General features: G+C 39.7%; 1 protein-coding gene across 2 annotated transcripts; it reads left to right on the top strand.

Annotated features, from left to right (window-relative positions):
• The first annotated feature begins 19,179 nt into the window (after positions 1-19,179).
• On the top strand, positions 19,180-57,298 carry E(bx) (nucleosome-remodeling factor subunit NURF301 E(bx)). 2 transcript variants are annotated; one of them, XM_065232195.1, is made up of 16 exons: positions 19,180-19,528; positions 19,709-23,622; positions 23,682-23,811; positions 23,874-24,290; positions 24,356-24,688; positions 24,820-25,163; positions 25,855-27,151; positions 27,226-27,386; positions 53,128-53,545; positions 53,605-54,218; positions 54,283-54,509; positions 54,569-54,724; positions 54,793-54,960; positions 55,033-55,228; positions 55,298-55,382; positions 56,092-57,298. In XM_065232195.1, exons 1-16 carry the CDS (start codon positions 19,180-19,182, stop codon positions 56,319-56,321), a joined length of 9,039 nt encoding a protein of 3,012 aa, XP_065088267.1. In that variant the 3' UTR covers positions 56,322-57,298. The 2 variants fall into 2 exon arrangements, with proteins under 2 accessions (XP_065088267.1, XP_065088266.1); XM_065232194.1 differs by having other exon boundaries at positions 23,871-24,290.
• The last annotated feature ends 14,791 nt before the right edge of the window (positions 57,299-72,089 follow it).

Below are 72,089 nucleotides of genomic sequence, written 5' to 3'. Positions count from 1 at the left end.
CTTCGTAAATAGAATATTTCTTATTTTATGATGGTATGCTTTGGTGCAAGACCACTGAAAAAAATGCATGGCTTTCTTAGTACATTAGAATGGGGCTGTCAAAATCAGTAGTAGATATCTCTCTCATAAAAGACCTCGATGAGCAGAATGGCAAGGGACTTTTGGAGAAATAGTTTTTTAGAGCATTGCAACGGAAATCCAAGGTGGATTCCAAGGAAATTTTGGAAGAACACTTATAGAATTCTGAGAACTTTTATGAAAAACTCAAATCTGCATATTTTATGCATGATGAACCAGAGCGAACAGAACCCACGATTGTTTTTGAGTGATGTCTAAAGCTTTTGTAGATTTTGATGTTAGCTAAAAACGAGGCTAAATCTATTGTCAATAACTCAAATTTGTACCTTTTATGCATGACGAACTAGAGTGGGCAGAACTAGTTATTATTTTTCAGTGAATGTAATTTACATTCACTGAAACAATGGTGGGTTCTGTTCGCTCTGATTTATTATGCATAAGAGATAGGGGAAACGCACAAGGATTGGTTAGAAATACTCAGAGGGAGAGATATGCGGAGAAAACCAAATACAATTCGGCAGCAGGGATTTGTTCCTAAATTATCTTGCAACCCTTGCTAGAAGCGAGGGGGACGACTCTATCTACGATGCAGAAAAGATTGTGTTTAGCTGCACGCACACTGAGTAGATAGAAGAAAGTTTTATGTCGATTTTGAAGATTTCCTGCAAAAAGATGAAGCGCGATGCAAGTAGATGCGAGAAATGAAAGATGATTTTTCGAAGATTGATTCGCTAGTGTGAGATTTTTTGAGCATCTAGAATTGAGATTTAGATGTGTCGCCCCCCTCGGCTAGAAGCTAGCATTACAAATGACTTTTATTTTTGATTCGATTTACGTGCAAAATATTAATTGATTGCATCGCAATATTTTGCACATTTCTTGGTGCCATTCATTAACCAACGAAGATCAATTAATCAATAGAGTTAGAATATTGTTTTTGGTTCCAAAAACTAGTTGAATTTGAGAAGCACACAAAACATAAAGGTGTTTGAATTTCTGTTCGATTGCAATACTCTCAAATTTATTCTAGTAAGAATAAGAAATCGTCTGAAAAATTCTAATTGGAATGTTCGATTGGCTCAGATTTTGACAGCTTGGCTCAAAACATTCTCTTCGCCCATCTCTCCCTCTGAGTATTTCTAGTATTGGTTCCTATTTACACAGTGCTTTCCCGATTTTGTCAGTCCCTTTTCAAATTTAAGGCTGACGAAAACGGGAAACTGACATAATCTGGAAACAATTTTCCATCATTTTTTAGATCAAAACTATTACAGAATAATGAAATCGGGGTACGTGGTGCTATGGGATAATATGAAAATCAGCGCTTATTTACGTGTTTTGCAAAACAAATTTAATGCAGTTTCACCCATAATCACTAGAAGAGCTGCAGAACAGTCATCTGGTAAATTTTTTATATCGAGTAGTCTTTTAATAGTACGAGAAAAAACGCTGTTGGTCATATAACGCCAGGGTGCGTTTTACCCCACCTTGTCCTATTATTTGTAAAAGCTCTTCTAATCCATCAAATAATTAGAATTATTGAATTAATTTTCCCATTCCTTACTCTCTCCTCTGCCTGGATCCCCCCGGGACCACGACTAGTTCGAGGGGGCTGGCACTTCTTATACTCTCAGTGCTAGCTGGCGTTGCTAGATCGCTGCTCCTTTCTCCATTCCAAGTGCCTTCCTCTGGACACATTTCATCGACGACATTCTCCACGTTAAGGACAGGCATCTCCCTTCGCACTGTCTCGCACCTTGGACAGTTGAAGACCACATGCTCCGGCGTTTCATCCTCGTTGCCACACTCCGAACAGAGGGGTGACGCTGCGTGTCCGAACCGATGCATGTATTTCCTGAGACAGGCGTGGCCAGACAGGAACTGCCTCCGGTGGTGGTTGACTTCTCCGTGTTTTCTGTTCACCTAGGTTGAAAGAATCCGTAATAACCGATGTGTCCATCTACCGCTATCCACCGTGTTCCACTCCTATTGCCACTTTTCCAAAGACTCCGCTTTCACCACTTTCCATACTCTACCGGCTTCTCTCCGACTGTAGCACTCGCTGTCCTCCGCCGGGTGATGCCGACAGGGATCATTCTGGCGATAGCGCATACTGCTTCCGATGAGATGGTTCTGTACGCACTCACGACGATTTGGATGGCCATGAGCCGGAACGTACTGCTCAGTTTCCTTTGGTTCTACTTCGTTTCCAGTGCTGCAAACCAGGCTGGACCTCCATACCTTAGTATCTAGCCAGAAAACGCCTCTTTATATTGCTAGGAATAGAGTTGTTCAGCATGATTCTAGCTATTGTATTGATGGCCTTCCAAGCATTCTCACAGACATATTCGACGTGGCTGCTGTAGTTTAGCCGGTCAGCGATCACCACTCCCAGGTATTTCAACACGCGCTTCGAGGCAAAGGCGTGCGTTGGACCTAGGATGAAGCCTTGTGGAACTCCCGTCGTGATCCTAATCGATCTCTTTCCCATATCTGTCTCGTAGACCAGAACCAGGCTCTGCAAGTAACTCCTCAGAATCCTGTACAGGTAGTCAGGGAGCCTCATTCTATGCAGCGGTTTGGCAATGTCTTTTCAGTTGACGTCGATCGTTATCACGGTGCAATATCGATCTCCTATTCGCTTCTTTTTGGACGCTTTCTCGACTCTCTCGACCATTGTCCGAATTGCATTCACTTTATCTCTTCCTTTTCGAAATCCGTACTGCCTCTCCGACAATCCAAAACAAAAGCTGATTGGGCTGATCAGGTTGAAGCATTGTCCCTTTTAATTGACGATGTTATTTATCTCCGTTGAATTCTAGAATTTGCGATGACGAAATCTCTTGAAAGTCAATCAAAACTTTTATGTAAAATTTAAGAAAATAAATAATGTAATAGGGTAGAGAACTACTTCGGCCTAATCGCCCATTTTGGGCCTATCGAGCAGAAAACTTCAAATAAATCCATAATTTCAGAGTTAACAAGTCGATTATGCGTTTGGTACGATACTTTAGTTAATAAGCTTCGGAACGAAGTCAATGAGAACGCGTGATATGAAGGTTTGAACCCATTATTCCCAAAAACAAAAGAAGCGCTCCGACCGAATCAATTTTTATCTTCATCCGATAGGCCGAAGTGAATTCTTTGACGTGTTAGGCCGAGTTTAGAATCCGTAGGCCGAGTTTGGCGTCAAATAGCAGTGTTAGACTTTTGACAATATCTCAACGATTGGTTTCTCTTTTTCAAATCTTACGGTACGTACGGAAAGGTAAATAAATTTGGAAGCCATCAGTAACAATAACATTCCGTTTGGTACTAAACTGCACTAGATTAAGAAAGACTAAGTGCGGGTTGTGCTTAATAGGCCGGAAATAGGGTAGTTGACCCTATGTAATGCTCTTTTTTATTTTCAAAGAATAAATGTTGCTGACAATGAAGCAATGTTTTTTTACAATTGCAAAAAAAAAAGAAACAGGTTTTCCGTGGTAAAAATGATTTTTCTAGCAAACAGCAATTAAAAACTTGTAATTTCTAGTAGGAGTGTATTACATTAATGTAAATGAATTAAAATGTAAAAAGTACTTTGGTTGAAAGACCTGTGCGTTGAATTGATTGAAATTTGAAGGAAAAGAACTTAAAATCGTCAATTGTTAATTTTACCCCGTATGCACATTTACCCCCGCTTCCCCTAACATTCACATTACAACGATGTGTAAAGGCCGGCGCACAATAGATACGTTTGCGTATCTATTGTTCACCGGCCTTAAGAATAACAATTATTCATAGCGTAGAGTTTGAGAATTCATGTTTAAAAACTTAAAAATTAAGTAAAATCTGCAGGCTGACAAAATCGGAAAAAATTTTGGCAAAATCGAGGGTAGACAAAATCGGGAAAGCACTGTATATCACGTTTTTTACAATTTTGAGTAAGTTACGCTCAGTTTGTTAGTACAAATCATATTCATCATTTCTACCTCAAAATCCACGAAGATTGTGATTTAATCGGTTTTCTGAGGTGTGGCCAAAACAGAAACATAACAGGGAACATAAAGCTGGGTTTAGATAGGGAAAGTCAATTGATCAAGTCAGTTGAATTCAACTGACTTGAACGTGAATTGAACGTGTAAACCATGCCATTCAACTAACTTGATCAACTCACTTGAATTGAAAAAAGTTTAACCAGGCTCAACTTTTCAAGCCAATTGAATTCAACTGAGTTGATCATTTGACTTGCCTAGTCTAAACCCAGCTTAAGGGCAATACTGGTGCACTTACCCTACATCAATATTTGATGCATCTGACCAGAGTACACTTTGCTATGCATATAGTTAAACCTGATTTAATGCTTAAGCGAAGGTGAAGAAATCGACCCGAGAGGGACAATTTAAAATTTGTCTAATTAATTGAATTAAGTGAATCTTTATTATAATGTTTCATGGAAAACGCAAAGAAATCGCGGAATTCCTACACACTTAAATTTTTTCGCCGAGATTCCAACAGCCGAGTAATTCTGCAATTTATTTAGCTGAGATTCAGTCAAACAATTGCCGAGACTCAGCTAACAAATAAAATTTTGCTGAGATATCAGCTAACAAACAGATATTTTGCAGTGATATCAGCAAAAGTGAATGCCGAAGTAATCGGCTGTTGGAGATTCTACCGAGCTAGATTAAGTGTGTATGGTGATGATTTCTACGACGGTTTCGGCGTGTTTTGTTTCCAATGAAACACAAACAATATAATGTTTATAGACTAAATTTATGTTGTACATATACGTTGGAAAAATCAACAAAGGATTGCACTTGCGGTAGAATCGGCAGCACTGGACCACCCATCTCAGCATAAACTCAAATCGCATCGCATCGCAAGTCGCAGCTCACAAACTCACAACACAACACAACAGTCAACAGCACACAACGACTTGAAGCTCTGTCAGTGGTGGACGCGTTGACGCGTATGACAAAGTTGGTGTTAATTTGCTACATTCGTACCACTTTGGAGCTGATAACGAGTGTTGAAAAACGATGTGAAAATAGTGCGGAAAACTGTAAACAGTGTGGAAATAGTATATTTTGGATGCGAATAAATTCTAGTTGGAGCGATAAGTTTTCTTTCGGGTAAAAATTGTACACACACGCACACCAGTGCAACAGACATCAGGTCCGATTTTCACTTGAAGAGACGCTCAAGTGTGTGAGTGCGATAGACGAGTACGCGACGGCGGTTGTGTGCGTGCGAACGATTGCGAAAAATAGAACGACGCTTCTGATTGGTCGAACGTTTGACAGGCGCTAAGCAAGATTTTTCAAATTTTGCATAAAGTGTCGTATTTTCGGTGAAAAGTGCTCTAATTTATAGCAGAGAATTAATTGTGCTGGAAATTTGTGAATTTTGGGACGTAAAGTGCATATTTTGCTGGTGGAGTATCGAGTTGGAAAAGTGATCGAACACAGCGCAGTAGGACAAGATGGCGACCCCAGCGACAGCCAATCAGCGTCGAGCTTGTATCGCTCCGGTACAGGCTGATGATTTTTCATACGTTTTCGCGTCATCGTTCAGCAGCAGCAGCAGCAAAATTTAGTGCGTCCTCGTCGCAAAAGGTGCAGAACAAAACCCAAGATCAGCAAGAGGAAGAGTGTGTGCAAGATTTTAGGCTCGCGCGGAAAAAATCAACCAAATTGGAGACCGAGAACATCTTCCTGACATGTGTCAGGTGGAAATTGGTGAAATTAGCAAAGTGCTGATGGAATTGGCCGCGAGTTCTCCGATAGGAAATCTGGTAAGTGAAACACTAGCTCTGGTAGAGTCAAAATGGTTGCCAGCAGGCAAATTTTCTCGCATGCTAGGGGAAATTTTTTCCTTTCGAGTCGAACACGACAACCATGACAAAAGACCAAGAGGAAAATCCAAACGCAGTAGCCTTTTCTTGAGACGGCGATCGCGGCCAGCAGCATATGATTGCATGAAAACAAAAACAATCCATCCTGGAAAGGCAGGTCCGAAACATAACCTTTTTTTTTTTGTTGGTTCTTTTACCCTCGAAAGGGGTAGCGGGGGAAGCGATTTCTTTTTCCCGACCATTTTCTGCCCCGAATGGTGGGTGGTGGAGGAAAAGCCAGTGGGAGAAACACAGTTTTCCAAAAGTGCACTGATTGTGGAACCCGTATCGGCAGGTGAAAATGCAGTTATTGGATATTCAGAAAGTTTTCTTGGCTCATTCATGCTAGCAGGAAAAAGGTGAAGCTAGCTTATGTAGCGAAAATTCGTCGTCAATTAAACTGCAGACGATTAGCAATTATTCTGCTCTGTTCATTCAATATTCATCACAATATCGAATTATGAATTTTGATGTTCTGATGTTGACTTTTTCACTTTCGTTTACGATGTAAACAATTTTTTGCTATACGCATCTTACGGGTGAAGATACAGTTTTTGCGATTATATAAAAAAATCAAGTAGTATTGTTATGTGGATGCCAGTTGAGCGACTTCTTGCTTCTCAATCAATGTTGATCCCTTTGGAAGCTGTGATGTTGAGTTTGAATCGAATGCATCAGGTTCGATCCATTTTGTAGTAAACGAACAAACATAAGCTTACATGTTATCTACATTGCAATAATCGCGATTAATAAGTATGTATTCAATCAAAATCAGGATCGAAATTTATTTTTTTGCAGGAAAACCGTGAAAAGGTTGAGAATTTCGAAAACTTGCCAGGATTACCTTGCAACTGTATTTTTGAAATCATAGATAGGTGCATACAAATTACCTTTTTTTGGTTGTATTTCCAAACTGCAGTGCAGTTTCTATCTCATTCATATTTTAATTAAGTCTTAGTTCAAACATTTATGTATTTTGCGCAGCATTAAGTAGTATTAGCATTTCGCTAATGATGATCATTGAAACCAATCGGAGTTGGAAACCTGTTTATTTAAGATTAAGGTAGAATAGTAAAATACTAAAACTTATCTTTTAAATAAAGCTTAGATTCAATTAACGGAACCGAAATCAACAGGCTCGTCGACTCAATCAATGTCAATGATATCTTCGCTATTGAACGTTGGGCCACTGAAAATCACCTCTTCTCCAACCTAAAGAAGACACACATTTTCTGCAAGAGCCACAATCCCTCAGAATGACATTCGTTTATGTGGCGAGGCTATTGCTTTGTCCAACAGAGTCAGCAACCTTGGGCTCATTATGGACTCGAACCTGAAATGGACCGATCAAATCAATGATGTCACCATAAAGGTCCCGTACGCTCCGGCGTTTTCGTAGAGTACTCTCCATGCATCGTAAGAAGCTCGTCCAAGCTGTGTTGATGTCGTTCTTCTCGTAATGTGACGCAGTGTTCTAGCCAGGACTATCAGCCGCACTCAAAGCACAACTGCATCGATGCTTCAAGTCGTCGGTGTATAGAATTAGAAGGAGGGACACGACCAGAGAAGCTAGGATACGATCCTCCTGAAAACTACGTATCTGGTGCTTCATGTATGGGGCCATCCAGACTACATCAGGCAATACACACCTAGTAGAGGTCGTAACGAGCGGGCAAGATCCGTTGTCCTGCCGAATCACACCACAAGTAGGTACCAAAAAAAGTGTCCTTGTTGTCTGAGCATCTACAATGAAATGCACTACCACTAGGTACGAGGTGCAAATTTTTAGATAACAGTATCAACAATAGCCTTTACCTTAGTTAACTTAGGATGTCTCACATGTTAAATTCATGAATGTTTTTTTTTTTGCCTGATGTATAACTGGCAGGTTCTCGTTTGTTGGCAATACATTAAAAGCAACGGAAACCCGTTGTTTTTTTTTTCAATTTTTTCGGACAACTTTTGTTTGTATGCATCCCCTAATTTGACGGACTGTGAGGGCTTGATGGACAGGTCGAATCCGATGGATGTTCGGGCCGAATTTCAAAAGGCAGACAAACATTTAAACGCAGCGTTTTTGATTCTGCCATCTGAGAATTAAGCTTTTTCAAAAACTGCCTTCTTCTAAGTTTCGCCTTATGTTGTTCTGCCTTTTTGAATTTTGGCCTTTCGATAGTTCTGCCTGACGCAAGATCGAATTTTCGTGAAGAATCTATAAATTGATCGATTGTCTTCGTCGAATTTCTTTTTCGTAAATAACTTGAGCTAATAACCGTTTCTTGTTGTGTTTGTCAAATGAAATGCTAGATCAACGCTTCTTTCATTGATCTGTGTGCTGAAACTACCTGGGAATGTCATGGTCGTGGGGAACAAAGAGAAAGTCGACGAAGAGTTACTTTGGATCTAATTCAATGTTCAGCTTGAACTCTCTCGGAGAAGGGGAGAAATTTTAAAACTTAAGCGGGTGAAATGCCCTTCTATTTATTAGGTTAGGTGAAATTCGGGAGATAACGCGAGAACTTCAGAACCGGGTACAAATGATTTTTCGGAAATGATAAAGTTCCAATATATTTTGTGTGTGCCCTCCCGTTGGTCACTTTTGACACCTTGCCGAATGTGGAAGAGCCTAATTTCAGGCATGTGAGAACAAGAATTTGACCTGTAGGGAAGTTTTTACATATTCCACTTTTTTTATTTATTAGCCAGTACGTTTAATGTTTATATAAAGGCACTGACATCAGGTGTGATACTAAAGTGTCTTTCAAGACGGACAAACACATCATTTAATCATCAGGTCAATTAACACGACCGTTGAATGCGTCTCATATTTGAGTTCTGTTCACTTACGTTCGGAAAAACGTAGGTCACTCATAGACTGAGTTAAATTTTCCTCGATTTTGAATGTGAGGAAAATTGAGAGAGGTTTCACTCAGTCTATTAGTACACGGCCAACTACAACAACTCAGCGACTGAATTCAATTGACTCACAGCATTTTCTTTCCATACGAAATTTACTCATATTTTTAATGAAAACTACAGTTACTCATTAGCTATGAGTAACTGCAGTTTATTTTTTTGTATGGAAAGAAAATGCTCTGAGGCAATTGAATTCAGTCGCTCAGTTGTTGTAGTTGGCCGTGTATACTCCTGGACTGAGTAAAGTTTTCATCGTTTTTCCACATATTCGAGCAGATTTTTTGAGGAAAAGCGAGGACAATTTTAATGAGTGACCTACACTGAGGCAAATAAACTTGAGAATTTCATAAGGCTCGACTTATGAACGACACATATGAATTTCATAAGCGTGACTTATGAATGATTTTCGTATAACATGAGACAGTTCTTATACGCCTTTAACCATTTCATTATACCAAGCGTTAAAAGAAGAGAGATCAACACACGGGCACCGTTCATGGTTCGGATCCAGTTTGCTCCGTTTTATTATTTGAGTTTCAACATTATAATTAGTCACACGAATTCGGTATGAATTGCATTGATTTGCCTTATGAAAACATAAGGCAAATCAATGCAATTCATATCGAATTCTTGTGGCTAAAATTCATAAGCGAAAACAAAACGTAGGCCACTCGTAGCATGTGTAAAATTTTCCTCGTTTTTCCTCAAAAATCTGCACGGCCAATGAGATCAACCCAAATTTTAGTTCAATTTACTCATAAATCGCAAGAAGTTCAGGAACACAGCGATTATTGAATTTGTCTCATGTTTTCCTGTGGAAAACCTTAAAAATCTGCCGGAAAATTGACCAAAGTTTTACTCATTGTAGGAGTAGTATTAATAGATTAAGAGAATTAAATCTTTACTCTTTTTCATATTCGGGATCTTTTTTTCCTGGAAAATTTACTCATCGCTAAGTTCCTGCATTCAAATTTGGGTTGATTTCATTGGTGGTGTGCTCGTATATGAGGAAAATCCAAGAAAATTTTACTCAATCTGAGTACCTCTCTCGATTTTCCTCACTCTTCGAAACGTTTTTCCTGGAAAATCGAGGAAAATTTTACTCAGACTATGCTGTCCGTGGAAGCATAATTGGCCTATATGTACAGTTGTGTTCGATAAAATAGCAGCGCATGCCAATTTTCATGCAAAATGGTCATCTTTGACATGATGTAACTTTGTTAACTTATGATCAATTGAGCTGAGACGTTCGCCAAAGAACTACAAATATGTTCAATTTTACGATCACAAAATTATTAAATTTTTAGGAGCACCTGCCGGAAAGTGAGACGCAGGTAAAATTGTTCAAAATAATAGCAGTACTAATAATTGTCATTTCAGCATAGTTTTGAGATTTTAAATTTAACATTTCTCAAAATTCTAACAATCCCCAACCAGTTAACAAATGTACATAATAGTTCAAAATGTTCAAAATATTTGCAGTACGTAAAATTTCAAATAAATAAACTTTTATTTTAGCCGACGAGCTTGATTGGATGGTACAGTAACATTGCGTTCAATTGGGGATGGATACTGGTTTGAGATGCTAAGCACTATCATCTTGGAAAACTATCGAGTAACATTTGAAATGGGCCTATGTCCAAAACGTAAAAAAAATCGGGTTTTGATACCATTCTTTAGCACCGCTTGATAGCTACTAATCGTGTAGGAAAGTTCCGCATAATCGAGAAAAAAATCATTAAAAATAACTCGATTTTCGAAACGGCACGCTAAAACGGCCAACCATTCATTTATTTCATTTCATTGATAAGCCTAGTGACGTAGATGATACAAAATTTTCAAACCAAAGCTAGGCCCTACTGCTCGAGGCAGGGCCGATGATTTGTTTTGAATTTATTTGACGTTGCGAAAAGACTTAGCAAAGGGCGTACCAAGCACAACGGCTCAACTCATCGTAGTAACGTTTGTTTTATGACCGGTTGCTAGTGCTGTGTTTGTTGTTTTTGCTCCATCAGTTCGATAATTTTAGTCGCGTGATCTGATCATTTGTTTAGAGTATAAAATGAAGTGTGAATTCACTGTAAGGGGTACGTATTTCAAATCTGCCTACGAAAAGATTTAACAAAATGTATGTTTTTCAGTGATCTATAATGTTAAAGTGAAGTACACCAAGTCTTTTAATCCGTTTTCTCCAACATCAGAATCCTAGAAGACGACTGTGGAACCAAAGAGCTTTAAATGTGTACAGTCCACTACAATTAAAGAACATTTAATTACTGTACAGTTAGTCTATCGTGTTCATCATATGGAAGTGTTCCATATTTGTGGAAGAATGTATGTTGTTGTTGGTATTATGAAATAAAAGCTGAACACAATGAAACTGTTTGTTCACAAGACTACTAAACATTTAGCAGACTAATCATACTTTACCGAACTACCGAATCTATAAATAACAATAATTTGAAAATACCAATATGGTTTTTTAAACGATAAAATGGAAAATGGAGCATTTTTGTATGGTTATCGTTCAGCTCATTAACCCATTTAATGAGCATGCCCCCAATATCGCCACATTTTTTTATAATCTGTGACGTAAAATCATTGTAACTATCCATTAGAAGTTAGTTCAAGCCTCCAAGGGAGCATCCATTAAGTACGTCACGCTCTTAGGGGAAAATGCATTGGTTTCTTTAGGGTGAAATGATAGAATTTCTTCAAACGAAACCTGTGGACACATGGGAATGTTCAAGGTAAGCGTCTGTAAGAAAAATATCAGGTGAATTGGATGTTATGATAGTCAATTTCAGGGCTGTTACAACAGGCGCGGATTTCGCGATTTTCGCGGATTTGTCGCGGATTTGAACTTTCGGTCGCGAAAATCGCGGAAACATTAAATGATATCGCGAAAATCGCGAAAGGACTGATGTGCTGTCACAAAACTTGTGGAATTCATGGTAACCTTTCCGTCCCGGATTATTTTGCTATCATAAAGTTTCTTGTTCATTTGGCTCTCAATTTTTACAGGTTCAAACTAAACACCCTGCAAATAATCGAGAAATGATCTCAATTCCATAAGTCACATCGGATTTACACGGAAATTCCCTGAAGTCTGGCCAATGGTCTCCTTTTTTTTTACAACATGAACATTTTTCGTTGTCAAATCATAAACAAATCGTATATATGCGAGTAATTGCCATGTATACCGGATATTCTAGGTTCTCCAAATTGTCCTGGAGTTCAGTTGATTTGTTCTACTATATCAACCAAGACTCCAATAATGTCTGTAGTATCGAAATATGTCCAAACAGATTCAAAGTGTCTATATGGATCGTGCACGACCTATTGCTACGTATATAAGATGTTATAGGTTCTGAAATCATTCTGGAGATCAGATTATTTTTTTACTAGATCACCGAAGACTAATTCAATATCTGTAGTATCGAAATATGCCCAAACAAATTTGTAGTGTCTATGTGGATCATGCCAACCTATTTCCGTGTATGCCACATGTTCTAGAATTTCCAAATCGATATTTCGATACAAATCGTCTGAACTGCAGGACGACTTGGAGAACCTAGATCATCTGGTATACGTGGAAATAATTAAACATTATCCATATAGGCACTTTGAATCTGATTGGACATTTTGTCGATACTATAGACATTATTGCAGTCTTGGTTGATCTAGTAGAACAAATCAACTGATGTCCTGGACGATTTGGAAAACCTAGAATTTCCGGTATACATAGTAATAAGTGTTGCATGACCCACAAAGTCACATATATACGATTCGGTTATGATTTGACAACGAAAAATGCTAGGTTCATATTCGAAATAAAAAAAAATATCATGAAAATGTCTCACCATTGGACAGACTACAAGGAATATCCATGTAAATACACAACCGCGACGTGACCAACAAGTGTGACTTATTAAACTCTGGTAATTTTTCGATTATGCGCAGGGTGTTTGGTATGAATCGGTAAAAAATTGAGAAAACTAGAGCCAAATTAACTACAACATTTAGCTCAGCAAAATACGTCAGAGACGCAAAGGTTAACTTTCAAGAAAATTTGCATTTCAAATGAAAATGCATTAATTTTTGTTAAATGTTCCATCAAATCTAGGCCGGTATTATTCAATAGAATCTTATAATGTAAGGGTGTTTTATTATGCTCACAAATTACTCTGAATTTATACTATACATTAATAACTGAAGATGATACAATGTTATTAAAAAAAATCAAAAAGTTACAAACGATACTCCTTTAGCTCAGTAAAGTCGCAGCTACAAAGCAAGTCCATGCTGGAGGCGACTGAGTTCGATTCCCGTCCGGTCTATTAATTTTTCGAGTTGGAAAATTTCTCTAGTTTCTTGGGCATAGGATGGTACAGGCATAGAAAGTTCTCAATTAAAATGTGAAAGTACTTCAATGAACACTAACTTAAGAGCAGGCAAAAATCCAATATGCTATAAGCAATAAGCTTGAAATGCCATGTAGTAGTATACAAATGTTATTTTTAGGCAATGAATACAGTTTTTTTTGTCGCGAATGAGTATTTGAAGTCGCGGATTTGTTTTGAGGAATCGCGGATTTCGCGGATCTAATTTAGAAAATCTTGTAACAGCCCTGCAATTTTAATGACCGTTCTAAATTTTGTTCTGAACTGATTTTTTTTCCATTTGAACTTGTCTAACTTGGTGACCTTTATGAGCTTCAAGTAGAAGGACATCGTATGGGGGAATGTTGTTCATTTCTGCGGTCCATAATGCTACGGGAAGCCATGAGACTTGGCTCTCCGGATGCCACAAGTTCCGATACCAGCTCCCATCAGCTTAAATGTCCGTAGTCATTATAACAGGATCAAGATCCTAGTGGGTGAAAACCTCCGTGACAACTATACTTATAACACGATAGTCATTTTCAGATCTGTATTTTGAACGATACATTTAAACGAGCCATAGTCGAATGGTTCCAATGGCCATCAGTATAGCTTCCTCCTGGAACTGTATCAACGAGTCACGTACGATACGGTCAGTGGCGTGTAGTTAATTCTATTAATATTGAAACTCACAACTGTTTGACACCGGGAGCTTGAGCGCCGTCCATGAAGGGGACGTGTCTACATCCCTGACTGCTAGTCTAAGCCAGTCGGCAGTTGTTGGGGTGGGCATCAAAGGCCTCTTTTGCTCCTGAGTCTCCGGGCGTTTGTGAGGTAGGGAGAGTTTTCGGAATTATTAGAAGCTTGACAAAAAGGGTTAATTTAGGCTTTAATTGAATGGTTTTAATGATCCAATGGCGGGCGGGAGGTGAAACACTTACGCTGCTGCAATAGAGAAACCGGCCGCTGTCTATGTCAAGCTACCGATCCTCGTTTCTATTGGCGGCTGTAGTGTGGACTGATCCCAGATCCTGGGAGACCACGGATGTTAGCTGTTCCAAAGGTTGAAATCTCGGTCTCCGAAAGGCACAGTATATAGGCTCTTCACACACTACCTTCCAAAAGTGCACTTTAACAACGTGCCTCACGTCTCTGAACCCCATCCAAATTTCACCAGATCCACTCTCTTCCAGAGCTCCAGACTCACTGACCTTTTCTCCTCTTCATCATAGCTCATCCACCACCCAGCAACTCCCTTTCGTTATGCGTTTTGCTCTATCCGCTGTTCCATCGTTGCCCTCTTCATTATGGGAGTCCAATCGCCACCCGTCACGAAACGTATAGATGGCTATCAACTACAAATTGACCGTTAACTTTCTGAGCATACTGAATACTGTGTCCTATCGTCTCACAATTATACGCAACAAAAAACTGTTACCGTTCGGTAACAATATAATAAATGATAAACAAATTAAATTTGTTTATAGGCTATTGCAACCGAACAAACAAACCATCGCTAGATATTTCTTAAGTATTTCTAAAGTATTTATAAATATTCCCAGGTATCTATAGGTATATCGATAGAAATACAAAGTTTAGAGTGGGATGCCCCTAGAGTATACCTTAAGAATTGTAATATCAGAAATTTGAACGTTTCGCTACACACAGAGTTTAGATTACCGAAGTCGGTAAAATTTTATTAGGGTTTTAAACAGCTGCGTTTTCGGTAAACATCTCAGTAGCTTTTGCTTCAACTGAAAACTCAGTAAATCGCAAAATATCTGAACTGTCAAAAATTACCGTTTTAGTCGGTAAAATCACAGACAAACAGACGTAACACTTCATTGTACATCTTCGTTCACGCATTTAACGGTTGATTTGAATATTATAAGTTCCGCGAACTGCTCGCCGCAGCGCTGGCATCGGATCACTTTGACGTTTCTATACATTCTATAGCACTTTTATGTAATATTGTTTGCGAGTTAGCGAGCAAGCTTATTTTCCGCGAGAAGCCCGAGAGATGTCGTTACTGAGGTTCTATGTTTTGAGATACTATGTTTGCAAGAATAACTTTTTCTAAGAGTTAATCCTTTTTGACTGTGGTTAAATAATTGCTGTCTTTTTCAGTTTTTTATTTGTTTACATTTTTTGCTAAGTTTTTCATTACTTTTAATAAAAACAAGATTAGTGAATAATAATAAATAAAATAATTCGAATATTTAATGATTTTTATTCGAGGATTCAGGTTAACATTTTTAGGGGTGGAATGATCTTGCTGTAACTTAAACTAAACGTGAGCTACTCCAGCTTTAGCGGTCAGAGGTTCATCGTAGCTCGACCGGCTGATTGGCTAGATTGCATTCTTATAGCGAATTTGTTTATTATTCAGTTCCAACCTGGATCGGGTATCAAGATTGGGACTGCTTGTTTTCTGACAAACGTCAGTTTGATCGTTTGTTTTTAAAACCCAGCTCAGGTTGAGGTTCGCACTGACAAAAAGTTCGGTTTCGCACTGGGTTGGAACTGGTTCAAACCCCGATAATAAACGAATTCGCTATTAGAGTGCCAGATTGCGTGCTTAAGTCTGGAGCTCGACCGCAGGCAATTCAAAGTGTTTGGTTCAAGCTAATAAAACACCTGGAAGTCGATGCCCAATTCCGTAAGTGTTGGAAGCCGCTTCACTGATTTTCACAAAGGTTTACAGTTTTCACACACAAAATTCCGAAGTCAAGCGCGTGAGGTGAAACGGAGGTGGTTGACGTAAAGTAATTCCATTTACTGGTGTGATAAGTAATTTTGGAATTTCGGTTGAAGACTTTAATCAGTACTAAAAACTCGGTGTTTAATTTTACTGAGTTTTAGTTATTCACCGTAAAGCTGTTAATTTACCGTACATCCAGTAATTACTATTACCGTATTCAGTAGTTTGTTGCAATGGCTACCGAACATCAGTAGTTGTATTTAAAATAGCTGAATGATCGGTATTTTGTTGTGATTTACAGTTCGAAAACTGTAAAAAAAATACCTAACAGGGAAGCCGTGATTAAGTGTGTATGATATGATGGTTCATACCTGTTTATATCTATATAGGCTACCTTTAGGCGAAATATAACATTGAATATTAAGGTAATTCCTTGTAGAGTCCACAAATGGCCACCACGTAGGCTATACTTGCATTTCACTTCGAATTTTCGATTACACACATCTCTGAAATGAATGCCCCATTTCACATCAAATTGCTACATCATGTAACGTGGAGTAACAGTTTCATTGTGGTACGTATCGTAGAAGCTGATATTTGTGCACTTAAATGTTTCGAAGTGGTTACGAGAATAAGGATCTCCCTGCGAAATTCCTTAAGCCACGGCAACTAAGCGTTTCGCCTTGTTGGTTCATTCACGAAGGCGAGCACGCCCCTCTTAGTCATTTAAAAACCTTGATTGTTACATACACCGTGTTGATACGTCGTTTTGTCACTACACCGGTCAGATGTCAGATACAACGGTTTAAAGTGACCAGTAAACCGGGAAATCTGCGAACAAATCGGAAATTTTGATAACAAATTGGTTAAAACTACTCGGTTCTCTCTTCGGAAAAAATAATAATATTTTGGATCTTGAAACAAATTCAAGACCCTTGCAGAGTAACCAGTAAACAGGGAAATCGAAAAAAAAACGGGAAAAGCCCGTGAAATTCTATTACAAATGTGGAAAGAATACTTCGTGCTCCCCTCGAAAGAAACATAATATTCTGGACCTTGAGAAAAATGCAGACCACCATTGGACTAGATTTTCAGTATAAATTACTTTGAAGAACAATTACCTAAGATAATTTTGATGAAAATTCCAAAGGAATTTTGAGCAGATTTAAGAATTAGTTCAATTAATAACACCAAGGTAGCTCAGAGAAGATTTCCAAGTCAGTTGTGTGAATTAAGAGTAGAATTTTTAGTTTGAATTTGCTGAAGATTTTAGAGAAGAACTCCAAGATAATTCTGAGAAAAGTTTCAAGGCAATTCTAATGTGAATTACATGCAAAATTTAAGGAAAAATTAATCGAATTTAATAAGCATCAGTGAACAACTCTTGCAATAATCGTTCAACATTCGAATGGAATCCCATTTATTTTTTTGGGGTGTTCTACAGAGAATTTCTGCCCTGTTATAATGAAATTAAGGGACTCCAAGAGAGAATGTTTAATTTATTTTAGAGGAATTCTGAACAGAACTCTGAAGGGGAATAATTCTAAAGGAGATCTTGGCAAAATCACGAACTTAATTGAATTGTTAATAAACTAATTGACTTAATCTAAATAGTGTCTTCAGAGGAATTGTTCACATTAGTATTGCCCACAGTTCTACAATTTAAAAAAAAATATGATTGCCTACTATGAATAAACTGAAAAACCTAACGTTTCCCCCTAAAGAGACAAAGTTGTAGAACTACTTGAAATATGAAACAGATCTCAGTTATCAGTTTTCTATTTCTAATAATTTTGGATATATGAATCGTTTTCTATCGTTACCCCTTTAAAATTAGTTTTAAATTAAAAACTTTTCAAGCAAACAATATAAACAAAGTAAAACTACATGTTTTTGATGAAGACAGTATGTGGCTATGTGCATTACTTGCAAAGTCATAGTGCTTTTAACATTATTTTACAATATTTTTGACTGCATATAGGGGAGAAGGTGGCAAACTAGGACACAATATCAACTACTCTTTCTAAAGCTTAGTCTTTGTACTCCAACGTAGTGACTTTGATCGATTCTCTTCATCGACTTTCTCTTTTGATAGCCACAGTTTTATAAACAGATTTTGTGCTATTTCTGCCACATAGTTTGATAAAGGAGGTCCACATCTGGCATTCAGAATGGCACACGAATCAAGGAATGTGTCTGCAGCTGAATTATTAACGAAAGAGCAAGTCGATGAAGAGAATCGATCAAAGTCACCTACACCCCTTCTAACCCCCTCAAATGAGTGAATTAGGGTCACGTTGAATGTTCATGTGTTTTGCCTTTTTCAAAACATAAACCAGCCGAACTGCGAATGTTTCAAATGTTGCTTGTAGAATTCAGTAGCAGTTAGTCCAGTTTGACTCGTTTTTGTATAGACACTTACGACACATTTTTCTTGGTTAAATCAATAGTTTGATTTTGTCATTTCCGACCACTGTTCAGCCAAAGAATTCTGAGCGAATTTTCACAGTAATTAAAACATAGACAAAGTTTGAAGAGCAATCGCAGATGAAAATTCAAGATCCAGGAAAAACTCTGCTGTCTTTGAGTGCCCAGTTGGCTCATTTTACCTAATGATCCCTTCGGATAAACCGCATTAGGTTTTATGCTTAACCGGGATTTGCTGGTCACCACCATGCCCTTGGATTGGACTAGATTTTCAGGATACTGTCACAAAGTTTGAGGAGATTTTAGAATGGATTCTAGGGATTCCAGAGAAACATCCCAAGAGAGTTTAAATAACCGACCCATTTATACTGCAATAGTTCAAATTACTGGTCGCAGTTTATTTATGTTTAAGAACACTGTCTCACTTTCCGGCAATTGCTACCGAAAATTTGGTATTTTGTAATCGTAAGATTGAACATGTTTGTAGTAATTGTAGTAATTGATCATAATAAGTTAACAAAGTTACATCATGTCAAAGTTGACCATATTGTATGGAAATCGGCATGCGCTGCTTCTTTTTTGGTGTATATACAAATCTTTACACGACATAAACAACCTTATCCAATAATTCATTTCATTCTGTTTTTTTTTCCAATCAACAGCTATAATAAAGTTGAAAAAAAAAAATACATCACCAAAGAAAGTTGAGCTGTGTAACGTTAAAGGAAACGTTACTGAAATTCGTTTGAACTGTTACCGAAAACATAAGAGAGGTAAATCAATAGCAAGGCACGGCAATGAGTAGTCGCAAGTCAGCGGCAGCAGCTGCCGCGGCCGGGGAGGGAACTTCTACCGGCAAAAGACGTGGGCGACCACCGAAGTCGCAAACAGCCCTGATGGAGCGACCGAAGAGTAAATTTCAGTACCACCTAATGAAGAAGCCCAAATACCTGTGCAAAGATGGAGGAAACGGGGATTCGCGCTTCAGCACTCCGTCGGCATCGCGAGCATCGTCTCCGCAGGGCAGCGAAGAAAGTCGTCCCTCGACATCACGCCGATCGGTTCCGGTCAAGACACCCAAGGGCAAGGCAGCGAAAGGACGAGGTTCCACCGGAGGTCGTGGACGAGGCGGAAACAGTCGTAAAAGTGAGTAAAAGACTTCTTGATTATGTAGCTTTCAGGGGGGCTAGATTTCAAAAATTATAACTCGGATGAAGAAGGAAACGATCGATGGGGGGGTTAAATCCGGGTCACAAATAAAAATTTGACTACTTAAAGAGGGAAGTTCCAGGAAAGCTCTAAACATAAAACAACACTTTTCCACAGGTTACACATACCACGAATCGGAGTACCACTATGGTTCGGATTTTGGCGATGACAGTGACAAAAGCGATGCCTACGATGATTCGATGCGATCAGCCAGTGAGTCCGAGGACAGTTTAGCGAACGAATCCGATTCCGATTTCTCGATTCACAGTTTCAGTGCGTCGACCGGAGCGCTCTGTCAGAAGGAACCTTCACCGGATCCGGTGTGGCTCCAAGAGCGCAACTATCCACCATTGGAGCTACCTGCATCGTCTGAAGATTTGCTCGTTCCCAATAGCATCGTACTGAAGTGTACATCAATCTATGAAATCATCCGAAGGTTCAGGAATCTGGTTCGTTTGTCTCCGTTTCGGTTGGAAGACTTCGCTGCTGCGATCACGTGCGACGATCAGAGTCCACTGTTGACGGAAATACACATCATGCTAATGAGGGCGATACTCCGAGAGGAGGATTCCCAGCAGACGCATTTTGCACCGCTGGATCAGAAGGACAGTGTCAACATTGCACTATATTTGATAGACGTTATTACGTGGCCGGAAGTGCTTCGAAGTTACATTGAAAGTGATCCTAGTTTAGATCAGGAGGTGTTGAAGATACTCACCGTGAATGAGTATCCGTTTGTGGCACCGGAACATCGTTTGAGAGTGCTACAGTTTTTAACGGATCAGTTTCTAGTTACCACAACGGTGCGGGACGATATGCTACAGGAGGGTCCGATCCATTACGACGATCATTGCCGTATCTGCCATCGGTTGGGCGATTTGCTGTGTTGCGAGACGTGTCCAGCGGTGTTTCATCTGGAGTGTGTAGATCCACCGCTGGTGGATGTTCCAAGTGAGGATTGGCAGTGTACCTTGTGTAAGTTGCATAAGGTTTCCGGAGTGATGGATTGTATTACGCCACAGGAAAAACAAGGCATGCTTTGCAGACAGGAACTGCTGGGGTACGACCGGCACGGACGGAAGTATTGGTTCATAGGAAGGAGAATCTTCATAGAGACGGAGGATTCGTCGGAGGTGTGGTATTTCAGTACGGTAAAGCAGTTTGAGTACTTACTTTCAAAGTTGGATCCCGTTGATTTGGAGATGCATCTTTGTAAGGAGCTGGACGAGAGGAGAGATGAAATTGTTCGGCACATGACGATCACGGAGACGATAACAGGCCAGCATAAGGGAAATAAGAAAACGTACATTGAATTGGACAATCAGCGGCTTGAGAAGTTGATGGAAGAGGAAGGACTTGCGTCGAAAGAAGATAATGAAAAAATGGACGTCGATGAGCAAACAGAAGGTGGCGAAAATGAAGAATCTAACGATGAGGAGAATGGTGTTGAGTCCTCGGGTAAGGAGGAAGACGATTCCAAAGCATCAGGTGATAAGCATGTGACGAGGCTGAAGACAGGATCGTTGGCTCCGCGAACGATCAGTAGCGAGGACCAGAAAAGGAAGTGTTCACTGACCAAAGAGGACGAAGATTCGCGATTGACGCGTAACAAATTGACCCAGATGTCAAATGGAACGTTACATTTCAAGCTGGGCATGGAGAACGGGTTCAAGGCGTATGTCAACCAGTACTCAATCAATCCGATTGCACTGAACAAGCCCCAGAGGAACGAAGATCGGGACAAGAAGCGTCATCTGTCGCACAAATTCTCATTAACACAGGTTTCCGAGTTCAAGTGGCTTGGTGGAGGAATGAATAGCACTCAGGCACAGATCATTTCCACCATCAAGCAGACGATCATTGCACTAGAGCAGGCTGTGGCCTCGCCTTTTTTGCATCAGAATTGGTCCAAATTGAGGAAGACTTGGATCGGAGCCATTAGTGCCTGTACAAAGGCGAAGGACTTTGCCCGAATCCTTTGTATTCTACAGGCGTGCATGAGGAGTGTGATATTCGCTAGCGTTTGGCATGAACAGCTAGGTCACACCAAGATGTACAAGATAACCTCGGCAGAAAGAGAAGAAAAGAAGAAACTAGAGAAACGCGAGAAGCGCGAACGAGACGACGAGGAAGAACGCAACCGGAGCACGTTCAATTTTGTCAAGTATTCCCTTGGGCTAAAGCATCAGGTTTGGAAACAGAAGGGCGAAGAATATCGAATCCACGGACAGTGGGATTGGGTATGGATGTCCTTTAGTCGAAGGAAAGGCAAAAAGCCAAGGCATGAAACTAATGAAGTTGGTCATGTGTTGATACCGATTGTGGCAGAAGTGCACAAGAAGCTGTTAAAGATCGAAGGGAAGACGTACGAAGCCTATCAGTTTGTGCGCGCCGGAATCGAAGAACTGGATTTTATGACTGGAAACGAAGCGTTGGACAGTCGATTGCTGGAGAAGTTCAACCAAACTGAAACATTCCATGTTCCGCATACTTTCGATGAAATCGATGTTTCCAAGGCACTGTCAAATCCGGGAGCTCGTATCCTATATCCCAAGGTTGCGAAAACAGCTTCCGTGTTGGACGGGTTGTTGCAGAGGCGCGTGGATCTTAAGGAAGCCGAAGAGCAAACATTTTCCAATGTTAAAGAAGAGGACGACATCGATGTGAATGTGATCCACAAACCGGAAGTCGTTCTAGGTCGATTAGGTGAATGCGTTGAGAAGCAACTCCAAACCATCATAAACCATCGCAACAATTCAAATGTGAGAAACCAGCTTCATGGAAATAAGCAGCACAACCGCAATAATGGCGAACAGGTGGATTCGTTGATTCAGAAGATTCTCCCACTACGCTCTAAATATCAGCAGGTGAATGGTTTAGTGCAGCAGAACAAATGCTACTCATTGGACTGCGAGAATGGTCAGTGCTATTCGCCTTTGTGCTTGCAAAAACAAGCAATCAAAGAAGAACTGCTGCCGCTTTTAAAGAAAGTTCAAGCTCTGAAAACCTCTCCGATGGCCAACACTTCGGTTGGTGGAGTCAAATCCATTCTGGAACAGAAATTGACGGAAAGCAAAACGGAAAACTTCGATTCCATGCTTGCCAACTTCACGATGAACCGGTACCGATCGATCCTAGATGATTGGGAACGCGCCCATCGGAACCTGATTGAATACGACGAACAATTCGTCCAATCTATGGCTGCGGCAAAGTTACCAGAAGAACATAACAATAACGTAACGAATGAAGTCGAAATCAAGACCGAAGATGCACCTGATATGGTCGTCAAGGAGGAAATCGTCAGCACGGAAGGCGAATCGGCATTGAACGGTTCCGAGAAGATGGACGACAGTTTGAAGTTGAACGATAATTCCAATTCTATATCGGAAAACTCGTGTGATGAACCCCGATCCACTCGTCGAGGACGATCACGGAACAGTAAAAACAACTCGATCGTCGTTGAAGATGCCGAAGCTAAGATTAAAGAGGAAGAAGTGATTGTTCTGCCAAAGAAGGAACACAAACCGAACCGTCGATTTGCCCTTCCGTCCCGTTGCGTCAAGAAGGAGGAAGCAGATGAAAAGGAACTTGCTCCAGATGGAAGCACCCGGGTTTACTCCGTTAGCTCTTCCAAAGGCAAGATCTGCCTACGGAAACCTGTGGCGGCGGAAGCAAAGGTCAAAAGCGAGAGCAAGGCCGTTGTCCCGGTGAAACCAAAGTATCCGGCTGTGAACTACTTCTTTACTCGGAAGCAAACTACCTCGATAATGGTCCTGCCCATGCATGAATTGCTGAAGATGGCTCGTGTAGGAGGTCGCCTGCCAGTGGTCGGATTCCACCATATGGCCAAAAACAACAACTCCGTGTGGCCTTATCCGTGTGCGAGACCGTTGTTCAAAACATGCTGGCTGTATCGTACGCTGAATTTGACTACGTTGTCTGCGGTGGCACTGCAACTTCGCATCATCTGGACCTGCCTACGGTGGGATGACATGGCAATGAAACCGGTGACCAGCGATGGAAAGCATCAGGTAGGATTATATAATTTCTGTTTGTTCTGGGTGTTAATAGGTGATTTTTACATTGGCAGGTTACTACCGAGTCGGAGATTATGTCTCTGGAGATTCTCAAACACCGGTATGCGGGTGTCTTTAACGAGCGAATGCAATATCTCCGGCGGAAGGTTGTCATTCCGTTGGAGCTGCCGAAAACGGTTCGAGGTGAGTTCTCTTAGCGTGTTACATTTTACAAAGGTAAATAAATTAACTTTCATTAAAAGCAGAGGTTCAATCCATCCGGTCCGGTTTGCGAAAGCGAAAGCGTGCCGAATCCCCACAGCAAACGGAACCACAAGTCAGCGAAGAGTGGATCGATGAAGACAAACTGGAACTGTGGGAAATCAAACTGTACGGCGAAAAGCAGGAGAAACTGGCTGCAGCCCAAGCTCAACATGTTACCCGAACGAGTACCGGTAAGCTTCCACCCAACCGTCAGACCGCCACGTCTTCGGGTGAATCGTCCAATTCGTCTACACCGACCAACAACGGTAGCAGTGCGTCGTCAAACAACATCCACAATAAATCGGCAGTCATCTCCAGTAAGGCCTCGCGAGAGGAAATCACCGAGAAAATGGAACAGCAACTTCGACTGCAGCGGGCAGCTCACAATCAGAAACGTGCAATGGAACTCAAGCAGCAAGGTACTTTTCGATCCTCCTCTATTTCTAAACTAGACATATGGTTCTAATGTTTTCCTATTATCCAGGACAAACAGATGGTGCCACTCCTCCCAAGCAAACCATCGTCCAGCGTCGCATCATTGTCAAAAACGCCGATGGTACGACTAAAGTTATCCAGCAAAACATCACACAGCCGGCTCGTGCATCTCCGGTAGCGGCATCAACAGCGACCGCTTCCGGTTCCCAGCAATCACAACCGCAACAGCAATCGTCTCCTCCACCTGCGAAGTCCGAAGGTCCGCAAAAGGTCCAAATCATTCGTGGTCCCGACGGAAAGGTCAGCGTACGTGGTCTCAACCCGGGTCAGCAGTTGATCCAAACTGCCGATGGAAAATTGCATGTTCTCAGTGCAGCACCTGGTATGTTACAAAGATTCCTTATGTTGTATAATAAACGACGTATCATTCCTTTGCCAACGGTCGCTGGCGACTGGTAGGAAAGAGTATACCCATCGACTTACATCGTGCGTTTTTCTCTATATTTTTTGAAGGATCAAACCCCGCCGCCAGTAAGCAATCCATTGCCACAAAGGTGGGTTCGAAAATCATCACAAAGGTTCCTGCTGGGGCCACTTCCGTTGCGACCAGCAATGTAGCAAGCACCTCTGTGACCACCACCCCTACGGTAGTTCAACCCCAACCGCAACCGATTGTACAGCCGCAGCAGCAGCAGCAACAACAACAGGTTCAGGTGCAACAGCAGACCACCCCTACTACGGTGGTAAGTTCCCCGGCGATTACCCAGCAAATTGTAAATAAGTCTCCCAGTATAGTGGTTCGCAATCAAGCTGGGCAGCCCATCAAACAGATCATCCAAAAGCAGGTGGTGCAGAAGGTAAGTTAGATGGATTTTGACGGGACAGTGGTCACAGTAGGACGAATCCTGATGGCGATAATAGGTTCTTAGGGGCATGCTTAAATGATGAAGGAATACCAATCTTAGACCCCCAGCGTATTTTCTCATAGCTTTTGCAGATTCCCCTTCCCTTCCCCTTCGAGGTTTTCTAGATTTTCACTGTGCTTTATTTTGATGATTTCTGGACTAGTCTAAGTACAATGTCTACTAGATTCTATATTCCGAGCTTCCCCATTTGGTGAAGAGCTCCTCTGTGTATCCATTGAACTTAGTCTTCTCAACATGCCCTTAAGATCCAAAAAATTTCCCTGTGGTATATAGGTACCTCTCAAGACCTACGGGATTGCCAAAGAGGTCCTGCGGACTTAATCTTCCAAATTTGTCCATTGAGCCTTGTGAACTTGTCTCAGTATCTCTGAATTATAGCTTACCTACCTTATTTTGTCATATCATTGAGTATCTTGAAGTTTCCACCTTCAAGGGACACAGGACTTAATCCTGAAATAGAAAGTCTCCAGTCTTGCTCGTGGAAACATCAGTACCAAGCGGCGACAGGGGTTTTTGGAACTCTCAGCACAAAGCTCGTTAATTGCTAAACCGTCCTACGAGCTCCCGTGTCCTTTTATTCAGTAGATTCAGTTTTAGTTACGATCCTATTTTCTTCCTCCAGGTGCAAGCCACTAGCACGACACCGCAGCAGCCAGCCACGCCGCAAAAGATCATCATCAACAACCAGCAGGGAGCGGTTCAGAAAATAATTACCTCCAGCGGTCAGTTGATTGCAACGACCGGAAGTTCGGTTCAGAAGGTGGTCTCCCAATCGAATCTGCAACAGCTGCTGCAGGGTGCCAGCCAGAAGGTTATTGTCGAATCGAACCCAGGACAGAGTCCTGTCCAGACGCAGAAAGTGTTGGTCGCTACGACTCCCACTGGCCAGACTGTTCAAAAGCAGATTCTCATTCAGAACGCTACTCCTGGGTCACCTCAGCAGATCATCATCAATCAAGCCGGCGGTCAAAAGGTTGTACAACAGATTGTTGCATCTCCTGGTCAGCAAATCATGATCGGAGGCCAAAGGATCATGATTGGTGGTCAGAAAATTATCAGCAATCAACCGATCCAGATTCAACAGAATCAACCGATCCAGCAGATCCAACAAATGCAACAAGTTCAGAAGGTGCAACAAATGCACCAAATTGTAACCTCGACACCACAGCCGCAACAACCCCAGCAGATTCAAATACAGATTCAGCAACCTATTGCTCAGCCTCAACCGCAGCCACAGGTCCACACTATCCAGGCTCAACCTGCCCCGCTTACCCAAGGACAAAGTTTAGCACAACAGTTGTCCAGCGGAAAGCTGCAGTTGGCTAATCTGAACGGTCAACAAGTTCTGATACGACCCTTGGGCAACAACCAAGCCCAGGTGGTGGCTCATATCAAAACGCAACCAAATGGAACCGCCCAAATCATTCCTTTGGCCAATGCGGTCGATCCTCCTCCAGCCGCGGCACAACCTCAGCCTGTACAACAGGTAATACAAGCGGCTCCGACCCAACAAACGACCATCCAGCAGGTTGTCCAACAGCAGCCGGTAACGCAAACCACTGTCATGCAGCAAGCGTTCAACACATCCGGTGGATCTCAAACCACGTTCCAACAACTTGCGGCCGCAACGCAACAGCAGCAACTACAGCAACAGCAGCAACTACAGCAACAGCAACAACTACAACAACAGCAGCAACTACAGCAACAGCAGCAACTACAACAACAGCAAACGCTGGACCCGGTTGAGCAGACCTTACTGCAAGGTCAACCACCGGGAACGGTAATCAAATGCGTTACCGCTCAGGTAATACAAACCCAACAGGGTCCGCGGATAGTGCTGCAAGGCTTGCAAGGTTCCGAGTTCACTCCCCAGCAGTCGGCGCTGGTCCAGCAGCAGGTTAAGCAACAACTGCTCAAAGGTTGGTATTCACCAACTCAGCTTGCGAATCCTAGCATTAACCAACAATTTGTTTTCGTTTTCTTTGCCAAGCAGCTCAGGAATCCAATGGCAAGCAGGGCGTGCTCGGGCCAACCAAAATCTACCTGGCCATTCAACCGTCCCAACAACAGGTCACGGCTGCACAGCCTCCTCCGCTGGCGCCAGTCCAGATCAAACATGACGGTGGTACAACCCACATCCAGCTCCACCAACACGTAAGTCGTTACTAGATTTTTGATTATTTTTTTATTATTATTTTCGGACTTTTTTTTTATCGAATCGTGATGAGATTTTATTAACCCAAGTGATGAAACGATCAAAGTGGGGAAAAGGTATGCACGATTGTTTCCCGCTGACACGAGATTAGGATTATTGTACATATAGTACCCTTATAATCATCAGTATTGTACATATAGATTAGACGCGTTTTTAGAAAAGCCTGTAACGAATTCTAAACCAGTAATAGGGATGGGTCACATTAGTGGGAAGTGATCGTGCTGCCCGTAATTTTGTAGCTGTACATCACAAGACTCTGTTGTGAGGCAGTTTAGGGTCGGTTTCCTTATTTTAAATGTTAAGCTCTTAAGTATACAGTGTCTTGTATTTTGTTTTACTATTTTAATCTTCCGTTTACCAAATCATAGTGTAACCAAATTTTATCCTTACGAAAACGCGACTGCTACTGCTACGACGCATATATTGTGACGTGACACACTGTTTACAAACAAAGAATAGCAATCAATTGGCAGTAGATAAGAGTATTTTTTGTTCCTAACCTCTAACGTTTAAGTTGTCCTCCGTGGGTTCTAAGTTCAACGATCTGCTTCAGTAAATAGCGTTCTACCTCTTTTTTATGCGTCCTCCATTTACCCCCAATTTCCTCCAACCTATCTGGTTGAAACACTAGGTTCCATTCTATTTAAAAATAGGAAATTCAGGTCAGAAAAAGTGTTGGTATTTTAGAGGTGGTTCATGTAGTTTCGCTCAAATAGCTCAAATACTACTTATTTTAAGTATTATGGCAGATATCACATAGGGTATGGGAAGACGCGGTAAGACCGTCCGGGGGGTAAGATCGGGCAAAAGCCAGTTCTATAAGAACCTTGGACTAAATGGTTAAGAGAAGTTTTATGAAAATTCCAGAGGAATTTTGAGGAGATGTTGGAATGAATGCAATGGATAACACCAAGGTAGTTCAGATACAATTTCTAAGAGAGTGTTAACGGTATCGAGTGGACTGTAAATTTTGAGGGTTCCGTTTCTACGAACAATCAACGAGTATTTCTTCCGTAGTCAATCTAATAAAAAAGCGTCTCGATTCTCTTGACTATGGAGCACAACTAACTTTATTCGGTCAAACAAAAGAACAGAAAAGGACTGTGTGTTGTAATTCAATTGTTATCGCACAGGGGGTGCCAAAGTCTTGCGGTTGGGGAGCGCAGTAGGGATGCGCAAATCATCGAACAGAGAGTTTTGACTTGAACTCCAATTCAGTTGTGTAAATTCAAAGTAGATTTTTCAAGAAGTTCTGTAGAAAAATCCATGGCGATTGTGAAAGGATCCCAGGAACCGCGAAAAGTATCAAGGGAATTGAATTTTGAGCGTAATTTGATGCCATAAGACGGTTTGTTTCATGGTGTAACATGGGTATCGATTATAAGTCAACTCTTAGATTGTTGGGAACACAAGTGCATTGGATTGGTTGCAACACTAGTGAGAAATAGAAATCATCAATTAGCTGTGAAATTACATGATCCTGATTTGCAAGTTAGAACATGCCATGTAAATAAATGTGAATAAGCGCATCCAACTTGCGCGTGGGAATGTTCAAAAAGTTAGTCAACTTTGGTTTCTAGTAATTTCGTTGAAAAACATTAAGATCTATCCAGGGTGGCAAGTGAACAAGGAAAATGTCAGGAATTTTGTTTTACCAGGAAAAACCGGGAAAAACCTGGGAATTTTTAAGCATATTAGGAAAATAATAATTTACAGATGCTTGTCTATGTGTTGTTCTGGATAAAAGTTTCGTGGCGGGACGGAAAGGAAACACCTCTCTGGTAGCAGGTTATTCAACGCAGCTTCAAAGCTGAACATCTATTTCGGTGTTAGCTTGGGTCAAATCGCTTTGAAGAAAAACTTACATTTTGGTGCCTTTTATAATTTTTTCCACACTAGCTTTCTCCAACAATCTCCTTCATGCAAATCGCTGCTATCATATAATTTAATTAAAAAAGAAACATTCCACCTTTAGAAATTCAATTACCTTTGTTGACTACAAACTACAACATGCAGGTTTATTGAAATAAAGCAATAGACGCACTAACTCTTTCCACTCAATTCAATAGATAGTTTCTTTATCCTTTTCTTTCACCTGGCAGTTCACCCCAGCATAACAGCTATGCTCGACCGCACATTCGTAAAGGGCGTAACCGGGACTCACTTGCAAGCTGGCGGCGACTGCCCAGTGGGTTCGTCAACATTCCCCCGCTCGTGTAGTTCCGGTTCACTTGAACACTGCTCTTCCGGTTCTCCAGATAATCCCTGAACGTCCAGCAACGCACGCTTAGTTGCCGGTCGGCTGACCACTCCCCTGGAAGTGTGCACCACTGCTCTTCGAACTTGACCATCCTTTCCGACACTACATCCAAGTCCTCCCTCGCAGCCATCCGTTGCGCTTGCCTTCGTCGACTACGACCACCAAGTCAACGGGTTTCAAAGGTTTTACCGGTCGGAACCACTTGGTGCGTCGGGTAAGTATAGGCAGATATTCATGTACCCAACGGCTCCAGAAAGCATCAACTAGGTTCTGGGCAAGCTTCCAGCTGTCACGTAGAGTTGCGTGGTCTTGCACCAGATCTCGGCTAGGTTGGTTGATGCCTTGCGCCCGTAGACCAAGAAGTGGTTCGGCGTGAGAGCCTCTTGCTCCGAATGATCCAAGGGGATATAGGTTAGCGGTCTCGAGTTAACTATCGATTCTGCTTCGAGACTTGGAGACACTTGAAAGCACTTATGTAATATAATGTATTGGATCACCTATCAGCGATCGATACTGGAAATGAGAGAGGACTGGGAGAGAGATTTCTGGAGAAGGCTAATTGCGCCAAACCAAATGCGCTTGACAACGACACGCTGTTTGCGCGTCTTTGGGTGAAATATGACCCTAATACATTTATTGTCGTGTCAGGCTTTAAGTCATCGAACTGCTTTATGGACTCATTTGCATTCGTTGCATATCGCAGTTCGATGGCGTTGGAAATCTACAGAGTGCCGATGAGTGTGGTCCTTGAGAGTTTGGGATTTGTTAACATGTGCGATGCACATGTCACACACTACAGTGTTCGTTGATAGCTTTCAGCTGCTCCTTCAGCAAATTGCTGGCTCCCACAAAGTTGGTCCCGTTTTCTGAACAAAACGTTGCCCCCGACGTGCGTGCCACAAACCTTCTTATAGCCATCACGCAGGACTGAGTGGACAGGCTGTGGACGATCTCAAGATGCACTGCTCTAATGGACAGGCACGTGAAGAGCGCTACCCAACCCTTGACCAAGCTGCGACCTTGTTTTACGAAGATGTGCCCGAAGAAGTCCACCCCAGTGTGCGTGAATTGGCCGTAAAAAAGCGGTCAGCCGGATTTCTGGAAGAGGCGCCATGATCGGTGCCCGAGGTGGATTCGACAATATTGACACTGCTTGGCTACTTTTGCAATCACCGTGCGAAGTTGTGGAATCCGGAACCGCTGTCGTATCTCGTTGATTACCGTTTCGTGGTTCCCATGTAGAAAACGGACATGATAGTGTTCCACGAGCAATTCCGTCACCCGATGATCCTTGGGGAGGAAGATTGGATACCTTACATCCTTTGTTACCATCGGTGCAGCTATTATTCGACTCCGAAGAACTCCATCGTCGTCCAGCATCGGTGTCATAGTGTACAACGCGCTCGATCCTACGATCTGCTTCGATTCCGCGTATGGGTTCTCTTTGTTGTAGCTGAGCGTGACGTATTCATCCGGATATTCTTGCTTCTACACCTGCTGCCAGATCAGAGTTTCGGTCCTCCGCAACTCTTCTTGCGTAAGTGGACCCTTAGCATTCATACCCAGGAACACCTTTGTCGCTCGAACAACGTATCCGGTCGTCCGCTGGAGACTTGACCACTTGGAGAATCGTTGAAAATCTATGATCGGCGGTGGTATGACTCGATGATGTAGCAAGACTGTTCGCAAATCCTATGCCGTCAAAAACTCCTCCGAATTTCCCTTTCGCCAATTCTCGCCTGGTTTCAGTAGGAAAGCCGGTCCTACATACCACCAGTCGTCGGGTCTGAAACTGGGTTCGTCTCTCCACTTCGTTACTTGATCCGCTACGTTCACTTTCGATTGTACCTTTCGCCATTCGTCCACTGTAGTCGTGCTCAGAATTTCTCCTACCCGGAAGCCGACGAATTGATGGTATCGTCGTGTCTCAGATTTCAATCACGCAAGGATGGTCGTCGAGTTTGACCAGAGGTATCGAGCAGCCACTTGTACCGTCTGCGCCTTGCAAATGTTGTCCAGTAGTCGGGAGCCGATTAAGGCCGCCTGCAACTCTAGTCTCGGTATTGAGAGGGGTTTTAACGGTGCTACCTTAGTCTTCGCGGCTATCAGCGTGCATTGAGGTATCCCATTGCGCATACTCCGAATATACGCAACGCAGGCGGACGCGTTCTCGCTTGCATCGACAAAGACGTGAATCTGCGAATCATTCGGTGTAGCTCCCGTTCCTAAGAAGAAGCATCTGGGGACTTTGACTTCATTTATATTCACCAACAATCCGATCCATTTGCGTCAGTCTTCAAGTATTTCACCACTGATCGTCTCGTTCCAGTCCGATCCAGTCCTCCAGATTCGTTGCATGAGTATCTTCCCGTGAACTGAGAACTGTGCCACCAATCAAACAGGGACATGATCGTCCGTAGGACTTGACGTTTTGTAGGTACATGCTGACTCTCCACAATGTTTCGAACCTCCTCCTCCAGGCTGATCTCGAAACTGAAAACGTCTTCTAATGGTCTCCATACCATACCAAGTACTCTAACTCTCTCTACCTCCGACTCCAGGTTGAGGGACTTCTGCTGAACTTTACTGGTTTCTCCTATGCGCTTCCAGCAAGATGGAAATATGCCACTAGAGAGCGACATTCGAAACAGGCGAAGAAGCGGAATTAACAAGCTAGCAATATGTCTCTTCAAAAATACCCATGGAACTCCATCAGGTCCAGGATTGAAGGATGACTTGAGCAGAGTCGCGGCCTTAGAAATCATCTCAGCATTAGCATCAATTGCACCCAGCGTTGGATCATTTACTGGAACGTTCCTGGCAGCCAGGTTAATATGGTCGTCAGTTGGTATCTCATTAGTGAATTGCTCGGAAAAAAGGTGGCATATATCCTGAACGGTGGCAGCAACTTCTCCGTTGAATTCCATAGACGATGGGAGGCCGGATTCCCTGCGTTGCTCGTTCACGTAGTTCCAAAAGCATTTCGGGTGTAGCTGGATGCCTCGTTGGAAACTTGAAAAGCATTCACGACTGACTCGCTGGTACATGTGATTCAGCCTCACATAATGTAGTTTCAGAGGAAGCGTGCGATACTTCGTAAATCTTCTCAGTGCTGCTCTCTTGATTGACTTCAATCTACGTAGCTCTCTCGTCTGCCAGGGAGGGTGAGACACTTTGTGGTGAGTTCTTTTCGGGACGTGTCTGTCAATGACATATGCCAAGACATGTGAAAAGGTTTGCGCTGCAGCCTCAACGTCATCTGGATCAAGGATGTTCTCCCATACCATGCTAGACAATACATCTATGATGCTACGGTGGTCAGCTTTACGGAAGTCATATGAAACCGTAGCGGAATAGTCGTCGAAACTCAACAGTGACAATTAGAGGCGGGTGATGTGGAACTGGTTTAGTTAATGCACAAGGAGCCGAGGAAATTGATGGAGCCCTGTCCTGTGTGCTCATGAAGCAGAGGTCCAAACTACGATCATTTTCGTTAACTACATGGTTAATTTGAGAAAGCGTCGCTGCGCTATAGTTGTCGAGAAGGGTAATAGCTCCAGCGTGAAATCCGCTATTAGATAAACTCCACGAAACGCCTGGCAGATTGAAGTCACCAAAAATGAATATCTCATCAACTGGAGTGGCACTTTCGATAACTGTGAAAACTGACCGACAGTGAGTATCGATGAGTTCATTGTCGCGGACTCAATCAGGTGGAATTTACAGAGCGCATAGAAATAGTGTGCGATCACCCAGATTGATGGCTGTCCAAACCTAATCCACATAGTTCCATGAATCGTTCTCGATGGCCTTTCCCTCCAACCCGCCACGGACAGCTACAAGGACACCTCCACCAGTAGATTTACGGCTGTTCTTAGGATTCCGATCGCAACGAAAGACCTCGTAGTCAGGACCGAAGACTTGACTGGAAAGCGTTCGATAATCGAGCCACGTTTCGCACAGGACAATTATATAATAGCATAACAGCTAATTTTGATTTCAATTTGATCTCCAGCTTTGCTCGGGTTGTCACTGACAATTGACTGACATAGTTTGCCTTGACGATGACTGAAAGTGAATAATTGTGAATATCACCGTGTTTTGTCGAGATTTTGCAACACTGGTAGGCATTGGCATTGTCCAATTGATAATACGGGGTTTATTGTAATGTGACTTACGAGACATTCTGAAATGGGTTGCTGGATCTGCAATAGAGCTATCACATTCTAACTCCTGGACTAAAGCTGCTTTGAATAGTAATCTCAAGGATTATTGCAAGCAGATTTTTTCCATAATATCACTACCGGCCAGTGGAGGTTCGATTGAATAAACATTGCATGGGAATTCTAAGGAGAATTGAAGTGAATTAAAAACAATTGGATGGAAGCTTCTGTGAAATCATAGAACAAGTTTAAAATTTGAAGAGAATGTAATCGAAGGACGAATTTCGCGAATTTTTGACGGGTTCTTCGGAGAATTCTTGGACTGATATTAATAAATTTTCAATGTACACCCATAGAGAATCTAAAAAATATTTTAGAATAATTCTGAAAAGAACTCTGTAGAGGGGAATTATTTTAAAAGAAATTCATTGATTCCTGTTATGTTTTGAGTGAATTTTCATACACAATTTTGGAGACTTCGAACGCAGAACCAAATTCAAGATCCAGGAAAATTTCTGCTGTCTTAGTAATGACTCATTTAACCTAGTGTCTTCGGCTTCGCACAACCGGGAAGCATTCCTGGAAAAAAACAGGGAAAAAACTTGAGCTAAACCAGTTGACATGTTCCACCTCTAAAAAAAAACCAACACAACTTCTGCGCCTTAATTTGTTTAACAACATCACCTGTTATGCGTACCTTATTATTGAGTTCCTAGTATTATTGGCACCAGATGGCAAGACTACAGTGTAGACACTCCAATATCGATTATTCCTATCAAGAATCTTCATTCATTATACTTAGTTTAATCCAACGAATCGATTTTGATACTTTCTACCATTTTGTATGCTGCACTGTAACAACTCGTTCCCTCGTAAGCCAAGCTTACGGGTGATACTCCATGAAAATTTACCAAACCAATTCCATGACACACAGCAAACAAGCCTATAAATGCATCTCTTAAGACTGAACAAAAAATGAACAGCATTTACGCGATTTGTTTCTCCCTGCCCCCGAAAAACCATAATCTATCGCTGGAAATTTAAAACAAAAAAGCTACACATTCCCGTTTCTCACTGAACTTCGTAACTCTTTTCTCGTAACTGTAACTCAAATCCCATTAGGAGTCCCCTCTCGTTTTAACAACTAAACGGTAGAGCCCCTCGTCATGCCTACTATAAAAAAAAAAAACAAACTAAGTAACACACAAGCAACACATTCAGAGAGGCATTACAATCAAATTGACTACCTAGGTTTTAAGATCCGTAAATTATAGTCCAAACAACAAAGTCAATATCTTATCTCTCCCTTCAACTAATGAGTAATTATTGAACTAGCGATTAACCAATTTAGAATGATAGAATAAGGAATATCATAGTGATCAAACAAACAACAACAAACATCAAGAAACAAAAGTATCCTTAGTAGAGATTAATAATTCCATTATTCGTTTCCTAACACAAGAAACCAACGTCACAGTTGTAGGAACTATAATATAATAACAACAACACATTGTTTTGAAAGAAAGAGAAAAAGAGAGAAAATAAATTAAATTATCGACGAATGCTTGAGCAATGTTAGCCATTTTGGACAAAAACAGTGCAATGGCTAAAGATTAAAAATATACCTATTCATTGTGCATTTGAAAGAACGGAATAAAACATTCGGGAAGAAACGATAAATTTGAGATTCGAACATCAGATGCAAGCAAATAGTAACAACCTAGCAGCATTTATTTTGTTTGTGTTTGGTTTTATCTAATGTTATCAAGAATCTTTCGGTAATTTTCTTTTTCGTTAGTGTTACTATTTATCATTTCTGACGATTACTAAATTCCGGAATTCCAATTCGATTAATCGAAGATTGAAACATTCGACCTAGGTTAAACTATTCTTTCATTAAGTTTCTTTTTGCTATTAAAAAAAAAAATAAACTAATGTTAACATCATCGATTGTAACAACACAGATTGATTAGGCAGAAAACAAAATGTACATTATTTGAAACAAAGATGAAGAGATGAAGGAAAGTAATGAAATACAATTAAAAGCTTTTCATATTAAATGAGTTAACCTTTTGCGTTTACTAGTCTTTCTTTTCCGATATCAATTGCCCTCCAATCGATTCCGAGTATCGATTCAAAGCAAGAGAAAAGAAGCCACACGCTATGCCAGATAACAGAACATACAAAGCTACTCAGAGACAAGGAGCTATCTTTACCGATCCAGAACGGCTCAGTGCGCGTCTCGTCTGTTGGTTCCGCTTTCAAGGACTCAGATCAATCTATAACCGTTCAATTACATACAAAAAAAAAAGAGCAAAAGAACTCCTGTAAGGTCAGAACGTGAACCGAGTATCAGAAACGCAACAAAGATCGGACAGATGCACACGATTGCAACACACAATGATAATGCCTTTGGTTTAATCAATTTTCTCAGTTAGTTTATTAGTTTGTTCAAAATTGTTCAATCACATTTCATTGGTTTTGTTTCCGTACTCTTTTCCGGGTTCCATTCCACACAAGTTTCCCGTTTAGACTAAAAAAGCCGTTAAGACAAAAATAATAGTACCGGGTTAGCATTGCTAATTTTATTCCGTTTCCTGCGACGAAATAATCGAAAGCGAAACGTTTCGAAACGATAAAACCGATTGTAGAAAAATGTATTTCAACAAAAGCACGATGAAATGGTGTATTTTTGATTATTCAGACATAATTTAATTTATTTTTCCCCTTTCTTCAAACAACGAGAGACAAGCAGAGTATCTTTTAAGTTTTGTTGTTTCAGTAAGCTTCGTTTATTTCTTGTCGAGACTGTCCATTAACCGCAAGCAAAATTTCCATCAGTTTTCCATACGGGCAGAATGAGATAGTAATGAAGGTAACACACGGAGAGTGGAGGTTTTCTGTTTGAGTTTTTCGTTAGTTGTATTATTATTTTTTTCGAACAAGCTAAGAAGCTATGGGTTGTTGACTAACACAAAACAAAAAAAAATAACGAAAATGTTACGTAAATTGAATTTAAGCTAAAGGCAGAATTGTTTAGATTGAAATATGTGCTGAAACCAGAACCTAGCAGGAAATGAAGAATATGAAGACTGCTGCTGGGCTGTGCCGTGGAGCTGATAAGAGGATTCTTTTGTTCTTAGCGAAGTTATCGATAAAAAAAGTAACAGATGTTTCGATTGTTGTCTAAGAGTGGTGTGGCTGCTTTACTACTTGCGTGTCTCTGTCCTCTGTATTTTTTTGTAACTCATTGTCGGTTTTATCCACCTTGTGAAATGTTCCACTGTAACTTAGCTTAGGTATTGGTTATCACATATCAGGAGAAGGTAAGTACACATAAGATGCGGTCGATTTTTTACTGAGCTGGTTGAAATGCAACACTAAATGGATGTTAGATGGTCAAGTAAAAAATTGTGATGACTAGTTGTCTGTCGATGGAAGAGAAATCAGCGTCAAATGATGTAATCGGTGTTTAGGAAATTAGCTTCGAAAAATGGCATAAGATGAATCGCCATTCGTCAGCACTTGAAATCGATGACTCTTTTAGGGCAGGTTATTAGCAGCAATCCTATATTCAGAGATTCGCGGAAATATTATCAGACGATTTGGCAACGTGATATGTATTGCTTACAAAAGCTGCTAACACTTGCCGTGGAGCAAAATGTTCCAGCTTTGTGCGTGACTTTATCGCTGTCTACGCTTTGAGTTTGTTTGAATTCTCAGTGAACTGGTTAACTATTTTTGCCAAGTTTTGCCCTAACTGCGGTCGTGAAACTGCAACGAATGTGAGTATTTTTTGCCGGTTTCCGGAAAACGCAAAAAAAGTCAGACTACCGTCGGATATTTCCCTAGTGGATTCTATGCGTTTATGTAGTGTATGTTAGAATGATAATTATTTGGTGGTATCTAGTTTTTCAATGCTTCTTACAGTACCACTTCGAGCTCACGCAATTGTGCTTTGCTAAATAATTAAAATATATTGCCGGAAAAAATAGAAATATTGCGTACAGTTGTATTGCGCACTTCACACCAAACTGGACAAATAAGCACGTTTTCACTTATTAAAAAGGGTGATAAAAGTGCGAGTTTTCTTCTTCTGTTGTCTTCGGTGCACTCAATGAGTGCTCCAAAGACACACCACAACGATTTGACGGAATCGTGCACTTTTATCACATTTTTTGAATTTTTGGGACTGTCCAGTTGCAGATGCAATCAGCAATATTAACCGAACTTAAAAATATATAAAAAATATCCATTCACAATTTATTATATAAATTTTAAGATTCTGTGACACTACCCCGAATGTCACTACCCCGAACGCCATAACCCCGAACGGTTCACTACCCCGAACGCAGCTACCCCGAATAGTACACTACCCCGAATGACCATTACCCCGAATGGCCACTAGCCCGAATTCATTTCCAAAAGCTGTAAATAATGAATTCTTTGGATATACGATAAAGAAGGGAATATTCCCTTCTTTTAATATATAAGGAAAATATATAATCAATAGTTTTTCGCAAGGGATTCGGGGTAATGCCCATTTGGGATAATAACGTGTGGAATAATGTTATAAATTTGTAATCGGTAGTTCAACGTTCCATGCACCGATTTTTTAATCCAGCACGAGAAATTCTTCAACTCAGGTCGAACAATTCTTCGATAAGGTTTAACAGTTTCCGACTGGTTGAATTGGATTGCATAATAGACCCTTTGACTTTTTAAATGATGTACGAAGTGCTCGAAAACTTGAAGGTTGTCGTTTTCTAAAGAGCTATAAAATGGTTTGGAATTGATAAATACATAGTTCCATAAAAGTAAACGTAGTGTATTATCACTAGTAAAGTGAAACTAATCAGAGAGTTTTGTCATGAAAAATATATTAAATCATATCGGTAAAATTTATCGAGAAAATTGGTATTCAGAAGATGTATTATTCAGTGTGCAAGATACTTGCGGACCTGTTTATTTATGGACGCCTGTTCTGTAATATAAAACTGAAATATGATATCAAATGATCAACAAAAAAGTGGTAAATTACTAATTTCATCATCTTTTCTGGGGAATGGTACATTCTGGGGAATGCTTTTCTGGGGAATGGAATTCTGGGTAATGTTATAGAATCTAATAATCTATTTTATAAGAATTTAGAGAGTGTCATTGTGAAAAATACAAAATACAGCATTGGAAGGGTTCAGCATTGGAATTTTCACGATGCAGGGTGTGAACTACCTGAGAAAAACCTGGAAAACCGGGAATTTACAGGGAACTTTATTTTTTCTGGAAAAACCTGGAATATTCAGGGAATTTTGGTTCCACTCAGGGAATTGTCCAATTATCACTTCATTCGTAATTCAAAAGAAGTTTTTCGTTCAGTTTCTCGAAATGTTTCGGACACTGAACTTGACAAGCATCTGACAGCTAAGACAACGTGTGCGAACGAGACAAGTTCATTCAGAGAGTCTTGTCACGCTCGCTCATCGCTGATTTGTATGTGGAGGATCAAAATCGTCGTAAAAAGGAAACAGCCGAAAAAGACAGACTGGCATCCGTCAAAAGGAAGCATACGACGCATGTATTGTATAAGAATAAGGATGCCAGACAGCAGGTCTGAGAGCCTACATAGAATTTTTTTAAGCTTCAGAGAGGGTCGGAGATCTACTGAGAAATTGTTGAGCTTCATGGTAGTTCGTAGATCTTGAGAACAGAAAGACAAATAAATTAAAAGTTATTAACAGAAATTCATAAAAACAAAATCACAAGAGATCACAGTAGATCTTCAGATAAATGTTCAATAATTTCAAATCAATTTGTAAAGCTATAAGCGAAATTTTGCAAATCTTCAGGGAAATTTGCATAACTTCAGACAAGTCCAAGAATCTACAGTGAAATATAAAGTATTTCACAGAAGTTTGGAGATCATCGAAACATTATTCAACATCAGAACTACAGAACTTTGAAAAAAATTACAGGTCTTCTGAAAAAATCACAAGAATCTCAGAAATGTTAATGGATCTTCAGTAAAAATTTCAGAACTTCAGGGAAGTTAGGCGATTTAAAAAAAACATTTTTACATATGAGAGACATTTAAAACTTCAAAGAAGCTCAAATATTTTCAGATAAATTTTGACAACTTTAGGTAATCTTCAAGGAAATTTTAAATCTTCAGGGTAACCCGAGAGGAATTTACAAAACATCAGAGAAGTTTGCAGATCTACTGAGAAATTTATTGAGCCTCAAGTTTTTTTTGTTGTAGATCTTGGGAATAGAGCTACGGAGCTTAAGACAACTTTACAGAACTTTAAAGATATTTGCAGGAATTCGACAGAAAATTTCACACAAATGTGAGATCTTCAGAAAAAATCGTTAAATGTCAGAAAAGCACCTCAATTTCAAAAAAAAAAATCGCAGCGAAGTACAAAAGTACAATATTTTGCAGAACTCCATGGAAGTCGGAAATAGATAGATCTAAAGAACTTCAGAGAAGTCTGTAGAACGTCAGAAAGTTCGTACGTTTTTAGAAAAATTTGCAAAACTTCAGCAAAACTTACAGATCTTCGGGAAAGTTCGCTGATCTTTAGATCAAGAATCCACAAAGAAATTTAAAGAACTTTAGAAAAGTTCGGAGATCTACTGTGAAATTTATTGAATTTCAGGGCAGTTCGTAGATATTTAGAGCAAAAATACAGTACTTCAGAAAACTGTACAGGCTATGAGGCCCCAATTGACGTAATGCATGCGACTGTATGAATAACTAATGTGATTGCAAAAACCAAATACAATATTACACCCATGGATATAATTTCTTTTCGCAAATTATGTGTAGGATAAATGCACCAATAGTGGAGGTACTTTAGTGCAATGTTTTCCTATAGAGTCTCCCTAAGCCGCTTTAGAAGTACATTGTACTAACGTACCTCCACTATTGGTGCATTTACTAAACATAAATTGTACACATTAATATTAAACAACCTATGTGCATCTGTTCTGCTGTAATATTCAATATCTTTTTTGCTGTGCCGACTTATAAGTACCAACGCCCAAGTTTGAACAATCGAAAATAACATAAATCAATAAGTACATAATAGGGATTCCAGATGGATAAATTGATAAAATAAAAATGTGTATAATTTGTTTGCACCTGGAATTTTTTTCATCCGATCTGGAAAAACCTGGAAAACTCGGGGAATTTGATTCCTTGTATTCAGTAGACACCCTGCGGATGTTCACCTAGGAAAATGTCCGCGAATCATAGTGAACTTTTGCATCACTGATTTACATAAATAAATTTTAAATTTTTATTTTTATCATTTGTATTCAGTTTAAACTACAAAAGAAAATTTCCTTCTTAAAAATTTACCCTTCTTTTGATCACAAGCTGTTCTTCCATTTGTCTTAATTTCGGGGTTTTGGCCATTCGGGGTAGTAGGGTATTCGGGGTAATGGCCATTCGGGGTAGTAGGAAATTCGGGGTAGTGGCATTCGGGGTAACGGCGTTCGGGGTTATGGCGTTCGAGGTAGTGTCACAGAATCAAATTTTAACTATGCATAAAACTCTCTTATGTTATAGTTTTTTTTTTAATTTTATTTTTATACGATTTGTTTGGATTTATTTCACCTCGATTACAATACTTTTCAACTCAACCTATTGGACGAGTATCGTTTCTTTAGCGAACTAATCTACAAAAGCGCATTAGAAGCTCAGAAACGACGTGTTCCAAGTGCATCCTTCAAAAGAAGACCCGCCACTCCTGGATGGGATGACGAATGCACAAAGCTGTATCTTGAGAAATCCGATGCCTTTAAAGATTATCGTAGACATGAAAGATCTGAGCTTTTTGAAAAGTATGTAAAGCTTGAAAAAAAGCTTAAAAACTTACTAAAAGCAAAGAAGCGAAATTACTGGCGTACTTTTATCGAGGGACTTTCTAGAGAAACCTCGATGACAACGCTTTGGAAAAAGGCTCGCTATATGCGTTAACCGCTCATCTTCCAATGAGAGTGAAGAATACTCCTCCCAATGGATATTCGACTTCGCTAAAAAAGGTTTGTCCAGATTTTGTTCCAGCATAACCAACTTTACGGGATTCAGCCCGAAGTAACGGTTTTCTGGATGAACCATTCACAATGCTGGAATTTTCAATGGCACTTCTTTCATCGAATAACTCTGCTCCGGGAAGCGATATGATCAAATTCGACCTTCTAAAAAACCTCCTCGAAATCGCTAAAAGACGATTACTTAACCTACATAATTCATAGTTGAAGATGCTAATTTCAAATAACAGACTGTAGTGGTAATTTTTATACGATAGATGGAGTAGATGAAAGCATAGAGTTGATAGTTCCGTTAGAGTACGGCAGTGTGAAGATTGTATATAGATATTAGAATAGCGAACTAGGACAACTTTTAAGGAAGGTACAAATCGGTTTTTTCATCTCTCTTTACCAAACTCCCCCTTTGGAGAGGGATGGTGAGGGGTGTCCCCCCCCGCCACCACTGGCAAAAAGAGATGAAAACCGACCCGTTCAAGTACCAACTGTGTGTTTGAAACAGTTCTACCGATTTTTACCGCACTTCAATTGTTATTTGAAGGAAGGCATCCAGTCGTAGGTTTGGAAATTGCAACTATTGTTTACCCCTACCACGATATGTGCTCCTGTCAACGGGGACACCCCTCACCATCCCTCTCCAAAGGGGGAGTTTGGTAAAGAGAGATGAAAAAACCGATTTGTACCTTCCTTAAAAGTTGTCCTAGTTCGCTATTCTAATATCTATATACAATCTTCACACTGCCGTACTCTAACGGAACTATCAACTCTATGCTTTCATCTACTCCATCTATCGTATAAAAATTACCACTATAGTCTGTTATTTGAAATTAGCATCTTCAACTATGTAAATCGTTGACTTCACGTAGAAGTAATACTAAAAACATATAGTCAAAGAACTAAATAATTCATTTATGGAATTCAATATAGTTCCACCAGCATGGAGACAGGTTAAAGTAATAGATATTTAAAAGCCTGGGAAACGAGCGTCTGATCACAATTCTTAACGTCCGATCTCTATGTTATCATGCCTGAGGAAATTATTAGAAAAAAATGATCCTATCAAGACTTGACCATTGGGTTGAATCAAACAACCTACTTTCAAACACGCAGTTCGGTTTCCGAAAGAGTAAGGGAACAAACGATTGTCTAGCGATGCTTTCATCTGATATTCAACTGGCCTTTGCGCACAAGGAGCAATTGGCTTCAGTCTTTTTGGATATTAAGGGCGCATTTGATTCAGTTTCCATAGACATACTGTCACATACACAGTAGTGGATTACCCGGTATTTTAAATAATTTCTTGTATAATTTGCTGTCAGAAAAACAAATGACCTTCAATCTAGGTCAACTGACAACTTCTAGAATTAGCTACATGGACTTACCCCAAGGTTCATGTTTAAGTCCCTTACTTTATAATTTCTATAGATCAAAGATATTGATGACTGCTTAGATAATCGATGCACGCTTAGACAGCTTGCAGACGATGCCGTGATTTCCCTGAGAGGTCCACGTGCGGAAATCTTGCAAAGACCATTGCAAAATTCCCTAAATAATCTGTCTTTCTGGGCAAGAAATTTAGTGAGAGAGAGAAGGATTAGTATTTTCCACTTAATTCCACTACTTTATTTGCTTATCCTTGACAGATACGCGTATTTCGTCTACAATGTGCAGACTTCTTCAGTGTCTTGTACTAATACTCGTATACTTGTACTAATAGTCGAGAAGAAATGAAGAAGTCTGCACATTGTAGACGAAATACGCGTATCTGTCAAGGATAAGCAAATAAAGTAGTGGAATTAAATGGAAAATACTAATTCTTCTCTATCTCATTATACAGGTATTCCACTAAAGACGCCCACATTCATCAGGAAGAAATTTAGGGATCGAGTTTTCACCGCAAAAAACTGAATTGGTAGTGTTTACAAGAAAGCGGTTTCCAACCCGACTGCGTCTAAATCTTTTGGGCAGATACATTACCCAGTCTTTAACCTTCAAATACCTTGGAGTCTGGTTTGATTCAAAATGCACTTGGGGTTCCCACACTAAATATTTGAAACAAAGGTGTCAACAAAGGATCAACTTTCTACGATCAATTTCCGGGACATGGTGGGGTGCTCACCCGGAAGACCTAATTAATCTGTATAAAACGACTATTCTTTTAGTTCTTGAGTATGGCTCTTTTTGCTTCCTTTCAGCAAGAAAAGCCCACCTAATTAAATTGGAACGCATTCAATCAATATCGTTGTTTACGTATTGCCCTTGGCTGTATGCATTCAACACACAATATGAGCCTAGAGGTTCTAGTGGTAGTAAAACCCCTGCAGAACCGTTTCTGGGAGCTCTCATTAAGAAAATTAATTAAATGTAGTGCCAGTAACAACCTTGTGATTGAAAACTTCGAAGAAATGTTCGAATTGAGCATCCAGTCTAGATTCGTTCGAATCTATCTATCTTAATTGTATGTCATCGGATATCAGCCTTCCGTGCTATAACCCCCCTCGTGTATGCTTTACTAACTACAGTTCCTCCATTGCATATGATCTCTCCATGAAACAGGCTATTCAAGGAGTTCCTGATCAACTTCGACCTATCACAATTCCCCGTATTTTTGCTGAAAAGTACCAACAAGTCAATTGCAATAGAAGATTTTTCACTGATGGATCACGCATTGATGGATCCACTAGCTTCGGCATCTTTAATGAATACTCAACCGCCTTTCGGAAACTTCAGGAACCTTGTTCCGTTTATGTTGCTAAGCTAGCAGCAATCAACTTCGCAATGGGGATCATTTCCGACATGCCCATAGACCATTACTTCATCTTCTCGGATAGATTTCGATTGAGGCTATTCGGTCGCTGAAACAAGGTAGGCACTCATCTTATTTCCTTTCAAAGGTAAGGAAGCAGATAAGTTTTCTGGTCGAAAGATCATATAGGATTACCTTTGTATGGGTCCCCTCACATTGCTCAATCCCAGGCAATGAGAAGGCAGACTCTCTCGCAAAGGTGGGCGCACAACAAGGCGAGATTTATGATAGAAGAATTTCACATGATGAATTTTTCCCATTAGTACGTCAGAGTTCTATTTTAAGTTGGCAAAACGATTGGACAAGTAATTCTCTTGGGCGGTGGTTACATTCCATTATTCCAAATGTTTCTTCGAGAGCGTGGTTCAAAGGTCTTGACGTAAGTCGGGGATTCATTCGCGTGATGTCAAGACTTATGTCCAACCACTATTCGCTAGACGCACATCTCTACAGAATAAACCTCGTTGACAGCAATGTATGTATGTAGGTGCAGAACCGGTTATGATGACATCGATCACGCAGTTTGGTATTGCCCGGGTAATGACGCCTCCAGAGCATGACTGCTGGATACCCTTGTGGCCCGAGGTAGACAACCCTTCCGTGTAGTAAGAGATGTATTGGGAACCCGTGATCTTCCCTACATGCAGGCGATCTACGAATTCCTTGGTTTGTCTGATGTTAGAGTTTGATGTGACCATCCCCTCCTTTCCAAACAATTTCCAGCCATTGTATCCCAGTCTTATTTTCCTTCTGTTTCTGTGCTACTTGCTCCTGCCCAGCCAGAATTTGGTCAACCGTCCGAGAGTTCTGAAGGAGGCTTCAGAAACCAGTTTCCTACCTAGCTCCTTCCAATCGAAATTGTTACCCATTAACCTCGAGTATTCGACAGTATACAGTGGTGACCCGATTTTGTCAGCCCCCGATTTTATCTACCCCGGATTTTGTCAGCCTGTCGGATTCAATTAGTTTCGTTTGAGGTGAACTGTTTTCTACACTCGTTGATGGTATTTTATTGATTGCTAGACTCAATAGTGACACTGTTCGAGAATTATTTTCGGAATTTTAACTCTGAACACCACAGGGTGACTCTCTGGAAGATCCGAAACAACCGTAAAAGTGGTCAATTAATTAAATTGGTCTCAGTTTTTTTTCAAAATCACTTGTTGATGTGTTGTGAGAATGAATTTCAATCAAGTTGTGACAGGACTATGGCAAGTTGAGACCTCCAGGTTTTCCTCCTTAGCACGAAGCTTACCGCCGCAAAAATACAATTTTGTTTTGGCACGTTTTGATTTTTCTAAAAATATTGGAAAAAGATATAAAAAAATCCAAGAAAATCAGTTTTTTTTCCTATGATTCTTAAGTACAAATATTTTTTTTCTTTTCATTATTTAAAAAAAAATAAAAACGATAGGTCTGTTTTTTGGTGTTTTTACGTATTTCACCCATTTATTTAAATGATGAAACATTTTCTTAAAAAAATTTAAATTTTTCGCAGGCGGTGGTAAGCTTCTCCTTAAGGTCCAAATCAAGCGTAAAAAAGGTCAACCCACGAAACTGATCCAAGTGTTAAACGGTTTTTTAAACACCTTTTAAAGTGTTACCAGGTTTCTAAAAAATCTTTATTTACGAGATTTTTAGCCGATGACTGGTTCATCTCGGATGTGTCACCGGAAAACATTCGAAATTGTGACTTGAGGTCACGGATCCTGAAAAACCGTAGAGCTGGTCTGAAAGCCCAAGATTTTTTTTCGAAAGCACTTGTTGATGTATTTTCAGAATTAATTCGGAGATATGAATGCAATATGCAATACCATTTCTACGTTCCTTCCAAATATACCCCAAAAGAACATACTGTAGTCGTCAAGGTCTATTTCCCAGTCACAATTTGAAATTCACTCTGATACCGTCTGATAAGTGCTTTCGAAAAAACTGCGAAGTTCTAACCCCAGTTTTATGAATTGGCCACTTTTACGGTCGTTCTGGAACTTCCGGAGGGTCACACTGTGGCCCCAGGATCCTTGTTCGGGTCACGACTCTAAATGGTTAGGTTTCTCTTTTATAAAAGGGGGCTTTCAGTCTGAGGCTGATTCACGGCCGGACGACTATAAAATCATTCTTACAACGCATCTACATTTGCATTACAAAAAACTAGGACCACCCTCATGAATTGACCACTTTAACGGTTGTTCCGGTTCTTTTGGAGGATCACACTTTGACCCTCGATGTCCACCACTTAAAATTAATTATTACAACACATCAAGAAGTGCTATCGAAAAAAATATTGTGAAACTCTAGGACCGGCTTCATGAATTGACCTCTTTTACGACTGTCCGGAATTTTCAGAGGGTCACCCTGCAGCCCCCAGGGTCCATGTTCCGGTCACAACTCCAAATTCATTCTGACAACACTTTGAATAAAATGGAAAAAGCTAAAAAAAAAACATGCCAACAAATGTATCGATTTTGTCAGTGTCCCGATTTTGTCCGCCCTAAATGCAACATGGGGCTGACAAAATCGGGACATCACTGTACCTCTTAAGTTCTAGCATGTTTTTTTAACTCTTCATTTGTTCCAAAATCAAAATAAATTACATTTTATTTTAACCTAGGTGCTCCACTTACTATAGTAACTTACCAGCCTTAATTGTTATGATATATATCTAAGTGTTTTTACATTGTTCCTGCCTTGGCAATTCAGTATTTTGAACAGGTTTTTCTTAAACCTGCATGTCAGTATTGTCAGTATAACAATTGAAATTTTAGAACTAAATCTTATCTAAGTATAAAGGGAATTAATCGTTGCAGTTGAGGATTGCAACGATTTTTGCCTGAAATTATTAATTATTTTGTTGGACATTTGTTCTAAAGTCTCAACATTCGAAATTCTATGTACCTCGGTAGTACTGTACCAGGGAGGCAGCTTCAAAATCATCTTCAGAACTTTGTTCTGAATCCTTTGAAGTGCTTTTTTCCTGGTAGTGCAACAACAAGACCATATTGGCACAGCGTAAAGCATGGCCGGTCTAAAAACTTGTTTAAATATTAGAAGTTTATTCGTCAGGCAAAGTTTGGATGTCTTGTTTATAAGAGGATACAAACATTTTATATATTTGTTACATTTGGCTTGAATGCCCTCAATGTGATCTTTAAAAGTTATTTTTTTGGTCAAGTACTAATCCAGGATATTTCACTTGGTTTGACCAGGAAATTGGAACTCCGTTCATAGTGACTATGTGACTACTACTAGGTTTCAAAAACAAAGCTCTAGGCTTATGTGGAAATATTATAAGTTGAGTTTTGGAAGCGTTGGGAGAAATCTTCCATTTTTGTAAATAAGAAGAGAATATATCTAAACTTTTCTGCAGCCTGCTGCAAATAACACGAAAACTTTTTCCTTTAGCAAAAATGCCTGTGTCATCAGCGAACAAAGATTTGTGGCAACCCTGAGGCAAATCAGGGAGGTCCGAAGTGAAAATTTTATACAATATAGGCCCAAGAATGCTACCCTGAGGAATTCCTGCTCTAACAGGTAGTCGATCAGATTTGGAATTTTGATAATTTACCTGCAGAGTTCTGTCAGTCAAATAATTTTAAACTAATTTCATAATATAAAGTGGAAAACTAAACTTTTTCAATTTAGCAATCAAACCTTCATGCCAAAGACTGTCGAATGCTTTTTCTATGTCTAGAAGAGCAACTCCAGTTGAGTGGCCTTCAGATTTGTTTGAACGAATTAAATTGGTAACTCTTAAGAGTTGATGAGTAGTTGAATGCCCATGGCGAAATCCAAACTGCTCATCTGAAAAAATTGGGTTCATATTGATGTGAAGCATCATTCTATTTAAAATAATCTTTTCAAAAAGTTTACTTATTGAAGAAAGCAAACTTATTGGACGGTAGCTAGAAGCTTCAGCTGTATTTTTATCCGGCTTCAAAATTGGAACAACTTTTGCATTTTTCCATTTATCAGGAAAGTATGCCAAATGGAAACATCGGTTAAATAATTTTACCAGGAAAGACAAGGTACTCATTGGGAGTTTTTTGATGAGAATATAGAAAATTCCATCATCACCTGGAGCTTTCATATTATGAAACTTTTTAGTTATAGACCTCACTTCGTCCAAATCAGTCCCCCAGGAATCATCAAAAATATTTTCCCGAGAGAAAATATTCAGATAATCCCGAGCAACCTGATTCTCAATAGGACTAGTAAGACCCAAACTGAAATTATGGGAACTCTCGAATTGCTTAGCAAGTTTCTGAGCTTTTTCCAAATTTGTGATCAAAGTTTTATCACCTTCTTTAAGCGCTGGAATTGGCTTTTGAGGTTTTTTTCAATTTTTTTGTGAGTTTCCAAAAGGGTTTGGAATTCGGATCTGATTTAGAAACAATATTTTCAAAAGTTTTATTGCTCAGTGCAGAGAATTGTTTTTTAATTTGTTTTTGCAAATCCCGCCAGATAACTTTCATGGCAGGATCGCGTGTTCTTTGATATTGTCTCCTACGGACATTTTTAAGATGGATCAAGAGCTGAAGATCGTCGTCTATTATAATTGAATCGAATTTTACCTCGCATTTTGGTACTGAGGCAGCTCTTGCTTCAACTATAGAAGTAGTCAGAGATTCAAAAGCATAATTAATTTCATCTTTGATTTGCAAAGGAATGTTTGGATTGAAGTTATATTCCATAAATGTTCGATATTGCTCCCAATCAGCTCTATGGTAATTGAAAATAGAGCTGTTGGGATTAGAAATTATTTCTTGGGATATTTCAAAAGTTACTGGAAGGTGATCAGAACCGAAGTCAGCATGGGTAACCAATTGGCTACAAAGTTGACATGAATCAGTTAAGACCAAATCAATAGTTGAGAGATTTCTTGCTGAAGAAAAGCATGTTGGGCTGTTTGGATATTTTATTTTATTTTTTATTTTATTATTTTTTTATTTTATTTTTTTTTTATTTTATTATTTTTTTTTATTATTTTGTTTTTCTTCATCGGACTTAACGTGTCTAAATGAAGCCTGATGGGGAAAAGCCTAGACAAGGCGTAAAAACCCCATATCTTTTCGAAATACATGAATCACAATAATACAATACAATTACAACGAACATTAATCAAGTCTATAGCATAAAAAAAGTTATCCTCTTATGACATAGAGTTGTCCGTGAATCAGGTAGAAGTCCTCCAGCCAAGATTCCTGGAGAGTCGATATCACCAATAAGTACTTTCGCTGCGAACACGGCCTGACTAATCGTCCGCCTATGTTCTAGTGTTTCAAGACCCAGGAGTTGACAACGACCTTCGTACGGCGGAAGGTTCACAGGGTCATTCCAAGGAAGGTCACGAAAGGCATACCGAACAAATTTCCTTTGAACAGATTCAATCCTCGCTATCCAAACTGCTTGATACGGGCACCATACTACCGAGCTGAATTCCAAGATCGATAATAGTGTAATAACCTGCATAATATTACCATTGGAATTGCTTTGAGCATTATTCCATGAGCGGTGTTTTGCATTAAAATTTCCAATAATGAAGAATTTAGACCTATGACGAGTAAGTTTCTGAAGGTCACCCTTGAGTAAATTCTTTTGCTGGTCTACGCATTGAAATGGCAAATAGGCAGCTATAAACGTAAGTTGTCTAAATTTTGTTTCAACAGAAACTCCCAAAGTTTCAAAAATTTTGGTTTCAAATGAAGAAAGAATTTTATGTTTGATTCGTCTATGAACAATGATGGAAACGCCACCACAGGCTCCATCAAGACGATCATTCCTATAAATGAAATAATTTGCGTCTCTCTTAACCTTATGGTCAGGTTTAAGGAACGTTTCAGTTATAACGGCAATATGCACGTTATGAACTCTCAAAAAATTAAATAGCTCGTCTTCATTATCTCTAAGAGATCGAGCATTCCAATTTAAAATATTTAATGATTTAAAATCCATTACTGAATTTCAAAGTCATGACAATATTGTTCGCAAATTTTTCTCCAGTTTGTATAGCATCAAACATGGAGTTAGATTTAAGCATATCAGTAATCATGTCAATTAATGACTTCTGTAAAAATTCCATTTTAGGAGCAGTAATGCTTCCTAAGTCAAAATTTTCAAAATTCCCGCTTGAATTACGTAGGTTAGTATTTTGATTTCTACCCGGTGCAATAGCAGCATAGGTAGCTATTAACACGTTGAACGTTGTTAGCAGTGAAGGGAGTAGGTATAGATGACAAATTTGAACCTGTGGTGATATTTGTACCTACGGGTACGAATGTAGAATTTGTTCCTCGCTGACCGTTGTTAACAGCAGAGGAATTTGTACCTGGTCGGGAACGTGGAGCGTTTCCTACCTGTCGCTTAGAACGAGATTGTAGGATTGCTTTGCGGGTCTTACATTCCCAAAAATTGGATTTGTGGTATTCACCACAATTTGAACATTTAAATTTCTTAGGATCTTCCTTCACAACAGGACAGTCGTGAGAGGAATCACCACAATTCATGCATTTTTTAGTTCCGTGACCCCATCCCTGGCACTTACGGCACTGGGTGAGGTTTTGGAAATTTCCTCCAGTCTTCCTGAAGTGTTCCCACTTCACTCGGACATGGAGCATAAGGCTAGCTTTTTCTAAGGCCTTTAGGTTGTTTAGTCCACTAGACTTGGAAGTGAACTAAATAAAAATCATTAGAAATCCCGTTGCGCGAATCGCCAGGACGGGATTTCATTTTCATTTTGATTAAAATTTTACCACCTTGAAAGATGAACTGACACAACTCCAAGTAGTTTTGCCAGTTCATCTTTGATCTGATCCAGGGATTCACCACTGGGCAGTCCTTTCATGACAATCTTGAACACACGTTCAGTTTTGGTGTCGTAAATAAAAAAATTGTGCTGCTTCTCAGTAAGATTCTTGAGAAGACATTTAAATCCGTTCAAGGTTTCAGCCAATACACGGCATTCACCACGACGTCCAATTTGTAGTGCAAACTTAACTTTCACGAAGTTCAAAAGTTCCATGCGAAGAGCATGGAAATCGGAAGTGATTATCACAATAGGGGAAATCTTTTTTTCTTGATGGTAGTACTATTCCACAAATGGTTTGGCTATACCCCGAACACGTCGTTCAGCAGTTTTTTTATGGTTTACTTTTATGGTGTTTTTCTCTTAGGACAAGGAATTCATCCAGTGACCTTCCATCGTACACATGAAACACTTGTTTTTAAAGCCGCCATAAAATATGTTCCGTCCTCCGATTGAGGAAGTAAAGCATGGGTGGTATTTGTGTACATATTGTGCCCCAGCCCAGTGGGAAATAATCCCCGCATGATACAGCAAAGGAGTATATTTTCCCGTATGATACGTTAAATTTTTCCGCACTTCCCTTGTATCAAGCTGCACGGTCAATGAGAACGACCCACATTTGAGTTTTGTTTTCTCATAATCGCCAAAAGTGCAGGAACTCAGAGATGAGCACATTTGCCTCATGTTTTTCTGTGGTAAACTTCAACAATCTGCCGGAAAATAAGGAAAATTGACGAACATTTTATTCAGTCTAGGAGTAGTACCAATAGACTGATTGAATCCAATCTTTACTTTTCAAACATTCGGAATTTTTTCCCTGGACAAACCTGGAAAAACATGAGGTAAATTTACTCATCGCTGAGTTCCTGCACTTTATGTGATTTATGAGTGAACTAAACTGACTTTTGGGTCGTTCTCATTGCCCGTGTAGATTACAATTGGCAACACTCGCTCTTTTCAAACGAAAATGATATGTTTAATGTTTTTCATGAAAGCTTCCTTTATGTCTTAGTCTGACATAATGATAACCGATTTCACCTCTCTAATCGTACGTTGTACGTTGCTCCTATCTGGGAAACATGTGCATCCCGTGCTTTCACAAATTTATCAATCTCGTCACAGGTGGACCTGCAGTTATACATACATTAACCAATTTTGTTTCAAATATCGACTACAGAAGGTTCGACAGGTTCACAAGCAAGGAGCAAAGCGCACCATTTTTAAGCACTTCTACAAAAATTCAAAGAGAGCTATGAGCTTTCTATATTGTGCTCAATCATATCCCTGAGACGTCGAAAAATCTTCTAGCTCAATGCTTATTCTGCAGTTGGTGCAGCTCCAATTACCCCAGCAGCGTCTGTATTACTGCTATGTCGATCTTCTTCATTATCTTCGTGGTGTTTTTTTTTTCATTGTTTCATGTTATGCCTGCCTTGTGCTTACTAAACATGGAGCACTTATTTTTAAGGTTATCATAATATAGGTACTTCAAATTGATGGAAATTATCGCTTGCATTAAATGGACGGTCTCGGCTTGTGAAAACTAACATTAGACAGTATATCACGAAAAAAACAAACAAACAAATCATTTCTCCAGGCCGATTCAACCGTAACAACGACAACCCCGACCTTCGAGGATTCCGAACTTCCTGTATCGGGTTCGCTGACGACCACCATCAAAACTGCGGCCAGTACTAGCAGCAACGACAGTAAACCGCAGATCTTGTCCAACATTGTAATCAACGGCAGCAGCACAGCGGCCCTCAATCCGATAGTGAAGAAGGAACTGCAGAAGGTTCTGGCGAGTAATTTGAACAAGCAGAATATTCTCAAAATACAGCCGCAGCAGTCATCACCGCAAACGCAACCAGCAGAAGAGCAATCCGAACAGCCATGTGAACCAACGACGGAGGACGGTGAACCCATCAAGAAGGAGAATGCTTCCGACGAGGAAGCTAAGGCAGTTGAGGATAAGAATGATTCCTTCGTCGTGACGGCGGATTACATTCAACAAAGTGAGTATTTAAAAAAAGGATCTATATTTTGAGGATAATCTATGTTTTGTCAATTCTAGCAATCAAAAATGCCCTGAAGCAGGAGAATCTGAATCCGGAGATTGAGGAGAAGTTGCTGAATCTGCAACGGTATCAGGAGAAGCAGATGAAGACCGATGATCGATCGGCAGCCATTGCTCTGCAGCACAACTACAGCAACATGAGTTCGAACAGAGAGCACCATCACCACCACAGTACACCGGTAAAGTCGAAGAAACGATCGCACCGAGGTGAAGACGACGATGACGACTGGATGATGGATACTCCGAAGCGACGTGGCACGAAATCCGGGGGAAGTTCGCTGAGTTCTGTTGAGCGAAAGCCCCAACATGTCACATCTAGCGATGGGCCTGGTTCCTGCAAGAAACGAACGATCTCACAAAGCGATTCGGCGACATCTGTGTCGAACGCATCGGTAGCAGTTTCGGCTGCAGCAGCTGCAGCGGCGGTGGTGGCTTCCGTTAATGCCGAATGTGCCGCTGCGGCTAAGGATATTGCGGTACCGCTGGAAGTTGAGCCAACAGTTACGCCACCAGTATCGAACGCCCGGTCGGAAGCGGCACGCAGGAGTAACGAGAAGCGAAAGCAGCAACAAGCACTGTTGCAGCAACAGCAGAGGCAAAACAAGTTGCAGGTATGTTTTAGAAGGTTACGTTGAAACCGGTAGAAGTTGTTATGCATGGTACATATTTCCTTAGGCTCAACTGAATCGCCACAAGGAACAACTGAAGAAAGACATTCTCAAGAAGCGATCTCATCTCGAACGGGAATTACAGGTACAAATTCAAAAGGAACTCTCGGCGGAGCTGGCGGCAAGATGCAAGCAAGAACAGCAACAGGTGAAGCAGGAGAACAGTGGGAAGCAGCATGCGGCAACCGCTGCTTCGACGACGCCTGCGGAGAAGGGCAGCCATGCCAAGAAAAAGTAGATCATCTTCATGTTTTTTTGTCCGCCAGACAGTTATAGTAAATTTTGTATTGCAGATCACCCATGTCTGCGTTGAAGGAGAACCAGAAGACACCGAAGCATGCACCCAGTTTGGGTAAACCAGACAAACCACCGAAATCCAGTGGTAAAAAGGGGTCGAAAAAGAAGGAAAAAATCTACTGCCTCTGTCGAAAGCCGTACGATGATACGAAGTAAGTTGACTGAATGCGAAATCCCGACCTTTCCGCCTGACAATTTTCTTTCCTACTTCCCTGTGCAGGTTCTATGTAGGTTGTGACTTGTGCAATAACTGGTTCCACGGAGACTGCGTGGGCATTTCCGAGGAGCAGTCCAAGGAAATCAACGAGTTTGTTTGCAGTGAATGTAAGCATGCTCGGGAGACGCAAGAGCTGTACTGTCTATGTAAACAACCGTACGATGAATCCCAGTAAGTAGTTGACGTTATTTTGTGAATATTTTGTGCAAAATTTAACTTAAATGACCGTTTTGTTTTCCACAGATTCTACATTTGCTGTGATAAATGCCAAGACTGGTTCCATGGGCGCTGCGTGGGAATTCTCCAGAGCGAGGCGGAGTACATTGACGAGTACATTTGCCCGAATTGCCAGATCAACAATTCGGTAAACTTTGCCAACATGAAAACGTTGAGTGATAAGGAGTTTGAGAATCTGAAAAAGTTGATCAAGCAAATTCAGGTGAGGATGTTTTTACATTTGATAGCCTGATAGAAGTTTGATATCTAAACGTTGGCTTGAATTTTTCAGCAACACAAAAGTGCATGGCCTTTCATGGAACCGGTCGACCCGGACGAGGCTCCGGACTACTATCGTGTAATAAAGGAACCAATGGGTGAGTGTATTTTGGGTTACTTGACCTTGATGTCTGTGTTTGGGAATTCCAAATTGAAATAAGAACATGCCGTGTGTTTTTTTTTGGCGGCTTATCAGTTTTTGAAAATAGACTTTTCTCTCGGTGATTTCTACGAATTCAAGACACGTTGAGAACGGAAAATACCCCATCAATATTATTTTCCCTTCTTTTGAGCATGAGCTGATTTTTAACGGCTGTTCTTCAACTGTATTCCGTTGAAGTACAGCTCAAAGGTTTTGGGGTGTTTAGATAAGCAAAAATGCGTTTTTGGAAATTGCTAGAACAAAAGATGTTTCCATGTCGCCCAAATTTATCGAATTCATCAAAAAAGTTGTTGCCTTAATATGTTGACTTCATTTTCAAGTAACTCCTTCCATTTTTGCTATTTTATTGCATTTATCGGTCAAGAGCTGATAAACAGATAAAATCTTTAAACACTGAACTCAGTTACGAGCTATCCACGGAAAATAAACTTGCTTGATAAGACACAAACAATGTTGCATACAAGGAATAGAACACATTCTACAAGTGTGTAAAGCTTAAACATGAATTTTCGCACGATTATGCCAAATGGCCGTTATGCCAAACGGGCTAGAGCCAAAAAAAAAAAACAGCTGAATGCTACATTCATAAATCAACCAAGCCTCCAATAAAACGACTCTATCCCTCCCTGATCTTGTCCCGACAGATCTCCAGAAGGTGGAAAACAAAGTGGACAACCAAAGCTACCACACGCTGTCGGAGTTTATCGGCGACATGACCAAGATCTTCGACAACTGCCGCTACTACAATCCGAAGGAGTCGCAGTTCTACCGGTGTGCCGAGAGTTTAGAGTCCTTCTTCGTACAAAAGATTAAATTTTTCCGCGAAAATCTGGTGGAAAAGAAATCGGCCGGGACGAGTTCTTCGTCGCTGTAGGAAAGAGACGACGATCGGTCGCGGTTCCGATCGTTCATCAATTGAAACGATAAGATGAATTTTAGCGCTATGTGAGCACAATAAAGTTTTACGTTTTATTTATCATGTTTAAATCGATTCCACGCATAAACAACGCAACATAGGAAACCGCATTGATTTCTTAACTTCAAATTTTATTTTTCAATCTGTAGAAACTTTAGAATTGTAGAAGGATAATTTATTTTAAGCATAGTAATTGTCTCGAGCTGGTGGTAGATTTCAACTGTACATATGCAATCTGTTGTAAAATATACATGACCTATGAATTACATATTCTAAACGTGTCCGGAAACATTGGCCCCGGGTGACATGTAAATACAGTTCTTTGAAAACAATTGTACAGTTTACAAATGCCTTCTCCAGACGACAAACATTCATCATCTCAACGAAGGAGACAAACACTGAGGTTTTGTCACCTTATTAAGTTAGATACACGGATATTTTTATGTGTCTCTTTGCTTTAGCTTCTAATGTAAAAACAAATGAAAAAGTTATTGCTGTTAAAAGTTGTTACTAAACCTGTACACTTATTTGAAGATATGCACATTTTTAGTACTCTCACTGATATTTTTACGTCTCTTAATATATTACGATCATGATAGTACAACAACAAACTATTGTACATTTTTCCTCTTTTACCATTCGAAATTTATACAGAAATAGTACGCTAAGTGGCTTGGTTTGTGTTTTGTGCATGTAATTAAAATCGATTTTTTTTTATCTGTAACCTAAAAAGTCTCCATTCAAGTGATTACGTTAGTAGAGTTAGTGTATTTGAGGAATAAGAAGAAAACAGTAGTTGAGCGTTGTGTTCCATTGGGAATGGGGTACAGTCGCAATAAGAAACTAGCAGTGCTAAGAAAATATTATTGTACACAATGAAAATACACATTTTATTGTACAGATTTTGCAGAATAAAAGATTTATTTTCGAAAGAATAGTTTTCAGCTTTCAACATCTATATGATCCGAAATGTCTCACTAGTGTTTTGTGGTTTTAGGTAGAGGAGACTGCGACATGAATGCCATATGGGCAATGGGGAAGAGGTACTATCTTTTACAGTTACCTAAGACTTTTCGATTGGGCCAATACTGCTCTGCAATCTGGAGCCCGAACTACAATAATGGGGCCGAGCGAATTGAATCTATGCAACGACGTTTTCTTCACTTCACGCTCTGTAAGCTGCCTTGGAGATACCCACTTCGTCTTTCAAGCTACGAGAATCGCTGCCAATTGATCAATGTCGAGCCCTTACGTATCCGAAGAGATGTTTTCAGAGCCTTAACCGTCGCCGATACTCTGCAAGGAAGAATCGACTGCGAAGCAATCCTGCAACAAGTGAACATTTATGTTCAACCTCGATCACTACGCAACAGTCTTATGCTAAGACTTCCACTTCTTCGAACTTATTATAGCTTAGGGTACTTGACGCCCAGAAGTGTAAAATTTTAGACTTACAGTATGCAAAAAAAGTTTATCCACCCCCCTACCAATTTACAATTTTTTTTTGTTTTTCTGGTGAAAATCAGTTTAATTTTATGAGTGTTCCTCCATGATTTATCAACTTATGTTTATTCATCACATTTCCATTGAAAATACGGCTTTTATATCTTTTCTTGAGATTTCATGAGATAAATTATGAAAAATTGTAAAAAATTACGCAAAAAAAGTTTATCCACCCCCAAACGGATACTATGATTTAAGTGTGTTTTACAGAGTTTTAGTGTGTATTCTGCAACTTTATCGATTGTAAACATTGTGTCTATCTGTCATTTAGTGCTCTTGAAGTTTTCGTGCTCAAAATTTCAGTTTCGTATTCAAAATTGGAAGTTATTTGTTGCAAAATGCCCAAAAAAGCACAAATTTCGATCAGTATCCGAAATTTGATTATTGAACATCACAAAACTGGCAAAAGCTACCGTGATATAGAAGATATTGTCCAGTTTCACAAAGATACGATCGCTAGGATTGTGCAGATGTACAAAAAGCGTGGTTCTATCTCACTAGCTAAGCGATCGGGGCGTCCTTCAAAAACAACTGACCGAATTGACAGAGCTATCGTGAAGAAGGCGGAGCTGAACCGGGGACTATCAGCTCCGAAAATTGCGAAACAGATTAAAAGCGAGTTTTCCATTCAACTTTCATCACAACCCGTACGAAATCGTCTTTATTAGAAAAGTTTAAGGGCAGAGTAGCTCTTAAGAAGTCATGGTTGTCCGCAATATATATCAAAAAAAGATCACATTTCATGGACCAAAATGTTATGGTATCTGATGGTATGGTATGATGGTATCAATGGTGACCCAAATAGCATTACTTTCGTCTCGTCTGACCAGATCACCTTATTCCAGTCATCACTGGTCCATAAATGTTGTCCTGGGTCCACTTCAATCTTTTTTTTATTTTTTTTGCGGACAACCATGGCTTCTTAAGAGCTACTTTGCCCTTAAGACTTTTCTTATGAAGACGATTTCGTACGGATTGTGATGTCAGTTGAATGGAAAACTCGCTTTCAATCTGTTTCGCAATTTTCGGAGCTGATAGTCCCCGGTCCAGCTCCGCCTTCTTCATGATAGCTCTGTCAATTCGGTCAGTTGTTTTTGAAGGACGCCCCGATCGCTTAGCTAGTGAGATAGAACCACGTATTTTGTACATCTGCACAATCCTAGCGATCGTATCTTTGTGAAACTGGACAATATCTTCTATATCACGGTAGCTTTTGCCAGTTTTGTGATGTTCAATAATCAAATTTCGGATACTGATCGAAATTTGTGCTTTTTTGGGCATTTTACAACAAATAACTTCCAATTTTGATCACAAAACTGAAATTTTGAGCACGAAAACTTTAAGAGCACTAAATGACAGATAGACACAATGTTTACATTCGATAAAGTTGCAGAATACACACTAAAACTCTGTAAAACACATTTAAATCATAGTATCCGTTTGGGGGTGGATAAACTTTTTTCCCGTAATTTTTTACAATTTTTCATAATTTATCTCATGAAATCTCAAGAAAAGATATAAAAGCCGTATTTTCAATGGAAATGTGATGAATAAACATAAATTGATAAATCATGGAGGAACACTCATAAAATTAAACTGATTTTCACCAGAAAAACAAAAAAAATGTAAATTGGTAGGGGGGTGGATAAACTTTTTTTGCATACTGTATACATTTTTAGTAACTTGACAATGCTTTCCTTGTTATTCTCGTTTGTAACTGTAGTATATGTAGTCTGTTTAATCTTGAAACTTTTTTTTACAACACATCATTGGGACCTGGGAGGGAGAAGCAGATAGCACCAGGGCTCCACAAAGTCACTTTCAATCGAAAATCGTCAAATGACGATTAAGCTGTCAAGCATCACTTTCAATTGAAAGTCATTTTGTCTTATCTTCGAGAAGATCCCCGTCAACATCAGCAGAACCACTTTTGATCAGTTTTCATGCTGTTTGTGTTAGCTTGACTCGTGTTTATTTCTTCTTTCATTGTCAAATGAGCTTACTTTTCCATTAAAGCGAAACTGTTCGATCCAAATTCGTGCAGTTTTATGACTTTTGTTGATTGTTCACTCGGTTCATTTAAGCGCATGCGCATAGATCTGTGCACGTGGATATCAAATTTATCATTGTCGGGTTGTTTATTTACCCATCAATATGGGTATTTTTTAATCGTGGTGACGTCTAGAGAATAAAATAAATGCTGTCAAATACTTATCAATAAAGGTATTTTTTTTAATTGGGATGATGTCTAGAGGATAAAAATCGATATCCGACGCCATTTTGGAACCGAAGATGGCATTCGATTTACGAATAAGTGGCAATTTTTGTAGTCGATATGAAGTCTACCGATCGAAAATTGATATGCGACGCCATTTCAAAATTCAAGATGACGGCTTCCGATTTCTGAACAAGTGGGAAATATTGTCAAATACCCATCAAAATTGATATCCGACGCCATTTTGAAATCCAATATGGCGGCTTCTTATTTCAGAATATGATCAATATCCGATGCCATTTCGAAATCCATGATGGCGGCTTCCGGTTTAAGAAAAAGTTGTAAATTCTATCAAATACCCATACAAACGTTTTTTTTAATCAGGGTAACGTCTAGAAGCCGGAAACTGATATTCGACGCCATTTTGAAATTCAATATGGTGGCTTCCTATTTCAGAAAAAAATGGAGATTGGAAATCAATATCCGATGCCATTTTGTAATCCAAGACGGCTTCCGATTTGCGGAAAAATGTCAAATCAGGCATAACATTTCATAACGGCACAAACGGATGTGTAAACAAACTTTCTAAGGTCATTTACACGCGAACCAAAGTACGCCCACGCAAACCAATACCACTTTCGGAACGGTGATAGTTGCCCCTATCCGATGATGTCGTTGTTTGGGTACTTTGGTTCGCATGTAAAGGGCCTTAGAAAGTTTGTTTACAAATGCTTTTGTGCCGTTATCAAATGTTATGCCTGAAATACCCTAAAATATGGTTATTTTCAGAATGGGGATGAGACATAGATGCCAAAAATTGTTTTCACGCCGTCTTTAAATCCAAGACGGCGGCTTTGGATCAGACAAACTGTGAAATACTGTCAAATACCGATCAATGTGAATATTTTAGGAATCGGGGTGACATCTAGAAGCCAGAAATCGATGTCCGACGCCATCTTGAAATTAAAGATGGTGACTTCATATTTCAGAAAAAAGTGTCAAATAGCCTACAAATGGCATCGAATATCGATTTTCAGCATCTACGCGTCGTCCCCATTCCGAAAAAATAGGGTATTTGACAATTTTTGTGAAACTCGATGGCCACCATATTGGATTCCAAAATGGCATCGGATATCGATTTTCGGTATCTACGCGTTTTCCCTGTTCAAAAATAACCATAATATAGGGTATTTTGCACTTTTTCTGAAGCCCTGTGGCCGCCGAAAATACCCATATCATAGGGTATTTAACACTTCATAATACCAATGGCCACTACCTTGAATTCCAAAATGCCGTCGGGTATCAATTTTTAGCATCCACGTGCCATCCCCGTTCCAAAAATACCCTATTGTAGTGTATTTAACACTTTTTCTGAAACCCGATGGCCGCCATCTTGGATTCCAGAATGGCCTCGTTAATTTAATTTTCGTTTAATATAACATAATTTATTATTACTGCATATAATCCCTATCGGCAACCGATATTGTTCGCATACTATCCGGATACTATATGTTGATGTCATTCATTACGTCAATTGAAACAAGTCTTTGCTTCAAATGAAATGAACTGAAGCACTTGACGAACGAAACAAGTGATAGTCCATTCATGTTTGAAAAGAGGTATGTTCATCGTGACTCGATAACAAGAAATACGATGACTTACACGAACATGATATTGCTCGAAATGAAGCGATTCTGCGGAGAGTTCATTTTCTTTTCTTTGTTTCGAAAATGCAGAACCCTGCATAGCACACACGGAATTCATCGTATACTTGTTCTTCTTGTCATGAAAATTTGTGCCGTTGAAATCAAATCAAAACAGGCGTAGCAAAATAGCGTGTATTGCTTTGAGCGTGTAGTGATTGTTAAAGATTGTTCAGTGTGCAGTGAGAAAATGTACTTTTCTGTATGGTATTTTACTATGCCACTAGATGCTCTGACAAAACCATGGCTAATGGTATCTTTCATTATTGATTTGTGTGTATTTTGAATGAATTAAAAAGAAATGGTTTCCCATTGAATAAAATAGCTGAAAAAAAAAACAAAAAAAAACTAATCCTGGTTGTATCTCTTTTTCATTTGCATGCATTCCGGGTGACGAGCGAACATAATAAAGAAGATGGCTTTATCACAGAGCCCCGTATCGGAACGAGTGTATTGTTGAACGACATGGTCTACGATTCAAGATTGGTTTCTGTAATGATAAGTATCACGATCTTCATCGAAATGTAAGTATTATTGACAATAATCATAACAATCAACTCGTATATACATTGAAATACATAAATAGAAGGGAAGGGACGGCCCAGCAGCCCTAATAAAATAGTTATGGTTATTTTGCTTAACGACGTGTTCTGGGTATAATCCAAACCATTTGTGGAATGGTTAAATTATTTGGGTTATCATTCGTTTATGGTACTTTTTTATTAGGGAGGGCACCCGATTGAAGCGATTTGGACGGGGAGAGTGGAAATGCCAACTCCCTGTTGATAACATTTCGTGGATAAAGGGCGGGCTCTTCTCCCCACTCATTGGGGCATCTTCCTGTTTGGGGGCTTGTCTTTTTGACCAATTGGCTATCAAGTTGCTGGAAGGAGATTCTTTATCGTTCCGTAGATGCGTATAGGCGACTTTGCCTATCGATCTACCCAATCCGTTTTTGGCGCTTCATACAGCGACATGTTGACGACAATCAGAGGTTATTAAGCTTGGTCAAGACAAACAGAGAAGAGAGCCCACTGCTGTCGGACTTAGTTTCCGTGCTACAATGGGTGGTAAACCACTATCATGCATCATGCATCATCCCATTGAATAAAATAGCTGGAAACGACAGTTTTTCACAAATTACTTCACGCAAGATTTCAATACCGCCTTGTGCATTCTTGTTCAACTGTAAGAAAAGCATCATAAAATTGCTTGGCTCCAAATGACAGTTCGTGACAGCAGCCGTCTGGCTGCATTTGACGTTCCATTTTTCTCTCTTCGCGACTATTAGGACTATTTCTAGTCTGTTGATGCAAACATAAGCACACGGGTGGTTGAGTATTTCTACATTACAAGCAAACGGCGGAGATAGAGAATATCAGGCATAACATTTGATAACGGCACAAAAGCATTTGTAAACAAACTTTCTAAGGCCCTTTACATGCGAACCAAAGAACGCCCACGCAAACCAATACCCTTTTTCGGAAAGGTGATAGTTACCCCTATCCGATGATGTTGTTGGTTTACGTGGGCGTAATTTGGTTCGCGTGTAGAGAGCCTTAGAAAGTTTGTTTACAAATGCTTTTGTGCCGTTATCAAATGTTATGCCTGATATTAACAATGACGTAGCGCATTATTTTTCAAACAGTTTATTGAAATTACATTTTAGCTGCAAGCTTACGTGTGACAGTAAATTTTGAACTCCCTTATTTACGCATAATTTTAACATTTATTAGTATTCATTCTTATCTTATCATGGAATTATGCAATAAACCTCAAATAAATTATATAATTAGTCAGAAATCAGCAAAATTCTACATGACATAAATTTATGTCGCACGCGCCGCTGGTCTTGTTTGCTTCATTGTGCGAAAATTTTCTGTCGCCTGCAGAAAACAGTTTAGAAATGTTATGACATTTTTCCGCTTGCCAGTTTGTTTTTTTTTTTTTTCCTTTGGTTTGTTTTTTCCGTCGATCTTGTTTTCCGTGCTGAGCACCAATGCTACCGACGTGCCAGGAAGGCAGCTCCCACACCTGGACCCTACCTATCGACCCATCAACTCATGAACCGGGGACCAACGGCTTTACTTCCCATCCGAAGGAAGGCGTGATCAGAGATGTTATGCCTCAGAACATCCCGGCGGCGCCGACTGGGATTGAACCCAGGCCTGCTGGGGTGAGAGGTAATCACGCTTACCACTACACCACCGGTGCCGTTTGCCAGTTTGTGTTTGTGTGTTTTCTCTATGGTCATTGCACAAAGTATCAAATGTTAAGGAAAAAAACGTTAAACTCCAGTACTCGTGCCACCACTGCATTTGTGTAATTTTCAATAGTGACTTATTGAAATTTGATATTGTTCATTTTAGCGTAGAAAAATTTCCAATCGATTAGCATGTTTAGAATTAATATCCATCCGCTATTGACAGCATTAAAAGTGGTCAAAACCTGACCACTTTCTGCAACGCGGTCGATTTTGGTTTTTTTGAAATTGCACCCCCAATATGTAGCCGAAAGACGCAATCCTACGTCAAAAGGAAATCAAGGGGTTCTACGGCTATAGGTTTAGCCAGGACCTTCTCGAAACTTTTTATCCGCCATTAGATCACGTACCGGGTTTAATAACAAACCAACTGCAGCGCAGTTCAAAGCGCCTTACATAATATTATTGATGAACAATGATGTACGTTCGTCTACAGCAAATAACTGCAATGACTTTGATGAAATCAAAATGATTCACTTTAACGACGAGGTACTATTTGGATACGATCAATAGCAGGTGTAAACTAGCGGTGTATGCGCAAATCAAATCAAATATGCAATTCTGCATATTCTCCTGCATACGACGCATCAGACGACAGTGGTTTAAACTGTGCAATAAACTATGGAATGCAATGCAATGCTTTAAATACTGTCGACAAGAATCTCATCAAGAAGATAAAATGTAATGAATGTTTAACGGCATTGACAAATTCAAACGGTTTTGCACGCGAAGATATCAGTAGAATAAAGGGTGTCCACGATGAAATTGCCACACACAAAATTGATTCGCAAAATTCGAGTTTTCATCCGATTGCCATCAAATTTTCAGGAATTGAGAAATAACTATTAAACTTCATTTTACCATTTTACTCGTATTTTATTTACAGTCCATACGCAAATGCCCGCACCTTGGCCTTAACCCCGGCCATAAGATTCTGCACAACCTGTGAATCAACCGTTTTTTGAATGTAAACCCATATTTTCTTCAGTTCCTCGACTGTCTTCACTACCTTAGGTCGTTTAAGAAGGTGCTGCTTCATAATCGCCCAGTACTTCTCGATGGGGCGGAGCTCCGGAGTGTTGGGAGGGTTGAACATTTTCGGCACGAAATTGACCTTATTGTCCGCATACCACTTCAGCACGTCCTTGGAGTAGTGGCATGAGGCCAAATCCGGCCAGAAGATTGTTGGGACGTTGTGGGCCTTCAGGAGAGGAAGCAGCCGCTTCTGGAGGCACTCTTTTATGTACACCTGTCCGTTCATCGTGTCCTGGGTCACGAAAGGTGCACTCCGCTTCCCGCACGTGCAGATGGCTTGCCAAACCAGGAATTTCTTCGCAAATTTGGACATCTTCTGAGTGCGGACATGCTCCGGAACGCTGAACTTATCCTTGGCCGTGAAAAACAGGTTGCCGGGGATCTGTTTGAAGTCGGCCTTCACATATGTTTCGTCGTCCATGATGCAGCATTCAACTTTCGTCAGCATGTTGAGGTACAACTTCCTGGCACGGGTTTTGGCGGACTTGTTCTGCTTCTCGTCGCGATTAGGGGCCTTTTGTACCTTGAACGTTCGAAGCCCAGCCTTAGTTTTGGCCTTCTGGACAAAACTTCGGCTTAGGTGCAGCCTCTTAGCCACATCCCTAACGGAGGCGTTCGGATTTCGGTTGAAGGCCCCAACTACGCGGTTGTGATTTTTGGTGTTGTACGGAATACTTTTTCCTTCACTTCTGGGCTTCCGATCGGTGGTCAACCGTTCCTCGAACCGCTTAATCACTCGCGACACCGTGGAATTCGCGATTCCCAACGTTTTAGCGATGGAACGATGCGAGAGATCCTTGTTCTCGTGATGAATGCGCAAGATTTTATCACGCACGAGCTGTTCTTTCGACTCCATTTCCGCAAGTTTTGATCACAGGACTTTAAAACTTGCAGGATGTAAATAATGCACTATGAACTAAATCCACCCACATTTTCATTAAATTCTACCCAACGGTTAAAAAGTTAGAGCAATTTCATAGTGTGGCAATTTCATCGTGGACACCCTTTATGTAAGCTTTGCGAGAATTTATTTAAGTCATTGATTTCTTTTTCTTTTTTTTTTTTGAGTTTAACCACTGCGTCCATTATTTGAACTTTTGTGGTACCCCTGTTTACTGTTCGTATCATGCAAGCTGCAAGCCATTTAATGAGTGGACAGCTAATTGCCTGGACACGTCCTTTCCCAGTCAGGTATGATATGGTTTATGAAACCAACTACCTTTCCAGGATGATTAGTAGACCAAATTCCACTAGGTTTTTTCTTTTTTTTTTTTTTTCTTTATTGAGCGGTTCCATATCATTAAAGCAACGAGTAATTTTCATCTTTTTTGATTTGCATGAAACCTTGCATACAAGTTTTTGGGGAAGAAAAACGCCGTTTTGCATACTTGGTTCGCCATTTTGAATCTAGCCTTAATTATGAAAAATGCACATGATATCTTCAAAAAATTGTATCTCGGAAACGGTTTGTCCGATTGGTTTGGTGTCTTGGGCGAAGTTTTAGACAATTGTTGGTGTTATATGGAGAAAATATGCACGGTTAAAAAAAAAGTTTGGTATTTGTGTTTTGAACTAAAATATAAATTTTCCCTTTAAAGTGACATGTCAATAATTTTTTTATTATCCTTATGTTATAACTGACTGAAAATGCTATCTAGTGCACAGTAGGTTGTTCTGGAGAAAAATAGGTTACAATGAAAAAAATTGTTTTTTTAAAAAAATACAATTTTCAAAAAAGCTATTAAGAAAAGTCAAAAAAGTTTGTCACCCTAATTTTATGAAAGTACATCAAATTTGCAAACAAAAAGTACTTCGGTAACATTTTTCTAAGATGCACCGTTTAGAAGATATTACTGATTTAATATTGTTTTTTTTTAGAACTTAATAAGTTTTGGCCCTTTTCGGATGTACTCCGTGTTTTTCCAGTTTCAAAAGTATTTTTTCGGAAAGATTGGAAAATTTTGAGTTAAAATGACACTGACAGCTTAAAGATTCGAGTGAAATTCTCTGCCTTAAAAGTATTTTGAAAAACAAGTTACAAAATCCCACTATCAGGAACAATGATTTCTTCAAGTGATTTTTGGTGCGTTGTGCTGAAAATGTGCATTCAACTCTTGCATATCGCCTAACAGTTTAATCCATTTAAACTGGATGTGTTTATACTCTGACTATACTGACTCTGATGGTATCGTGACCAAACTTTCATAGCTTTGCGAATCAGGTACATCAGGTATGGTCTGAACAGTTGGCATCCTTGAGCCGCCGGCTACGCTTTGTTCCTCGTTTTGGGTGAGGTGAGCTCTTGAATCAATATGTAGACGGCAAGACGAACAAACACGAAAATCCTTGGTGTTCAGTGTGGATACCTTGGAAAATCCAATTGATTTTAGTTTTTGGATGATACCATCCGTGAGATATCGCAGCTCTTTCGAACACTGAATGTCTTTGAATGGGCGAATACATCTTATTTTACTCATTTTGTAATCTGTAACATAGAAAATATTATCCAATTGTTAGTTTTCTACGAAAATATCACAAAACATATAATTAAAATGTGTATTTAAAACTTACCTTTGCACCAAAACGTGTTACACTTTCCTTTACAATTATTATGTTATCAAACAACACTGGATATCGTTCAAAAACACAGGATTATGAGCTGAAATTACTATAATCACTATGCTACTAGCAACCTTTCTGCATTTACTGTTTGGTTTTCCCTAGTAGATACTGGATGAATTCAGAACCGAGTCAGACATTATTATACAGCTCACGGGTAGAAATCATAGAATGCTGGGTAAAGACTGTTGGAAGATAGGTAGAGTTGAACGCTCAGGTATCGTCGAACCTTCAGGTACGAGTTTGGAGAGTTGGAGCGAGGTAGATTTGCTGGCGTAGGTATATTGTTATTGAAGAAGATTGTAAATTGTATATACCTGGAATGAATAAAGAGTGCGGCGGTTGTTGATTGAGGTATCAGTCGGCAGCCCTCTAGTTTGATGGAAGGTGACTACTGCGTTCTTTTTATTTATTATTAAGGAACGGTCAACGACGGAGCTAGCCTCGTTATGGCCATGGTGGACTAGTTCCAACAAAGACCATGTTTACAATCACCAACTGTACGTAGTACAGCTAACTGGTATCTGATTACCTGTATATAATACTTGTTAGCACGTTTTCAGCACAACGCACCAAAAATCATTTGAAGAAATCATAGTTCCTGATAGTGGGATTTTGTAACTTGTTTTTCAAAATACTTTTAAGGCAGAGAATTTCACTCGAATCTTTAAGCTGTCAGTGTCATTTTAACTCAAAATTTTCCAATCTTTCCGAAAAAATACTTTTGAAACTGGAAAAACACGGAGTACATCCGAAAAGGGCCAAAACTTATTAAGTTCTAAAAAAAACAATATTAAATCAGTAATATCTTCTAAACGGTGCATCTTAGAAAAATGTTACCGAAGTACTTTTTGTTTGCAAATTTGATGTACTTTCATAAAATTAGGGTGACAAACTTTTTTGACTTTTCTTAATAGCTTTTTTGAAAATTGTATTTTTTTAAAAAAACAATTTTTTTCATTGTAACCTATTTTTCTCCAGAACAACCTACTGTGCACTAGATAGCATTTTCAGTCAGTTATAACATAAGGATAATAAAAAAATTATTGACATGTCACTTTAAAGGGAAAATTTATATTTTAGTTCAAAACACAAATACCAAACTTTTTTTTTAACCGTGCATATTTTCTCCATATAACACCAACAATTGTCTAAAACTTCGCCCAAGACACCAAACCAATCGGACAAACCGTTTCCGAGATACAATTTTTTGAAGATATCATGTGCATTTTTCATAGGCCCTTCTCATAAGTAAGGCTAGATTCAAAATGGCGAACCAAGTATGCAAAACGGCGTTTTTCTTCCCCAAAAACTTGTATGCAAGGTTTCATGCAAATCAAAAAATACAAAAAATAAAAACTGGAAAAATTTCCCACTTGTTCGTGGAACCGCTCTATTATAGAGATTTTTAGCCATAGGCTAGTTCATCTCTTAATTCCACTAGGTTGTAAGATAACACTACGAAGAAATTTGGATCTACACCTGTGTAATGCACCGCAACTGCAGAGCAGATGTTCCGAGGTTTCACGTTCTATGCTACAGAAACGGCCTATATCGCTCTGAACCCGACCAATGTTCTTCAAATGATATCTACTCGGACAGTGCCCAGCTACTAGACCAGTGCACAGTGGTCCAGGAGGGTGTTTTTCAGGTAAAAACAAAAAAAGTGCATAAAGATGCAGTTTAATCAAGATGGTGTCTTCAGACAAGTTTAGATTTGAAAAAAGGCGCATCTGATGAAGGGGTCGTCCATAATTTAAATCCCTTAGAACAAAAAATAAAATTTCTAACTTTTTTTCTATGCTGTTTAGAAGAATAAAATGTTGCACAAAGTTGTAGATCTTATTATTTCCACAAACTTTGCTGAAAACATTAAAGGTTTATATCGTCGTTTTCATTGAGATATGAAGTATTTTTTTAAGGAAGGTCCCTATTTTTTCAACCATAACTTTTTTATTTGATTTTTTCATGGCATGCTATGTTAGAAGGAGTTTTTTTCATTTATCAAATGAAGCAACTTTTTAGAATACTTCAACACGCTACCTGACAAGTGCAACATGTTAAGAGCGCTTATGTGTTCAAAACATACGATATTCTGGTGGATAATTTGCAAATTGGGGCAACCAGTTTTTTAAACTAATGACGTGATAAAATTTTATGTGCTTTGATGAATGTTTTCATGTAAAAATATCAGAGGGGAAGTTATTTTTCATTCCAGGACAGCTAATTTAAAATCATGGTTTTTAACTCAATTTTACATTAAATTTTTCTCTTTTCTGAGCTAACTTCTTTTATTTCAAAGTTTAATCATCTCTTTCGTTAAAAATGTAATTTTTGTACAAAACCACACAGCTTGACAGATAAATATCACACTACAATATTATGATTCTGGTAATTTTAAGAGATATGTGCCATATTATGTTATTGACATTATCGAAGTCATTAAAAAGATAGGGGTTGTGTACAGCGCAAAACCGCATGATTGACGTAGGACTACACGATTATTGTTGTAGCTCCTTTCAATAATATTCACTAGATTAGTAACACATAAACTTAATTCCCAAAAGAACAATGTTTCAATTCAGTTTTCAAATATTTGAAATTAGGTGACACTCAATATCCTAGAATGAAGACTACATTTTTAGAAATCAATATTTAGTTCCTATCCCATTTGAGATAAGGTTCCAAACATGGACACTAAACGATCTGTAACTGAATAATAATTAAAACTTATCGTTAGCGACGCCAGTGGTGTAGTGGTAAGCGTGAATGCCTCTCACCCCCCCCCCCCTCTGAGGCATAAAATTCATGATCACGGCTTCCTTCGGAAGGGAAGTAAAGCCGTTGGTCCCGGGTTCATGAGTTAATAGGTCGATATGTAGAGTCCAGGCGCAGGAGCTGCCTTCCTGGTGTCGGTAGCATTGGTACTCAGTACGGAAAACAAGTTCAACGGAAAAAAAATAATAAAAAAAAAATCAATCGTAAGTTAAAATGCATTTCATATAACATTCCAGTTTATGATACATTGCAGTGCATCTGACATCAGACATCATACAACATTTTTGCATCGAATAGGTACTGTACACCTGCACAACTTTTCCGAAGACATCAATCTTCTATCAAATCGGGATGTCATGTTAAGCAAGTAATTAGAGATCAAATGGCACACTCTCACTACCTGTTGAGCGAGTTATGAACTGAGTATTCCACCATCCAATACGCTTTATCCATTTGAACAACTTTGGCCAAGACAGCAAACTTCTGTTTAGTTAACACGCAAAAAATTCGACACATTAATTAATTTTATAGCCGGAGATGAACCAGCCTGCGGCTGAAAATCTCCTAAATAGAGATAATAATAATTAATTAATTTTAAGTAAGTTTTTACCTTATTGTTGGCAAAGCTTTTACCTATTTTTGGATTCCCCTTGTTTACTCCGAAAAAAATTTATCCTATTGTACACATTCTTGGGTAATTTTGTACGGGCGAGTAAAAACTATAAGCCAAATCTCGATGAACATTTTAAAAGGCTCGATCTCCTTTGATCGATTCGCTTCACTAACTTTTTATTGCATTAATACATCCGCAGATGAACTAACACAAAAAATTACAGGTGCACTCTTTTATAACCTCACTATCGGTTATCTGCCTGATAGTCATAGCAAGTGCGAGAGCAAGCGAGCACTAAATGGTTGATTATGGTAAAAAGGTTGGAACAATTTTTTATAGTTTACTATTGATAAACTACTATAATATTCACACCAAACGAATTTACATCAAATTTTAATCAAATGGTGTAATAAGATTCAAAATCCATCCATATTTGGGCAAGTTATAAGCGTGCAAAACCTGACACTATTTCGTCACACTATTTTGTCGATTTGCACCCCAGTTTATTCCACAAAGACGAAGTTCATACGTCAATATTAACCATCAGCATGAAGTATCTCTCACAATATTTGAACGAAGTTATCTATGCATTTGGCAAATGTAGCAAATTCTTCAAAACGGCGTAGATATGTATCCAGCGTATGGCAAAATTCTCGGAGCAAAGGAAATGTATTATCCATCTGGTAAATTTTAAAAGGGAGTATAGGATGAACTAAAACTGTAATTAAACTTATGCCTTATACAGGAATATCGATTTCGCCATCCGTGGCAGTAGTTAGGCTTCAAGAACTTCTGGATCACACTAAGACTTGCTTAATAAGCAGTCAGGTTCCTGTTGAAAAACTGCAACAGTTCTATGGAAGCTATGAACTAACCGTTATCTACAAGTGGGTATGTGATGGCAACAGTAATCACGCCAAATATAAGCAAGGTTTTAGTGACTAGCTCAAAGACGGTGAAGTTAAGGAGTATAGTGATTCGCACATATCCGTATTCT

The sequence above is a fragment of the Ochlerotatus camptorhynchus genome, unplaced genomic scaffold (genome assembly GCF_037179485.1).
Source record: "Ochlerotatus camptorhynchus isolate MF236.1 unplaced genomic scaffold, CSIRO-AGI_Acam_v1.1 ptg000365l, whole genome shotgun sequence".
Taxonomy (NCBI): domain Eukaryota; kingdom Metazoa; phylum Arthropoda; class Insecta; order Diptera; family Culicidae; genus Ochlerotatus; species Ochlerotatus camptorhynchus.
The sequence above is the reverse complement of the archived record's forward strand: the minus strand, read 5'-3'. Positions and strand labels throughout refer to the sequence as shown.